The 72,089-nt window shown below is 40.8% G+C and overlaps 2 protein-coding genes across 3 annotated transcripts; both read right to left on the bottom strand.

The window, feature by feature from the left end:
• Window positions 1-33,613: 33,613 nt before the first annotated feature.
• On the bottom strand, window positions 33,614-43,550 carry cntn1b (contactin 1b). Of its 2 annotated transcripts, none has more exons than XM_080518035.1 (24): window positions 43,474-43,550; window positions 41,181-41,316; window positions 41,029-41,064; window positions 40,780-40,906; window positions 40,486-40,667; window positions 39,750-39,845; window positions 39,460-39,672; window positions 39,277-39,376; window positions 38,997-39,181; window positions 38,751-38,875; window positions 38,541-38,658; window positions 38,290-38,440; window positions 37,996-38,123; window positions 37,728-37,900; window positions 37,491-37,614; window positions 37,223-37,390; window positions 36,940-37,089; window positions 36,772-36,842; window positions 36,439-36,691; window positions 36,203-36,324; window positions 35,146-35,335; window positions 34,934-35,055; window positions 34,681-34,837; window positions 33,614-34,594 (listed from the first exon to the last, which is right to left on the bottom strand). In XM_080518035.1, the coding sequence occupies exons 2-24, from the start codon at window positions 41,233-41,235 to the stop codon at window positions 34,512-34,514; spliced, it is 3,129 nt and encodes a 1,042-aa protein (XP_080374161.1). In that variant the 5' UTR covers window positions 41,236-41,316; window positions 43,474-43,550; the 3' UTR covers window positions 33,614-34,511. The 2 variants fall into 2 exon arrangements, with proteins under 2 accessions (XP_080374161.1, XP_080374162.1); XM_080518036.1 differs by lacking the exon at window positions 43,474-43,550 and adding an exon at window positions 43,284-43,447.
• Window positions 43,551-48,539: 4,989 nt separating this feature from the next.
• On the bottom strand, window positions 48,540-63,619 carry nrcama (neuronal cell adhesion molecule a; the record flags this gene model as incomplete). The annotated part of the gene is made up of 30 exons (XM_080518674.1): window positions 48,540-48,774; window positions 50,736-50,814; window positions 50,895-51,026; window positions 51,419-51,574; window positions 51,692-51,814; window positions 52,342-52,407; window positions 53,022-53,054; window positions 53,248-53,424; window positions 53,533-53,655; window positions 53,903-54,110; window positions 54,230-54,345; window positions 54,556-54,781; window positions 54,873-54,943; window positions 55,059-55,256; window positions 55,381-55,482; window positions 56,290-56,319; window positions 56,559-56,683; window positions 56,770-56,917; window positions 57,037-57,203; window positions 57,298-57,409; window positions 57,510-57,653; window positions 58,177-58,308; window positions 58,417-58,601; window positions 58,730-58,841; window positions 60,006-60,176; window positions 60,381-60,503; window positions 60,674-60,867; window positions 61,681-61,786; window positions 62,173-62,190; window positions 63,526-63,619. The coding sequence occupies 30 exons, from the start codon at window positions 63,617-63,619 to the stop codon at window positions 48,540-48,542; spliced, it is 3,906 nt and encodes a 1,301-aa protein (XP_080374800.1).
• Window positions 63,620-72,089: the final 8,470 nt, after the last annotated feature.

The following is a 72,089-nucleotide window of genomic DNA, read 5'->3' as shown; positions in this document are numbered from 1 at the left end:
GGTGGAGACTTTGCGATGTTCCAGTCGGGGTTAGGGGATAGAAAGACATAAAGGGATATAGGACCGAGACAGAGAACAAGAAACAAACAGATTGTTTTATTGGACGTTAAGCATTTTATGTGAGAAAAGAATAATTTTAAATTCGATGTGATGTCTCTTGCTGGTTCCTGTCAATGTTTCTTGAATCACTTTGCTCAATGCCGAAAGTTAGAGCTTTAAACCAAACTCGAATGGAAAAATATCAATGATCTTGTACAGTGGTTTTCAAAGCGTGAGCCTGGGCGCCCCCACTGGGCTTTCTAGTGAATTCTTTATGAATCTAAATGTATCCATCACATTTTGAACTTTCTATTAAAGATAGACAAGTTCTCATCAAATTAAGGTATATTTGAAAAAGTTAAAAGGTCATGTTATTAACATTTATCAGTCTGCTTTTACTTTGTGAGGTATAATAATATTTTGTCTCAATAAAAAAAAAAAAGTAAAATGCATTGTATAAATTTCCTGGGCAGAATGGAGAGGTTCACACAATAAAATGTGAAAAAAAAAACCCACATAATCACTCATAAAGTTCTTATCATATCGTATCTTATCGTATCATCGCCTTGTTTCTTCCTTCAATCTGCTTTAGTTTTTATGCGATAAACACATTTTGATGTTGAAACTGTTTAATCTTCACCAGGCGCCATCTGATACTAGTTCTAAAAAGCTTTTTTTTTTTTTATTTGTTTCTATCTACTTTTAATTAACGCAGATTTTTCATTTTATATTTTTCATTGTGAACATTGCAGAGAAACAAATGAAATGTGCATTTGATTAATTGTTCCTTTGTTTTAACAAAATGTTGACAAATTGTGCAACATGATGGCGGCTCACCATCCTAACGTCTTCAATGTCTTATTAAGAAGCCTGACAATCAGTGCTCAAGGTGCATGAACTGCTTCTTCCTTCTTCACTAAAGCTCACATTTGCAATGGCTGACGTGTTATAACTCAAACAAAAGCTATTCATCATGCAGGCTTGTTAATTCTGCCCCCCTCAGACTATAAGCAGAAAGCACAGATGTGTCATTCTTCTTATCTTGCGTCACGCAGGTACAGAGACCACAGTGGTTTCAGTCGAAGGTGTCGGTGCACATCCAGATACAACCTCGCTGATAACTCTTCACCCTTTCCCTCGGACCACTCTTTCCCTTCCTGATGAGGTCATTGCCGTCTCCGCTGACCTTTGAAGGTGACTGCTCGGGGTGACATCACCAACTAATGAACTTGTGCACCCCCCCCCCCCTCGCTTTGTTCTTCTCCTCCACTGTCACTCAATGCTGATGTTTGCAGTCTATGTCAGGGCTTAATGATACAACCACACTAAACCGCCTCTGTGATCCATCCATAAGCTCAGATTTGCTGACAAACGCACAAGAGCAGAAATCACGTTGTGTGTACGGATTGTACGGTGCTGCACATAAAAGCACAATATCTCAAGCACAAAGTAACACAAAAACACCAGACTCCCAAAAGATCGACGCCACATTGAAAAATGTCACTTTCACTTCAAACCCTGAAATCACAGAGCAGCTTACGACACTTTTAATGAATGTCAGCAATCACATTTAAAATTCCCCATTGGCCGTTCAAGTAAATTAACTTGCACCCATTATTTATTGGCTGTCCTTCAAGCTTCCAGCTGAACTTTGCTTACTGCGGAGTTTTGTGATAATAGGAAACACACATCAGCACTAACCAAGTGTGTCAGAAGTCAATTTCTTATTCTAAGCAATGCAAACAACAAAAGCCGTCAGCATCATGTTAAACTTTTTACGAGGACCATTCAGAGATCTACTCTTGTTCACTGAGAGACGAGGAAGAGGCTCATGCAAATGTGAACATTTAAAAACAATTAACGCAAAAGTCCAGTCAGCAGGAAGCAGTTTGCCGGTGGTCTGACTTGAGAATCTGAAAATCTGGAGAGTAAAATTTGCCAGATGTTCGGAGTAGATTTGAAGTGCAATATGTAAAATCATTAGTTGTGAGAAGTGTAAAGTACCAGCACTGTTAAATTGAAGCTGTGAAAAAGTAAAAGCAGGATGATTGATAGTCTCCTCAGGACGTGATTTGTACAGCCGAGATCAGGAATGATAAAAATCCTGATCACAGTATGGAGAGCTTGTATTACTGTTTCTTTTCACCAGAGGGTGACCATATTTTACCACTTTAAAAACTAAAAAGTACTGATGGCAAATGATGCCATTTCAGTTCAGCAAGTTGTTAAAATCTATTTACAATATATGTACAATTATTTACATGTTAAACTTTTTACAGAATTGTTCTTAAAAGAGCTAACTAGTTGGTTGAATTCATGACTTTTTAACTGTTTATTGATCAGTCAAGATATTTGATTGATGACAAGGGAATGTAATCAGGGAGTGTTTTTGTGGAGCGACTGAGAAATGTGGACTGAAGTAAAGAGACTGTTCCAAACAATATGAGAGTGAACCAACCACCGCACATCAAACCTTCATGTAATAGCTTCATTAAAAGGGGTTGTGCTCAATAAAAGGGTATAAAAATATTTGGAAATGTGTGAGATTAAACATTTCTGATTATTATGCAGATAATGTTTTTATTAGTATGATTTATGTAAATGCTAGTGAAAACCTTTGTGTACTCCACACCACAATCACAACTCCACTCGTTGTTAAGGATCCATGTTAACCACGACCCAAATGTTCCTGCTTATGAACCCATGAAATGTTTCATATCCCTGAAACTAAATCAGTGATGCATGGTATTCCTACCAAGTGTGGCATCATAATTGAGATCTTTTATTGCCTTTCCTTTTATATTGTTCATATTGCCCATTTCCAATCATCTCCACAATGTATTTCCTCTCCAGTTCATATTCCTGCTGCATGGCTCCTGCTCTTATATCAAATTAAAAAAGAAAAAAAAAAGAATAATTTTCACATTGAAAACCTAATACTAGGAACACACTTAGCCTTCCCAAACAAATTATGGCTTGGTGTTTGACGTCTGTAGTGGCAGCGCAGCAGCGGTGGTGTTGTGCCTTTAAGGACTCATGCTTCTTTGACATGCAAGTTACTTTATGTTAAAGAGGCGCCTTCAAACAGCTGGTACTGGTCATTATGTATTTTACGGCATAGTCGGTCCGTGTGATTGGTCAGCCGGTGGAAGGTTGACCAAAAATAGCTTGCACACTGTGGGAAAGAGTTGCACTTCAAAGGCAGCAAGTAGCACCGCATTAGCATAAAGTCTAACATGGCCGTGATTGCAAGAAAATAGACCACTTTGCACATTTACTTCTGAAAATGGAAACTTTTTGAGGAAAGTTGTGAACTGGTAAAGTAAGAATGAACTTCTTTAAATAAATGTCCAGGTTGCGAGGTAAAGGTAAAACAGCCGTTGGTATCCTTGACGACTGACGGAGTAGTGCGTCATTGGCAGAGAGGTGATCTAATTAGGGACAATGGTCACGTATTTGGACTGAGCTCAAAGGCCTGCCCTCCAGAATACCAAGAAACTGTCATTAAATAAGTTAACGGCGCAAACTTTCCTCTACCATTCTCCCGCAAAGTTGCCTTGAAGCAGATCAATGTAGACACATAACAGAGACGAGGCAGAGCCGTATCTTTAATCCAAAAGAGAAAAGAAAACCCCACCGAGGACCCATAAATCTTGATTTTACGAGGATCTGCGAGTGCCCTTCAAGTAGCGTAATTTGTAAGTCCTCAGAATGGTAGTTTGGAGGCTCAAAACCATAACAGGTTTTGTCTCGACTTTGAAAAAGGAGCTGTGATGTTTACACTGATATCAGTTTTTAAATTGGCAAATTAAGCCTGTGATTTCCATCAGTAACATGATAGTAAAATAAACTGTTAAATGTCCTGGTGTGTATTAAATTATCAATGCAAAACAACAGTATTTTTGTACACGTAGAGGGCTGGACATGTCAAAGTCAACGGCATGAGAAGAGTCTGAGGGCGACTCACATGTCTGAACTATTCATCTAAAAGCGGGATTAGAGTGTGACTTATTGCATCGAGTTAAATGCTGACGGGAAATGATTAGAATTGAAAAGCGGAGTCCTTTTTATTTGTCTTGTTCTGATAATTTCATTGTAACTATTCATTATTGTCTAATTGCTTTGCATAAGGCCAATGTTCAGATCCGATCCTCATTATAACTATCTCTCCTCTACGCATTGTCTCCTGATCCAGATTGTTGAAACTAAATGACTGATTCCACACTTTTAGTTTTAATTATTCAATTATGTGGACATTTTTAAAGGAAACAAAAGGAGGTCAAACCCCAAAATAAGAACAAGAGAAAGCTGTTTAACCAGGATTCATTTAGTAAAACATAGAAAGATCTTTTGTTAGAAAGATTTATTTGCTGACTGCTTGTTGGGGGGGGGGGGGGGGGGGGGGACCCAGCTAATTTATGTATGTTGTGATAGAAACGTGTGCTTTAAAGTCCAATCATAGTTACGCCTGCTTGAGCAGGCCAGTGCAAACACACAAACCTGCACATGCAGACAAAACATGTGATAACGAAGCTGTATTATACCCACCGTCAAGCAGATCCATGTAAGGAAGCCAAATCACTGTTAAATCAGTCACTAACACTTTCCCTCACGTCGCTCCACTGAACAAAGCTATTTAGAGAAGCAAATGGGAGCATTTGGAGATCACTCCTGAACCGCTGTGACCGGACGCGGTGTTAACTTCTGCTTGGTTAACTTCACGAGTCCACAAATACAACAACTTGCAGTCACGGAAGCAGAATGACCGGTGGGGCGGGCGCGCGGCGGCGGGGGGGGGGGGGGGGGGGGGGGGGGACCATGACAGCCTCCTTACCCGATAAGCCAGCAGCCAAACTGGCGTCTGACCAGCCGACCTCGCGCCACGTCGGCCATGTGGGGTCAAGTCGGCTGTAAGGATGGATTTACCCTCAGGCAATGGGGCACAGGTTCAAATTTCCAACAGTAACTTCACCTTGACTGTTGTGGAGAAGGGATACAGAAAAATCAATCTCTGGAATTTTACTCATTGAGTAGTTGTTACTGTTGACAACATTTCTTTGGCCAGAAAATAAATTCTGGGTATGAGCTGGTGAATAAAATGGTTTCTGGAGTTGCTCTAGAAAAGAATTGACACTTTGTTCATCGATTAAGTTCCAGAAGAGAAATTACATTATTGATTCCTTCATGTTCTCAAGTATTAACACCAGTAGGTCAGGTTTTCACTCATCTGGTAAAATGTTCCAATATAAACAGCTTCGCATCTGATTTAAAAAGGTAAAAAAAACAAAATGCTGACTTTTGCATTTGGCTCAGTGTATCATGGTCCAGCTACAGCTTCAATAATCTGCCAGCCTATCTCTTTAACTCTTGTTTTTCTCCTTGTATGTACTCCAGATGCCCGAATTGCTGACACAAAAAAAAAAAAAACATCTTTATGGGTTTACTCTAATATATTGTGAGCTCATGCAATTACTCGATCACAGCGTTTAAACCAGCAGGAGTTGCTCTGGACTACAGCTGCGTCTCGAGTTTTTACTCCAACCATTGTGTGTGTATGTATGTGTGTGTGCATTAGTGAGAGAGAAAGGTGGAGAGACACGACTGTCAGTGCTGCAGCCTTGGGGTATAAAACCTACACATATATCCCCTGTGAGCATGCACACATACATTGCACTGGAGTGCCGCTGGGCTCCGGGCCTGACCCTGTTGTGTTAACCCAATAGCATGGCTCCAATAAAACTGATTAGAGAAGTCTTCCCCTGCTGCTCCCTGGCCCCGCTGCTGGACTAATGGCACAAGCGGGCCCTTTAAACTTTCCACAACATCTGTGCCAGTATTGAACCGCAAGGATGGATGGAGCACCGGAGTCACAAGAGCACCTCTGGAGACCCTGAGGGAGCCAGGGAGAAACCCAAGACAAGATAGATAAAAAAAAAAATATGGAGATGGATTGTCGGGCAGACGCACGCAATATCTGTGTAAAATGGATCAATAAGTAGGTAGATCTGTCCATTCAGTCGACAACCTGCTCCCTCTTATTGTTTTCTGCTCCTCCATCTGAATGCGGCTCACATCATCCTCTCCTCCACTCCATGCAGCAGAGAGCAAGACGGCCAGGCCAGCTGTTCCATTGTCCAGGTGCTTAACAGGATTACGGAGGGGCACAAGGCCAGCCTCTTCCCCACACACACATACACAGGCAGGAGCTTCCATAGACAGACTTGACCTGAAACTTCAAAGGCAGATTGAGAAGCACAAGGACACATCATCCCCGGGCTTTATGGATAAGCACCAGGCCACGCTTGGCCGAGCATGCAGCTCCTCCGTTATTTCTGCTACTCAATGCAACAAAAGGTATACATAACAGGAATAAAGTAGAGCACAACAAGAATGTAACAAACATAAACCTGCAATTACTGTTTTTTATTCCAATATTAATAAAAAAAAAATCTACATCTTATGTAATAATATAAAGACCCACATGATTTTGCTCAGTTGTGTGATGTGATACCTTGCAGAAACATGATCCAAAATTCCACAATCTAATCTGCAGTGGCTCTTTTGAACACGAATTCTGGAAACTCTTTTCCTTTTCTTGATTTTGTTATCATTTCTTGTTGTTAGCCCAGAGGCTTTTCCCCAGCTCTTTTGAACTATATCACTCGTTCAGTCGACGCTTGAGAAGAGAAAAAAAATGTCTTATGAGCTTTTATATTGAACAAATACACAATTTCTCTGGCAGACGTAGCAAACGTCCAACTTCTCTCACTGTTTTTTTTACAACCAGTAATAACAGTACTTGAAATGAGAGGTTTATCTCGGAAAACTGAAGCAATTCTGACTGAAAGAAAACTTTTTTAATGATCTATTGTGTGATATTGTAAGTGAAAGAGCTGCTATTTTGTCAACCTGAAGTCATTTGTGATGCAGAAATAATTCTAAGTAGCTTAAAGTAATTATGTTAATTCTATTAATCATTTCACGACTGGGAGGCACTACATTTATTAATTTTTTTTTTCTTTTTAAGATCTCACCATTTCTGCCTCCCACTCCCTTGCTTTTATGTCTTTTGCGTGCACACCCTCCCTCGGCGGAGCGTGGCCCTTTTGATTTTTATCAGTGCACCGGCTGGGCATAAAAGGGCTTCCCTGTTGTGAATTAATGTGGCCTTAATCTGGCTCCCCACACACGGTGATAAAGCGGTGTGAGAAACGGAGCATGTTCGGTCAGACGACACGGGATTAGTCATACGCCACTGAGCTCGAAGTGGGGTCCGCAAAGTCGCGTGCTGTCTCACTTCCTGATTCCAGCTGCTGATGCCCCTCTTTTCCTATCTAATCCCGACTGCAGGACAAGCCACCGCCTGTCGGGAAGATAAGGAAGTGGCCATTGTTTCCCTGATCCTCCTTATGTCTGTGCATTAAGGTAGTGCTTATGTCAACGTGCCAACCTGAGGTGTGGTGACAATAGAAGAAGCCCTGGGAACAATACCTCCATCTGGAATGCAGAAGCACCAAAAAACAAAAAAAAGGACACATGTCGGGGTGATGTCCTTTCCAGATCTACAGCTTGAGTTTTATGTTTGCGCTCTTTAACCTTTTCCTGTTTTCTCCTGAGGTCGTTCACAGACACAAATATTTTTGTGGACATCAATTCCTTTACAAGGCGGGAGGAGTATTCCTCGACTTTACATCTGAATGCTCTGTGTGCGCTACATTGCCTCCATAACAGCGGGGGCCCGAGCCCTGGTTGTGAATGAACACACTGTATTGATTTGGAGGTACGGGTGTGGTGGGCTAACTGGCAGTATTTGGCCTTACAGTCAATATGCTCAATACGGTTTGGATTGTAGAACATACAGTGATTTGGCAAAATCCCAAGGAAGACAGATCTATAGTGGGCAAATCTATACAGCAGGTCAGCGGGGGGTTGCTGTCACACAAGCATAAATGTCTGTCCTTTAATTGTCAGTGCCATTCTGTGATCGCAGTGTGACTCAAAGTCAATAGGATGCAGCGTTTTGGTGTGGCAGTGAAAGTGTCACTGTTCCAGGATGTTGGCCTGTGAGATGATTAGAGTTTTTCAACCAGTGAGGCCTGAACATATGCTATCTCTTTTACAGCCAAGAAGCGATGTCTGGCGGGGCTGCAGGAGGACTCCATGATTTCAATTGAACCTAGAAATGGGCCTCTGCGTACCTCAAGTCACACCGGGAGGCATAATGAGCGAGTGGAATGAAAAAGTTTGATTACTTAAGTTGGTTGGTACCAACTCCAGTTTGTGTCTGGACCAGTCCAGCGTTACCCATGATTCACATTCTTACCACTGTGTTACATCAATCAGTGACTGTTTGTGTTTGTCGAAACTGGAATTTAACAATAATAGAGGAATCTTATCACATTTTGTAACTGGTGGCCCTCGTGTATTTTCCCCTTAAAAACAAAACAGACACTGGCTTTTTGATGGAGAGTTTCTAAACAGTCATATTTAAAGTTGAGGTTGTTACTCATTCATGTTGATAATAAAATTAGTAGATAACCAAACATAATCCTGAACTTTTACCTCATCCATCCCACGGTGCCTTTTATTTTCTTTAGTTGCATCTGCTGGAGGGCCACGAGGCTTCTGGGTTTAAATGTTCCCATGTTGCAGCACAGGGGTTTTTAATGCTCACAATATTACCAGATAGATGGAGCAAAATGTTTAGTTTTATTTTATTTGCTTTCAAAATGATCTACACACAAATAAATGTGATTGATTGCTTGATTGACTGGGCGTGCCTGTAGCGCCGTGCCAGTCCCGGTCTCCGTCCGAAGTGACCCATAAAAACATTTACTGTCCCCTCGACGGCCATACTGCCCAGGAAAAATATGACTTTATGAGAACAAGATGACCCATCACCGTCCAATTGAACAGTTTCATGTCATTGGACAATATATGGCATTTATTTGAAACAAAAGGTGTTAAAGTCCAAAATGAATATCATCAAACAACAGCGAGAAGATGTTTACTTCTACTCCTGTGATAAATGTTTTATTATAAACAGGACAACAAGCCTGTTATCGATCAAGGTTTGGGGGGAATGAAAGACTGAATTCTTTATTTTTAAATTCGTACACGTTAATACAAAAACGACAAAGCCATAAACAATATGATATGTCCGAAACGAAGCAGGAATACGTTTGATCGTAGACCTTTCTCCAACGCTTATATCACATTCGTCAATGGACACCCATACTTTTACATGATAGACAGTTGACGGTTGTCTATTTAATATTGACATGGAAGATGTTTAATTACAACCTGCTTGAACGCAGACAGCTGCTACTCAAAGCCTCGACACCGGCTCTGTTATGACCTTGCGGGTCAGAATGAGCGAAGGATCAGATGTCGGCCGTCTTTACATCACTAATGAGGATTGTAAAGGAACCTTTTCACAAGCACTCAGCAACATGCACATACATCCACTTCTGAAGTTCACGCTGACTAAAGATCTTGACAACGTTCAACCACTGACCTTTAACGAGAGCTGATACTGAAACGTTGACCTCACCATGAATTGCTCTAAAGGAGCATAGCAGAGGACAGCCATGTTCTTTCCTGCAGCCCACTCATTACAAGTAATGATCTGGCGAGCCAGCGCTGCTTAAATACCAGTTCGACTGTAATTTGGAGAGCTTTTGTCTCTTTTTTTTATCCTTTATTTATTAAAAAAATGGGGTACGAGTACTTTTGCAAGCCACTGTATTTAGGTCTAATTTTTCTTATTAAAAGTTCTGTAAGTTGCGAGTTAGTCTCTATAAAATAATGTTATTTATTTAAACTGTCCATTGTTGTCATGTTATGACTGTTTGGAGTATAATTGTACTTCACAGTAGATTAAAAAAAAAGAAAAAAAGAAGTCAATTGGATTTCTGGTCGAGAAGCTCAAGCCACTCTACAAAGTGAAACTTCTCACCCTCAAGTATTCCCTCTCATATAAAAAGGTTTCGTTTAACTCGTGCTGTGATGAACGGTCCTGGCAGTCCTACCTCAGAGCAACAATATCTGCGGGTGCAGTCGAAGCTTGGCGACCTTTCTGTGTAGAGCTTGCTTTCATCCCCATGGGTGTGTGGGTCCTCACTGGGTAATCTAATTTTGACTTCCAGCCCAATAATATGCACTTGATGTTAATTAGTATCTCTATCTTCTGCGTGGGTGTGAATAAGAATATGTGGTTGACTGTCTCTCTCTCTCTGTGTTTGTGCTCTGATAGACCCGCAATCTGTCCAGACTTGTAGTTTAATTGTTTACCCTCTCTTCGCCTACAGTCCAGCTGGGATCGACTTCAAAACCCTGAGTGGGATAAGGCAATATAGAAAATTGGTGGACGGATGATATTTCAATAATATAGAAATGTTTTGAAAAGCATCTAGTCTGGAGCAGGTGCCTGTTCTTATTGTGTGTAAAAAAAAAAATGCTTCAAAATGCAAGTATAGCTGATGTTTGTAGCTTCCGAACTTGTATGAACATATGATTTTAATTATGTCTAAAGGTTTTTTGACAAAGAGATGATGGAACAAATAGTAATCAGTAGCAGAGATAAAAAAAAAAAAGAAAAAAAAAGAAGAGGGACACATTCTTCTTTTTTGTTTTTAAGAGCAGTAAAGTTTGGCTTTTGGGCTAAATAACACCACGTGTTTGCCCCTCACACTAATCGTGCTGTAAAGGGCTGGCCAATCAGTAAGCACTTTATTATTTGCTGGTTAATATTTTGTAAGTAGCCACTTAGCAAAGGTCACTTATGATTCCAAGTCCAACAGATTGCTTTGTGCTATGGATTTGTCCACAGTCATTATCGTTTGCCATTAATTAAATTTTTTTTTCTCCCTAATATGCTCTCAGCACTCGCTGCTGAATGTTTATGATCCTCTTTTACCTTATGAAGTCACTTGTTTTTCTAATCTGGCTGCAACCTTGTCAGTTGTTTATGACCCAATATCAAGCCATTTTTTTTAACAACTGCACTGGACAAGGCGAAAGCACAGAAGGTCAGAGTGTACATTTTTATTGGTATATACCAATGGTGAAAGTCATAACGCTGCGAGAAGCATTTTTACAGCTTTTTAACTGCCTGTTAAGGACAAATCATCCTGCCACACATGATTGGACTTGTCATATTATCATGAATTAGCAGCGCTCACCTACATGAGCAATATGTTGATCGTAGCAGTTTTGAGTCGAACTCGACGTGCGCCGCGGACTAAGACCTCCATTTTTACCTCCCTTTCTTGACATCGTGCCACGGTTGTCATAGCAACGGAGCAATATGACAGAGCAGATGACAGAGGAGCGCTAAGCAGAGATCTGTCACTGAAATAGCCTCATATGGTGGAGCCATGCTGTAATGATGTGTATACCTATGAGTGTGTGTATGTGTGGAACACAGACGGATCGACACTGTGTGTGAATGTGTCATTACTTTTTCCACTTTCCTTTGCCGTATCCACAGAAAAATCCAGATAACTTTTGCACCGATTTGACCTGGGAGTCAAAAAAATGACAAAGGAGCCACATCAAGTGTGTTTGACCAGCATGTTCAGCGTTGAAGGTGGACAGAAATATGAAGAATGTTTTTCTGTATGAGGCATTCTTCACTGCAACTCAAGGCTGGAGGAAAGGTAGCCGGCAGAAATAATTTTGGCAATAACGAGATATTTGTAGAAAATCACTGTGAGACCTCTTTACCAGTTGTCCGTAAACTTTAGCAGTCAAAGGTCTAAGGATCAACGCAGTGGAGGAGGCTTTTCTCTTGTGATGCGTGGGTTTGATCTTTATGCCTCTGGGACAAAATCTCTGTGGTTTACGGCAATCTGTGTATTCAGAAAATGGGATAAACAGCATGAGAAACAATTAACTATATGTATTTGTTATTATTTAATCAACAATTAGAATACATCGTCCTGAACTGGTAGAGGATAATTATTTCATCATGACCCTGATCTCCACAAAGCCTGAATCAAAGATATATCATTGGCAGTTGTTGGGATCAATAGCCATTACAAAACAGAACTATTGTGCTGGATTGTTTCTGAAATGTTTTGTGTGCAGATAGAAACATTTTGAAAAGGATTGTTCTGAACACATAATGTCACAGAGAATGAGTGTCGGCGAGACGTCTGAATCTACGAGTACAAAAAGTACAAATGAACTGTTTCACACAGTGATTGCCCTGGTTGCCTTAGTGTTCAGGAGTGACCTACATTTCATATGATGAAAAAGGGAACGAAAACCCGAGCTAATAAAATCACCTTCTATCACGTAATGCGCCTAATAAATGTGTCACTTCAATCCGTACCTCTCATGTCATAAAGAACAATTTTCTGAGTTGGCCCTGAATGGATATTCCATTAGAACGGCTTGTAAGGCCATGTGAAGGTCAGCTTATGTCCCAGTGGGATGACTCTCGTCGGTCAAAAAAATTAGCACGGTTAAGGTACTTAGTCTCTCGACTTGTTTCAGTGGATTCATGATGCCACGAGGTCAGTGAAATGTCAAAGTTCAAACAGCACCAATAATGCTTCAGAGCTTCCTTCCATTCCAGTTGTTTTTCCCATTTATTCCCCCGGTCAGTAAAAAAAACCAGGTTGTTGTGTTATTCTGATGAAAGAAAGAAATCAGACATTGTCGTCATTGAAATTTGTCTTAAAACAACCAGATGTGAGTTCACAGCTTTCCCCCGGCTCAAACCTCTCATCAGCTACCGCCCCTGGATTTATCGGCCTTTTCTCTTTCATGCATCTCAACTGTCTTTGAACACACTGGTGCAATGCAGTATTTTTTTTAATCTTTTTTTTTTTTTCAACATCACTATACGGTTCAGTTGAAGACAGCAGCTCCAGTAGTGTGGATCTAAAACGTCCAGACATCTGACATTGCAGCTTCATCTTACAGCTTTGCTCATCGTACATTTAAAGGCGCAGTACATATAAATCAAGTCATGCCTTCTTTTGTACGTTAGGTGGCAGTAGTGAGTCAGCGTAGCATTCGGTTAGTGTTCAGTCTTTGAGATTTGAGAAAAAACTCGTTTCTTTTAATTCTCATGCTTGATGAAAAGAAAATATACAGATATAATATATCTCATGAATCCAAATAAATCTGACTTTGTATTTGAAAATAAATAAATAAAACCAACCATATGTGTCGATTAAAAGTTATAAAGTTGTTGTCGACACATGATTGTGTATCTCTGTCATTTGTACTTTTACTTGATCTAAGAGGCCACTTTTTTTTCGCTTTTTTTCATTTTATGATAATTTCAGGGCCTGGAGCAGGAGAGTCTTCAAGTGCTGCAGTGGCGAGCAAGACCACTCAAAGCTTTTAGAGCATGAGGGATAAAATGTGAAGAGGCCTATTAAAGGTCCCAGCATCAAATCATGCCAAACATGGTCGCGGCATGGTGTAATGTGTCCTAATGGCAGGCTATTAGGTGTATTTATTGAGGCATTTCGATGGGCAGGTCATTTTGCTTCCCTTGCCTTCACTTTTTCATCACGACCTCTTTTTCAAGCATTTTTATTTTTATTTTTTCATGTTTTCACCAGCCCAAATATCCAACCACTTATTTCTTGCTCATGTCATGGTGGATACACAGAGGAGAAACCACAGGCATGCCAACAGGGGTTAAGTTTGGAAGAAGAAAACACAGAAAACCAGAGGTGGTTGCAAAAACAGCCGGACTGAAACGCGACGCAGGAGCAGGATACAAAACACACTACAAAAGACAAGGAGAAAACAGGAGGTGAATTTTAAGGGAGATAATCTGAATGATCTATAACACAAAAGAGATGTGGAGTTGAATGACAACAGAGACGGAAACTGATACGAGGCAAGACCAAAACTGAACATGTGAAGAGAACTGAGATTAAAACACACTGGCAATGAGACACAGGTACAAAACATTTAATCGCCACAGACAGGAAACACGGAATAATAATAATGTGTCAGAAATAAACACATGAAAACAGAAACCAAGAGAACAAACATTTCGCTATGAGATAATTTATCTGATCAAATAAAAACACATTTTAAGAATTGAAATTATAGAATAAAATATTGTGAACAGCCAGAAGACTGACACAGTCATTTATATAAAGTAAGAATTACTTCAATATTTAAGCTTTTCAATACATCATACCTCAGGGATCAGGCAGCTTTTAACAACAAAGGCTGTTTATGTGAATCTTATAATCAGCATGAGGCTATAGATGCAACGTGTTGCCCTCAGTTAATAGTTTTACTTTACTTCTCAATGTGCAAGAGTTGACAGCTGTGCTGTACTTGGATTTCAAAATACAATTATCTTATGGCGCTTTGGTCGACCTGCTGCTGAGGTAATCTTAACCACAGTGAGGGGGAGATAGATTTTATACCTTGCCTGCTAAAAACATAGTTTTGTTTTCTCAGAAGAGGGAATGAGTCCACCAGGGGGGGTGTCGATCCCCTTCATCACTCCAGATAAATTGCACTCAGGTCATATAATACTACGTCAACAAAAATAAAAGTATGCCTGTAATATCACTGCTTTTTGATTAAATATTAACTCGCTCATTGTGACCCGAACATAACAGCTGCAACATGATAAGAATAATTTGTATTATCGTAAGGTCAACCTGCCACTGCTGCTTTTGTCTGAGCCATGACGTATTGATGGAGAGGGAGAGGCATCATTAATCTCCTCATGGCCTAATCTTACTAAATAACATCGAAATAAAAAGAAGGAAACCATTACAGCGACACACCTCTAAAATAGGGTCATTGGACTTAGGCCTGCTATAATCAATATATTGATATTACCATTGATCATGCTACTTAGATCAATTTTTTGTGTGCAATTAATGATTTAAGGAATTTTTTTTTAGATATATTACATTTCTCAGTTTAAAAACAATGTTACAGCTAATTTCAGTACAGTTCATATGATTGAAAACTATTGAGGACTAAACAGTCAATAAAAGTGAAATGTCATTTTATTAGGTCTTTGTTGTTGTTGTTGTTGTTGATGGCCTGACCAGATAATCTTAGATTGACTCATAACAACCAATCTGAGTCCAACAGATGAGTCAACATGAGGCGTTCAATATGCAGAAATTAACTGATGGATTCGGAGTCAACTGTTCAGCTTCGCCCGAGTGCCGAGGACCTCATCTAGTGTCTGTTTATTAAAAGCCATATGTTGTTGTGCCAAACACTCAACCCGCACACTAATCCTGGTCTAAATAAACACCTCAGATGCCATTACTGGGAATACCGAATGCACTATGAAGATGCGTATGTTCAACAGATTTTATTTTTTTTTAACACAATGTACACAAGTTGTTAACAGGTCAAAATCAATGAAGAGCAATCATGTTTTATTCTCTGTAATGTCGTGCTCAGACATTTGTAATTATGTTTCATAACTTTATATGAGGTGCTTCTCAAGTTTATGTGCAACTATCTCTCACATAATAGCTCTTACGAGTGCCACTGAGTGTTATGTGTAAAGAGGGGGGGGTGGGTGTCTCTGTTTAGAGAGATAATTTTAAAAGAAGACATAAAAAGTACTGAAGAAAATGAAAAGAAAAAAGAGCAAGATGGGTGTTAAAACATACCGCCCGTGGGTTAAAGCCAGTCCACTGAAAGCTCTATTCCAGTTCATAAAGGTCAATTATTTACCCTGAGATCACTTTTTTTTGTTTTTAAAGCAAGAATAGCATAACAACACTGAGACCAAAAATCAGCCATGGAGATAGTGAAATATCATTTGCTTCAATCACGGCAACTGTCGTGTGCGTGTGAGTTTGTGAAAATATGCATACTGAAGACTGCAGAAAACAAGTCAAACACTGTGTCCTATTCATTTTCAGTTAAATGAAGCACAAACGTTTAAATTTGCTTCTCATTTTGCTGCTCCAGTCTATTAAAAATCAAATTAGACTGCATGCGGTCCCTGAACTAAAAAGAGTTTTGACTCTCCTGTTAATGGAGCTGCACGGATGGATAATGAGTGACAGAAAGTGAAGGGTAAAAAGATAACAAAACAGGCGGAAGAAACGCAGCGCTGATCAGTGGACAGGGTTGTGCTTGCCCTGCTGTACATATGAGACAAATGGAAGGCTGGTGTCAGTATCTACTAGTAGTAGGATGTGTCTCTGCCTGTCATGCTCCCCTGCTTCCAATGCATGACAATTATCCAGTTCCAGACTGTGCAGACAATAAAAATAAGCCTCCATGAAATGACACCCCAGAAAGGGGTTTAGCACAAAACTTCAGCTGTCAACAAGTACCTTGTGCATACAAACAGTCGCGGGATTTTTTTTTTAGGGTTTGCTCTTAATTAATCGCGATGGTGGCTGTTGCATACATCCCTTCGCCTCGAAGATCAATAACAGCTGGTATAAGGTGTAAAGTTTGTTTGTGCTTTAACTGTTACTACATCTCCATTTAATGCATCTGTTGCTATCTGTGACATCATCATATCCATTTGAACTTCAACAGAGCAGAAGACTGCACTTCTATCTAATAAATAGTTCTTTTCATGCATTCATCAATAATAATGAATAAATCCCAGTGCCATTTATGCTGCTCACATTTTAGAATTTAACAGCACTCCTGCAATAAAGTGTATATTTACTACACCGTCATCTGGATCATATGTGGAGAAGCTTCTTTTTTTAATAAAGTAGATACTGAACTGGCCCATACAATGAAGAAAGACAATTTAAAAGAGCTTGAAGGTTTCCATCATACTGTTCATTGTGTGGTTGTATCATTGGTGTGCCATGCACACTACAGCGTTCATGGCATGTTTGTTTGTATGTTTGTCTTGTAAACGTGTGGTTGATTGCCAAAATGGACTGTTTCTGTTCCAAAAATGAAAAAGTAATTAAGCTGGTGTATCCACATTGATGAAGTAATACAATAAAAATAGTATTAAAAAATAACTCTTGGACACGATACCAAATGTTGGAACCTGTTCTTACTTACTTTTACCAAAGTGAAGAAGGTGAATCAGCACTTTTACCTCAGTCCTTTTTCAAGCAAGTATATTTGCCTGGCCTGCTTTTCAGGCGTGGTTCAATCATGGGGGAGGAAAAAGCAGACCCACAGTTTGTTTCATGCAGTATCTACTTTTCAGGTTAGCTGCAGTAAAAAGTGATGCATTAAGCCCTATAGTGATGAATCACTATTCTGAGTTTGAGACGTTAAAGTAAAATGTGTGGTGTTAATGCGAAAAATGTGAAATTATTAAGAAAACACTAGAAGGTTTAGAGTTTTGAGCTTCTGCGGTCAGATAATGAGGTCTGTAGTTATAAAGATACATGCTGAGATTCAGGCATTGTCTCCAACATGAAGAACTTTATTCAGAATGATTAAATGTGCTCACACAAAGACTGATTGGCACATGCATATTGGAGGGTGCAGTCTCTTCAAATAAGTCAATTCCCATCAGTGAATCTTGAAGAAATTAAAATATCATTAAAAACCTCATTGTTTTCTCAATTATTTCTACATTTTATGCAATAAAGCTGAAATTATTAGGAAGAACGTGTAAAATATTGTATTCTATGGTGAATAGATCTCAAATATATGCATTGAACTGTTGGACAATGCTCACTTTATTGGACTTTATATTTCTGAGCTGCACCAGTTAGAAACACATTTCTGAAACTGCCAAGCATAATATGTGGCATCTCAAATAAAGGACTTGTCCAATTAACCCCTACAAGGCGGCGTCTAATATGGATTTATGTCCCCGGTAAGATGCCTTTGTGTCCTTTCAGCAGCGTCACGGGTCGTAAACTTGGAGTCACATGAGGTCAGACGAGCACTGAGGTCACCTCCAAACACATCCTGTCCGACCTTCGAATGTGTCCTCATCGGAATATATCAACCCAACAAAAAGTAAACACTCGTCCTTGGGAAAATGGAAACTAAAGATCTGACGAGAGAACGTCGCCTTTGTTGTTATGTGTGATATAATCGAGACACCAAGGGGAACCTGTTCAGTTGCTTTGTTCGTCTTCGCAATTACCCCCCCCCCAAAAAACCCAAATCATACGTAAGCTTCAAAGGTTGCAGAGTAGGGAATAAGAAATGAGATATTGAATTTTCCCCCAATATCAAACAGAACAGCGTAATAAATGTATTATTTAACGTGTTTCTCTGCATCACTTTATAGGATTTCATGTTTTTCACTTTCAAACTTGGGGGAGTGCTCATTTATTGCTCTAATTGGCCAAATAAAAGCCGAAGAAGGAAATTTAAGTGGCAACATAAATTTCAATTACTGATTCCAATTATGTGGAATTGGATTCACCTCCATCTCACAAACAGTCACAAAATAAAAACAACCTCCATTAACTTACACACGCGTGCACGCACATACACTCGCGTGCCAGCACACACACAGAGAAACACCACAGGGATATGATAACCTCACAATCTAAAACAATCATTGCAAATGTTTAATCATACGATTTAATTTGTGCAGGATCATGAGATGTTTACATCAATTAAACAACTCAGTTGGAATGAAGACGGCTGGATGAAGCACTTTAGAAAACCTGCAACCGGTCTTGGCGTTTGGATCCAACTGTCAATCCAAAAGGGAGGAAGCATTTAAAGTGTTAAATGTTCCTTCATTCGGCATTATTTCCGACATGTGTACATTAAAAAGCCCATATTTAAGAGTAATAGGCTCCATTAAGATATATGCTGCTTGTATTGGACATACATTCTTTCTGAATAATAAACCAAAGTATTGAATTATGCAGCCGAGTGCTGTAAAAAAAAAGGCAATGGAATGAATAATGAGAGAACCAAAAACACTGATTTTCAACTAGCTTTAATGTATTCTCCTGAATAATGTTTTTTATGTGTTTTTCCTCATGCTAATTTTGAAAAAAAAAAAAAAAGGGGGGGGGTTCAAAATGTGAAGATTTGGCATGAAATGTAATGCTTTTATTAATTTAATGGAAATGAATTGCACATTATGAAAGCAGTAAGTGATGTTCCATCCAAGCCGAGGTGTATGGTTGATGTGTTTCTTGCTCGGATAGCGATTAGCACACAATTAGTGTGCAGTCTTCTACAGTGTATCGTACATATTCAAATCAATACATACTTTACATAGGGTACACTGGAAAAGTGCTGCCGCTACAGACGAAGACACCTCTCTGTTCTCTTTCCCGCACGCCCTCGCTGATCAATACCAGTGCTCGTAGCTGCGTTAAGGGTTTGAAGGTAACCTTGTTTGAGGATTTTTGCGAAGCCGCCGAGGCTGATGGAGATTTGCGTTATTTGTTTCACTCCACCCTCGTAGGGAGACCTGTTGACCCGTCGGTTCAGCTGCTGATTATCTTTTCACTGGCAGAGAAAAATATGTTTCTCATTACCAGCATTGGAGATTGATTGCGGTCTTCTTGCTCCAGCGTGGTGTGTCTGATTGGCCTGCGGTGGAGATAATTGCAAGGCTTGTTGTCGGAGGATCCCGATTCTCGTGCGCGGCCTTTATCGTCGGGCTGCCCACAGAAAAGCCCGGCGCTTTCATCAGTCCCGGGGTCTTCGGGTCGCAGTTTTATTCTTCACTACGAATGCAAATACACTACTCAGACAGAAGACTTTCTATCTTTAGTTCAGACGGTGGTTTCAGATATCAGTCATTATGGAATAAAAGGTTGGAGCGTGGCACTCGGAAAAACTTTTTCTTCAAAATCAATGCACATTTTTCTGCACTCAAAATGCTAATCTGGTCAGAATTTGGTCTATTATGTGCTGCTACATCCAATGTATTTTAGCCTCCTGATGTTTTATTTAATTATTTTTTTCCACTTCTGGGCCGCAAAGCCCAGATGCTACTTCTAATTAAGAACTGTTTGAAAAAGCCCCAGACATACGACAACAGCTCTCCACCTCTCAGCAGCCAAATGTGATCCGTCAGCGATGCGCCATGTCGGATTTTCGATGACAAGCTCTACATGCAGATGTTGACAGATTGCTCTATTATCAGAGAACAAACATCTCAAAAGTATACATAATGAGCACATGAAGCAAGACGGCGCAGTTTATATAGTGTCAGGCTGTGTTTGCCGATGCTGATACGTGAAGATAAATATTGCTTTTATGCCTTTTTGTGCCTTACTGATGAATAAAAGCTTATCCCTCTCCCCTTCTTCTGCCTAACAACTGATAATAACCATTATTACTCATCATTGTTAGTTGCACTTTAGACTCTGCTGTGATTGGGGTCACTCAAAAGGCTAAAGGTCAGAAAATAATCTTTATGCTCCTGCTGGTATTTTCTGCACGTTCTCTCACCACAAGGGTATTTTCTAAGCTGAGGAGTAACTTGGGCTGAAGCATGCGCTACAAAAGCAGTGATTACAAACATGTAATTGCCTGACTCCATGACTTAAATCGAACATCTGTCTGAAGCCTCTTTTCCCATTCACTTCCATTTATTTTTATTAGTATGCAAATTGGATTATTCCAAGTGCTCAGTGATGCTTGGTTCTGTTCATATGGATGATGACGCCTTTGTACCATTTTCATACAGCCAGTCACCTTCGAGTCACTATGTTTTAATAGCTGATGTGTGCGGTTGAGGGGGAATGTTCACAGTATGTACAGGGTAAGGAGAGAAATGACAAATGAGCCTGTCTTTGGTTCTCATCAATTCTTGTGGGGTCGTTTGCATTACGGGTTGTCCAATGTATCACTGTCTGACCTCATTACCCCCAAAGCCCCTGTCCTCTGACCTTTGACCTCATCATAAAGTTCCCGGACATACTCGGGTCGAGCCACCGTTCACAGTTGTCAACATTTTTGACCTTTGCACGGAATTAAAGCGATGCGATTCTCACACAAGGTTGACAACCCACCTGCAATTGCAAAGCTTGCCTTGTTATTGCCTTGTTATGACATTTTTGTAGGCAAAGGAGTTTTCTCTCTCTCTCTCTCTCTCTCTCTCTCTCTCTCTCTCTCTCTCTCTCTCTCTCGTTTTGTTTTGACAGTTAGTATTTATCCTTTTGTTTCCATTAAATGGACCCACAAGGTGGTATCTTCATCTGCTGGTCCACAAACTGGCCTTTGTACTTTCTGAAAAATGTGAGAAATGGGTTTGGAAATCACACCCGACAAACGGTAGCTTGAAAGCGACGTCTGAGGCCATACTGTGCAGAGGGTTAATGGTTTGCAGAGATGGGGAGATTGGACATTTCTGCATTTCCTTTGCTCATGGTGGACAGAAGAATGGAGAATGACAGACGGTGCAACATGACAAAAGATAACATCACATGAACTCAATCATAGACAAGGTTGGAGCAAAACACATATTTCGTGCTGTTGTAAGATATACCAGACTAACATGTTATAGCATACATCAGGGATCAAATTACGGTAGTCATTTGATGCTGTATTCACTAATGAGGTAAAATGTAAAATTCATCTTAAACCGGTTCAATTCTGGGCTTGGGTCTTTCTGTGTGAATGTTTTGGTTTTCTCTCGATGCTTCCCAAACAGTCGTCATTCTGATCATGTTGATTCCTCTCTCTAAGTAGTCTGTGTGGATTGGCTGAGTCAATTTGTTTACCCCTCTCCACAGTGGAAATCTGTTCATTGTGCACGTGCGTGTGCATGTGCATGTGTGGTTGTCTGCTGTAGCCAAGTGATGAAATGGCAACCTGTCTATTCTAAATTCTGCCAAAGTTGGAATCACTTTCCGCTCCCCACGACCATAACCTGGACAAAATATGGATGGATGGATGGAATCCAAAGAGTTAAAACTAGCTTTAAAGCAACAGCTATAGCTGTTCGTCACCATTACAGACACAAAACAGGCACCATACATCGATTTGGATATCCCCAGGTAGCGGGCAGTGATGTAGTTTGCATATAAAGGGTTTTGAACCCACTACCATTTACCTGTAGTTAGTTTAAATTGACACTTAATGCAGCGGGACCCCCCGCAGGGGTGTGCAAAGGGAGTCACCGTGAGTAGAGTGTGGGTGTAGGGTGATTATCTCAACTGAGTCTATAATTCTATTTGGGCTCAGGGAGTTGCGAGCGTGGCTCTAGATTTTTAGTCTTGCTCCAGATAACACGGGGAAATAATGCACAATATGCCCTTGTCAAGTGTCTTTGAGTGAGATATTATTTCCCTACTTACTTCCACCCTGGATCATGGTGACAGCTAAATTCTGGATCTGAAAAGGGCAGAAACACCCACTGCTTTATACAATCTTTTATCCAAACAGAACAATTCAAAAGTAGAACTCAGTTTCACTCCTTAAAGAAGAGGCTTTATCTGGGCTTATTCCTTCAAACAGATTATATTAGCTGCTAATCTCTCGCCGAGGACCTCTGGTGTCATCAGCAGGGAGGAAGCTTACACTCTCAGCCAATATGTGTAATGTTCAGGAACAAAGGAAAGGAGAGGCTTCATTGTGTCATCCATCAATGACTAATGCAAAGCTTTCCAATCTCGTCTACTGGGAAACGACAGGACGAGGTCCCAGTTGTTTCAGACTCCATTTTTACAGTGTGGTGATGATGTCATATTGAGTGAATGGACGTGAAGCCAATCAAGCGTTTCCATTATGCGTCACTTTTTTTTTTTTGTCTCACACGCAGAGGTATTCATCCTTTGACGAAACGCATGCCATTACAAAAGACTCACGTCATAGTTTAGATTAAAACCTATTGATCCTTTTTTCACCAGATGTGTATACATTTACTATGTGCACTTTTATAATGGTCACCTTTAGTGACGACCTCACAGTAACTCCTAATCTACTATGGATTGAACCCATTGTGCTGTTTGGCCTATTTTGTGAGACCATGTTTAAATGCAATAATATCAAGTTGTGGCATTTGCATTTGGTGTAAGGGAAACTTTTTGTTGTTTTTATTTTTTTCATTTAAGAATCACATTATATTTACAGGGTTCCTTCTTTTGCCAAACTGATTTGATTCACGGACACTGAATAGATTGATCAAACGGATTTACATGCAACAAGTATATCATCTGTTTCAAATCATTCAAACATCTCCATCTTCTGAGCCTACTTGGGAAAATACAAGTATGTATTTGAGAGCTGCATTGTCTTCTCACTCACCCATTCATGCTTTGCCACCTCCATTAGATTTACAAAGCGTCATGTGATGATGTTGTGCAGACACGTGAACTATGAATATTTCTCTCCAAGTGGACCCCGCCATATTAAAGTCTTCCGTAACACATCTCCTCATCCGACTTTCATTCTGATTTGTGTCAGTGTAAGCACAGCTAATGAAGCTTAGACATTAGTCCATTAGGGGGATATTTCCTTTTATGTAGTGTTTATATATATTTCTCTGTAAGCAAAATCCACAGCTGTGATGCTGTATTTTTATTTATGACTTACACAGTCAAACCATGTATGTCAAAATAACCTGATCTTTAATACATGCATAACTTTTGGAGGGGGCAGTTAGTCCAGTTAGAGTGATTCTCTCTCTACTTCCTTTTATTTAACAATATTAAAATGCACATTCTGCAGGGTGCCGGAGGAGTGGTAATAATCACTCTTTCCTCACTGTTTGAATGGTAATGAAGGTCACTTGGCCCAACATTTGTGGGAAAGGTGAGAGTTATCTGTGGTTTGTATGGCCTCCTTGACAATGAAAGATAGAGGCATGCTTTCTGGGTTAATTAGTGACTCTAAACTGGTCTTGGGAGTGAATGTTTGTTAGTGATGAACTGGATGGACGATAGTTCCATTCCTATCCAGCATCACTTCATCCTTTAGCCTGATCAGGAAGACTCTGCCATTTTCCCATTAGATGTTTACTTCTACTCTTGATGGTACAGATGATCTTCTTGGAACTATAATATTAATTTTGTGTCCATTTAATATCCATTGTTACTCCATTCTTCAATAATTGAAATTTAATTGTGCGCTTGTTAGGAATGTGATTAGAAAAAAAAACTATATTTGTGATTGCAGAACCCGCAAAAGTCCACGTTGTAATTTTTATGCCCACATAGGTCCTGATGTAACGTCACTGGGCATGTGCAGCCTGTCCTTCAAAAAGACAATTAAAAAACAGACAGCAAGGGTTGTTGTTTTTCTGTGAGACGTTTAAATAAGTGACATTATCACATGACAAGAGCACGCCGTGCATCCTCATGCGGCGTGAAACTGGCAGCTTCTGAGCCGAGATTGGTTGAGAAACTTAGTGGAAAGCAACCCAAACATCTGCTGTGCTGTTCATTTTAGCACCCAACTGTGGCGCAGTCTGCATCCCACTGTTCCTCCCTTGAGGTTTCAGGAATTGACAGATGGCAACGGATGGAGAGAGAGTGTGTGTGCGTGTGTGTGTGTGTCTGTTTGTCTACCCGTCTCTGTCTGTTTGTGTTTGTCCACATCTCCTTGCACATATACATGTTTTGCATTTGTGTGACAGCATCTGACAAGTGGGCCCCGCGACACCGAAATGCCTCCTCTCTGATATCAGCCCCAGTCTCTGCGGGCGTTGTGATTTGAGTTAAAAATGTCACCTCGGGAGGGCATTCGGCGCTGAATCCTGAAGATAAACACAGATCTACTGGAGAAAACAGATGTTTCATTTTGGTGATTACAAGTGCTATTATGGATTATGAAGCTGTGAACAGTTTGTATTAAGTGTCTCTGTGTAAAGGACAAACTGGGAGCTGAACAAATCATTACCACGCAGTTGTTTTAATATGAATGGAACAACAATAACTTGAGTGTAATACAAACCTAAATCGGCATCCTTCAAAGGCACTTACGGACCGTTTGAGCTTTTCAAGAACGAAACAAATGCAGGTTAAAAGATTCCACCAGGGGGAAAGAACATAAAAAGAAAACTGCAAAGTTTCGTCTTTCAGGAGAACCCAGAGCAATTGCTGATCCATTAGCATTTTTACTGACTTGGCATAATTTGATGCTTCGCTCGCTTTGAGGTACAACCCAACATTAAAAATGCATCTGTCTCAATTAAAACGATAAGACATCCCACACAAGGGACTCTCACCTTAAATGTTTGCATGTATTTGTGGAGAATAACTGTAAAATGCATGTTTCTTCACTAGAATATCAGCAGTTCATTGATATTAGATGTTTATTATGAGTGTCAATCAGAGTAACACAGGAGCGCTTCTCTAATTGTTTATGCCAAAGTCAATTTACCAGTCTAAATCTATGATCGTTCATCCTGTGAAAACAATTTAATTTCTTCTGTTGACTAGTTTTTCTAGCTTGACTTCAATAAAGTAAATGTAAACTGACATTATGTCGCCTTTTTTATTTTATTTTACTTATATGTATTTAATACATGATCAGGATGATATGAGTGATCAAATACCAACCTTTGGATTGGACATTGACTCTATCAACTCACCCACTGACTAATAATGCGATGGTAAAGTGAATCAGACACAGATGTTTGTGTAAGTCAGTGCTTCTCAAATGGTGGGGCGCGCCCCCCTGGGGGGGCGTGGTGGGGTGTCAGGGGGGGTGCGAGGCGGGCGCGACTTTCAGTATTAGTGTCTTTATTCATGCTTGAACAATAAAAAAGGGCCTCCAGCCACTAGGTGGCAGCAGTGCTCAAACTAATCAACAGGCTGCCTGTTCAACCAGTAGAGTAGAAGAAGTACTACACATGAACACCTGTGTACTACAGAGCTGGCGGAGGAGGAGGAGGAGGAGTTTCTGACAGGAGTGAAAAGAAAAAAGGATGAGGCGTCAGAGGAAAAGAAAACAGGTGAGAGTAAACATAAACCTAGTAAGAGCAGGAGATATGACGATGCCTACATAGCCCTTGGGTTTACCGTGAACACGTCGGAAACGAGGAAACACCCATTTGTGTTTTATGCCTAAAAACTCTGGCAGCGGAGCATGAAACCAAATAAATGAAGACGGCACCTGGAGACCATACACCATACACCTGGAGACCATACACCCGTTATGTCAGTAAGCCACTGGAGTTTTTTCATCGTAAACTCCATGAGTATCGCCAACAAGCCGGTCATTTTGTCAGCGCGGCATCAGTAAACAAAAAAGCCTGTTAGCCTCTTACAAAGTTGCCCACCACATCGCAAGGTGCAAAAAACCCTCACACCATAGCAGATTTATTTTGATAATCAGGCGATTGTTTGCAGAATGCTGGTGCCAGCAAATCATACAGTGGTTTATACAGATAAATAAATACATATTATCAAGTTCTCAATGGTACTACAATTCGGGGGGGGGGCCCTGAAAAAAATTCTGTCCTCTAGGGGGGGCGTGACAGAAAATAATTGAGAACCACTGGTGTAAGTCCAGTCATCTGGATTGAGACCAAATACCTACAAAACCAGTAGCATTCAAACCAGTAGCATTCAACGTCAACAACGTAGTGTCATTTTCTGGCTAGTTCAGGTGTTTCCTATAATTAAGAGCCGTGTTAAAATCTCCAGACGCGCCACAGCAGCTTTGTCTCTATTGTGATTAATCATCTTTCTGTCGTGTCATATTTTCAGTGATGGCCTCATCGCTTCCATTTAAATTACCCTGCTTCTACATTCAACTTAATGGTTTTTCAAATTACTGGGGTTACAACAGAATCACAGGTAAGATTATGTCGGCAGAAGCATTTATAAGCATCACGTTTATAGTTTCTCAAGGGAGAAAATGTGAGCACACGACACAAGGGCTGAGAAAATGGACTTTTATTTACACAAGGCACTGAGAAGAGTCATAAAGTGGGTTGGTTATACATACTGGCAACCAATGACAAAACAAGGGGCAACAACGTGTGTGGAATATATGGAGAAGGCAACAACACAAAGCAAGATTAAAAATCCACAAAGAAAAGTGGATTAATTTGAAATGTTTATTTTTTTAAAAAGCAAAAAAATGTAAGAATTAGTAGAGGAGATTAGAAAATGTTTAGTGAACAAACTACACATACTCTGTTCTGAGGATCATCCCACAAATGCATCATTTTTTTTTACAACTGTGGCAGAAATTTACTTGTTTTTTTATTTTACTTACTTGTGTGTAATGTTAAGATATTGCATATAAATCATACACTGCTTTTCTCAAGGATTTTGTTTTTTTGATCACATTTATTGGACTTTGCAGAAGCTGAACACAACACTGGCTTTATCTGCATACAGGCAGGACACGACAACAGTTTGCTCTCAGGGTCGGCCCCTCTGATAACAAAGAGACACGATTGTTAAAGCTTACAATGTGTCATGTCGGTTACTGTTTGGCCCACAAAAGGAGGCCATCATTTATAGGAAGTGACGTATTTACTGTTGTATTGTTGTTGTTTTTTTTTCCTGTGGAGATAAAATTTTATGGCTGACATAGGACAACATTTCTTGCTGCGGTGGACAATCTCTGCTTCGTACAAGTGATAGTAACGCGAGATGACAACAGGCTGGATCTGGGATTTTCTGCCGCTAATGACTCTTTCTGTATTGACCCTGTAAATCATCTCAGAGGCTGAACTTCAGCCTGTTTGTGCCCTTAAAAATGATGCAATCTGTTAGCCTTCTTGACACTAGTCGGAGATGAAAACCAGTGTGTGTGAGGAGGATTGCATCCGGCTTGCGGTCGGGAGAGGAAAACACAGACAGAGGCCATACAGATGCAGAAAGAAAGTAAATAGACATTAGAATAGACATGGCAGCAGCTCCATCTCGCTGTGCATCTGTTCCCACTTCAGATTGAGGCAACGGCACTGGCTTAGACTTTGGAAATTGATACTTTCATCATCGCTGCAATATCTTTCAGCATAAAAACGAAGAGTTTCAAAAGGATATTTTTGGAAGGGGTGTTCCTACTCAGAACTGCTCCTAGACTTGATTTCTACTTTCATGTAATCTCCTCCCTGTTAGAGAAAGGTACTCTGCAGCTGGGCAGCGTTTGATGAATCCAGCCTGGACAGGGGAAGGATGGAGGTGATTGTTTCACTTCATAGGGACAGAGTGAAGCCTCATCATTTCATGGAGTTTTCAAAGTGGCTTTTTTTTTATTTTCTTCCAGCCTTTTGTCTTCCATTTCTCACTTTCTGCCATCTGTTTTCTCTCCTTTTCTTTGTGCTGCCACTCTCGACTTCGCTCCTCCAGCTTTTCCTTCCTTGACAGCGAGGGGCTTCACGTTCCTCTTTTGTCAGCCTGACATCCATCCTTCACTTTACGGCCTCATGTGTGACAGCCGAGAGCGAGCAACACCAAACACTAATGGCTGCAGCCCCGTCGCTTTTGTCCACAGCAGATACAAGGGTGGAGCTGAGCAGATGATCACTATTTTCTTTAACGAAATGTCAATTTCTGGACCTGCTCACTTCATTCTTTCATTAGAGTTGTTTACATGCACCTTGTAACAGTTCCCATTCAACCACAGCAGACATGTAATTTGACATAATTGACTTGTTTCAATGTTTCATGTAAAGTATTTGTCTGTGGATAAAATATCCTGAGAATGAATACTAAAGAGAGCAGTGGATGTTATGAATTCTGCGCTCTCCCAGACCCTCTACCTGACTGACAAGGTAATTGTAGATACTAGAAACTGATCATCAGGCTCCCCAGTAATTAGAATCACAGGCAGGTCAGTGCGTCCTCCCGTTTAGTCATTAAGGTGTGTTTAACTAGAATCAAGAATATATCATATAAGTTGTGCAGACTTGTACACCTGCAGTATTAAAGAAGCAAGGTTTGACACCCTGATGTATACTTTCTGTAGTTGAATATATTAACACACTGGCAATACCTTATTTGTACTACTGCTATGTCGCACCCAGTAATGTAATAATAACCAATAACATAATAGCTGCCAAACAATCATTTAAGCAATTTTAAATGTCATAAAGCCTATAATGCAATAACTTGTTAAGATATAATTAAATTAAATTCAAACAAATTAACAACCATATCTGAATTGCATAGTATTTATCCTCAAAAAGACAACTATACTGTCCACTGTACCTATTTTTGATAACTGCACCTCTTCCTACCACCTTTCCAAACGCATAACGCACATATTACAAAATTGGAGTGTATGTCAAGTGATCTCTGAATTCATTTGGGTGAGTGTCTCTTTTTTGTTTTCAAACATTCTGTTTGTTTGAAAACATTTTTTCCACATTTGCAAACAAATAAATGAATAGAATTAAACCTGATTACAATGACGGGTTTCTTATTGAGATTTTTTTTTTACAAGCTTGATGATGGCATTATCGTTCAGGTGGGAGACATCTAAACCCCTCAGGACCAGGGGTGGATTCGCCAGATCTCAACCAAATTGGACAGAATAAAAGTATCTTATCTTAGTAATGTTAAATTATAGAGTAAATTCCATCTTTCTGTATCAGACTGACTGTAAAAGCTGTATTTTTCGTACAATAGACCAAATTTCATGAAAGCTGAAGAAATGTCCCCATTTTCACAGGCATGAGAATTTTCATGTTTTACGCTTCTGTCCTTGTTTATCTTGTACTTTACTGTGGCATTGGCTCGAGGTGTTGGAATAAATTGAACCAAGCAGCTAAACACAACCTTGTCTGACGAAAAGTGCTGCGACAGATGTCAAACAATGACACTCCTAATTGTGTTTTTTTTTTTTTGGGGGGGGGGGGGGGGGTTTGTGCACACTGCCCATTTCCCAGCTTCAGGAATGGCACTGAAAGAAGAAGGTATTTTTTCCGACAAGAAAGGCTCCCGGCTCTGTGGATGTACTGCTCTTAATCTTTAATTGGACTCAAAGAGGATTGGAAACTGTGTTTCTGGCATCAGCATCGGCGAGCATCAGGTCTGCCAGCACAAGACAGAGACGACGAGAGGAAAGGATTTCGTGTTTCTGCCAAAGCTGACTTGGGGGGGTCGTGGTGCAGAGCGAGCTCAAATCTGGCAGGGAGACTGATGAGCCGCACAAAACCAAGTCACACAATAGTCCAACCTGTGTGTTCTCCTTTCAGAATTTAGACAGCACTGTTGGGTTTCTGGTATCTCGAGAGTATTTACACAATGAAGTTTCCCCAATCTAGTCACTGAACAGATACGGTTTTTTTCTTCTCCTTCTTCAGAGAGTATGCAATGCACACCAAGCAATCAATTTCCCTTCAATGCTACACAATACAGCTAAAATTGTTTCCTTCTGCCTCGAAGTGCCCATTCTTTTTGTTCGCTAATAGTGTGAGAGCACCTATCAACCTCACGTCTGACAGAGCACCACCACCAGGAAGAAGCACGGTGTGAAGGAGCGATCCCTCACAGGGTAAACAGGGCTATAAACTATCCATAGAACCAGGCAATTACATCCTGACCTGACACCGCGACCCATTTCAGCCAATCAAACAGCAGGAGGAGCCAACAACCTTGGTCTTGGAGGCTGCTAACCTGGTTAGCCGCGCAAACGCGGGGCCGGCTCTGCCGCGCCAAATTGGTCCGGGAGATTTAGTGTGGCTCTTTCCAAACCCCGGGAGCCATCTGACGTCGCTCGGTGGGAGACGCCGCTCTGTGTGACCAGCAGGAGAGGCCTCTCTAGTCTGGGCTAACTGGCGAGCATGCCAGGGGGACACTGCCAAATGTACGTGATTTATGGGCCAATGCAAAGGCTAATGCACACTGCTTTGCATATGTCCTGGTGTGGCTCTTTGTTGGACATAAAAAAAAATAGATATTTCTTGTGCTTTTAGATGCTTTTTCGTGAACTGCTGCAGAAAACACAGTCTCTATTTACGTTTATAGTTTGCTGTTGTCTCTCTTTTGGATAAAACTGGGAATAACTCACAGAAGGGAAATTGGGTTATAAAAGGGTTCGGAGGATTTGATAAAAATGCAATGAGCGCACATGAGAGACGGCAGATCACACGGGCTGAACCTGCTTTGAGCACTAACAGCTACGGATCTATTGCTAAATCTATTTATGTACTTCCACCCTCACAGGTCCAAACCTGACAGCAAGAGAGCTTCTTCTGATCAAATAGAAAACAGCAAAGGGAATATCTAATAAGTAAATAATCAGCTTTCCAGTGCATCAAGTGAATTTATTTTCTGTGTCTGGTGTGTTGCATTAGGATACCTGTGATTTCTCTGTGAGAAAATGAGTGAATTTATTTGTTTGTTTGCAGAGATCTCTGAGTATCCTCGATGGTGCCACACACAGAAGTGCATTACAAACAATCCCGGAAAAAATATTATCGAGACTTAAGATGTTGCACAGAGTTGCATCATTTAGCACACCAACAGGAAAGGAGACGTCCAAATATGGTAGAGCTTAGTTTAACTATATTTTTTAAGTTTTCATTTGAACCTTTTCTTCAATTCAACCCCGTAGGAAACAAGTCGCTTTTTTAGGTCTTCTAGAAATGGAGGTCTCACGCCAACATGAATGTTGGCACAAAAGTAACTGACGGCTCAACAAATATGTTGAGAAAACAGACAACATGGTGGCCAAATGGCAAGCCAGTGATGGGGATTGATGTCTTCCAGCGACGGCCAAGTGGGGATGCAGAGGTGGGTGGTTTCCCATACAAAGAGGGGCGTCGCCATCCCAGAAACGGATGAAAAGACCTCTCTGCAACACAAGGACAGACAATATTGTCTAAAATGTAAACAGTGGTGCTTGGCGGAGTTGGTTAGAGTATCGTTTCTTTCAATACGAGACCAGGAAATCATGTTAGTCTGGTGCTGCATCAGTAATATTCATGAAATCTGGTGATGATATGAATTTCCTCTCAGTTCCCGCTGAGCTGAGTTATTGTGCAGAACAGCCACTACTGAAGTTTACTCTGCATGTGTATCTCTCATCAGGTGAGTTAAACCACATCACCTTTCTCACTCAGCATTGATAGTTTGTGGGGAAGCAGCTCCTCCTGCACATATCTTATCATAATATCAGCAGGCCATGCCACAAATACTTTCATGCGGTGATCAGCAACGTTGGCAATATTCCATCTTTGGATGCCGTCTGATTCAGCACCAGACTTGCAAAAGGACAGAGCAAAAAACATTTACAGAAATTAAATTCCCTGCCAAAAAAGTGAGTGCAGGAAATTAAAGAGGTGTTCCTTTCCGAGCCACCGAGATGGATGAAAGGAGCAAACAGTGGGGTTTGTTCGCTGTATGAGATCAACATTGAGCATGTTAATAAAAGGAAACAGAAGTGTGTATCACAACAAGAGGCTTTTCAATATCCTTCTCTGGAGGAAGACTCACTCTCCCGCCGTGGAGGACTCACCTTTGTGCATCTGCTATGTTTGTTGGTAAATGATGGCAGCACTGATTTCAGCCCCATGCTTGGATTTTGCCTGTCCACATTATTTGTTTGAAAGGATGGAGGTAAACATGGAGGAAAAACAAGTAATGGAGGTGGAAACTGGAGAGGTAAAAGCCGCCCACACAGAGACTACTCCACTGTATACAAACAAGGAGGCTTTAGAGCATGACGAAAAGCACTCAGAAATACAAAAAAAAACCCTCAGATTTCCCTATAAGAGCATTACAAGATATCATGGGTTTATTATTTTTAAATTGGAATGACAAAAAAAAACACACACTCACTCAAACACAGCATGGTGGAAACTGTTAAAGTACTTGTAAATATTACCATGTGACACCAAAACAAGTTCATGAGTATTATTCCAGAAATATCAAAATATAAGATCAAAATTAACATTGATTACTTCCAGATCCTTTAAAGATGGACATTCTTAAGACGTAGTTAACTATGGAACAGTAAAACGTATCTCATCATTATAAATCGCATTACAATACTTTACAAGGAGTATGCTAATATCCATGGTTGAAACAAACAAAGCATTGTCGTTAAGTAAATGAGATTGGAACGATGGAGAACGTTGGTGAAGAGCGTGTGGATACACTGCCATCTGCTGACTAACACTGCACATCACATTTTATTCTCCAGGCTATTTAGAAAGATATTCTTTACTCGAATTTTCGCACTGCAACTTATAACGATTCTTTGTTTTCCATTTTGAAATATCAAAAACCAGGCACTAATAAACCTACAAGCATGTCTGCAATGCAGAAGTGGCTGTTTCTTTATCTTTTACAGTCAAAGGGGCAGCAATTTTGTTCTCAAGCACAACTGCAGTGTTTAAATATTCATACAATTACAAATGAATCTGCTGTGTTTAAAATAAAAATACTCAAAAAACCAATTCACTTGTATGAAACAGTAATGTTCAATCAGCATTTCTCTGATAAATAATAAAGTACACAAATTACAATGATCCTTCAATATATTTAGTAAACAAATGTCCCAAATTCTTTGTCTTTAAATCTTTATCTCAAAAGAGGACGAAGGAACACAAAGGTTTAAAACGTTGCCAAACTCAGCGGTGACTTTTAATATTAAAAGTAGTGTCATAGATTAAGAGATTACGTGACATGGATTGTACATATGACTAAAACAGGCAAATGAATGAATAAAAAACAAACCAAATAAATAAATAAGAGAGTGCTCTTTTGAAGATAGACAGAGGAAACTGTTCAGGCAGGATTAAAAAGTTGCATAACATGTTGTTGTTGTATTCTGTTTATTGGACTTGAAGCCCGTCAGAAAGGACATTAGCATACAGATACATGATGTATACAGAAGCCGCTGCTAATCCTACAAAACCCTGGGTGTCAGAGTTTATTGGAAAGTAACATTTGACTGTCAAAAAACATTAATAATCTTACAAAAAAGTGCCCGGGCTATGGCTTTCCTTGAACTTGAAAAGACTTAAATGAACCAATGAACCGTACTTCATTTTAGCAAAAGTAAAGTATGCATTTTATATTTTACAACCGTGCCTCTATCGTAAAGAGAAATGGAATTATAAAGAGGGAAGTGGTGTGCTGCGAGTGATTGAATGAGGAAAAATTACCAGCAATATATCTCAACAACCCTGTACATGAGTCATTTCTCTGCTTGAGTCAAACAAAATGCATTCCTTTTTTCTGGTTGTTTCTATCTGATTTACTATGTTGATCTTCTACGAAAAGTAATGTCATTACCTTTATGTAATGTTTTTTTTTTCCAATTTCACATGAAAATTGCAAAAACCTTCATGACGTTCAAGCTTGTTAATAGAAAAAGAGACGTATCACACTGCTTTTATAGTGACAAAACGAGTTTTTTCACTGATGTTCAAAATTATATTTCTATATGGATTTGGTTTCTAACTGGCTGGAGAGAATTGTGCCTCATAAAATCAGCCTACAGTCATCATCCATCTTTTTTTATCTCGACCTCGGGGTACATTAAATAAAACATCTCAATTCAACAAAACTAAATTTATTCAACACAAACAACAGCTTGAAGTGCAGGGTTTTACCAGAACTAATGCAGAGCAGATGTCTGATGTGGGATCTTAACAGGTGAGGACCGCTTGATGCTGAAAAATGTATTTCCCTCCCAGAGTATATGATACACTTGTGGCAGGCTTAAATTCCCAATCCCACAATGCAGATTGCCAGCAGCACCAATGACACAAGGCTTAACGTGGGTGTGATTGTAGATGCTTTACCTGTGGAAGAGGGAGAAACAATGTAAAATAAGGTGGACGAAACAAACAGACGTAATGATTTAATCTATATGAGGGCTGAGACTCACCCTGAATCCTGATCTTCCTCACTGGGCCGTCACCTCCTTCATAACGGCCACGCACCATCAGTTCATAATCTCCCACCTGAGGCATGGGGAAGTCCATGAAGTGCCAGCCAGTGACGTAGACCTTCCCATATATGTATCCCGTCTTCCTGAACATGACCTGCGAAGACGAGGAACGGAGGCACATTAAACGAGTTTTAACTTCGACCGTTGGGCTGCACATGCATTAGGAAAACGTTACAAAGCTTGAATGTACCTTGTAGTACAGGGGAAAGGAAATATTGCCAAACCAGTCGTACTGGATGTGATCCCACCACACGTACAGCCATTTTCCTGTCCAGCTGATGTAGCGCCACATCCTTGGAGGATCTGGCGGTGCTGTAAACAAACATTTCATGAAGCACAACTGTGAAATCGATATCATTGCTCTTTTACTCGCAGGTTTCGGTGTTGCGCTATGGGTCTTACGTGGCCTCTTTGTGAACATCTCGCAGTGTTCACCGGGCGGTCCGAGGCCCGCTCCGTTGAAGGCGCGGACCTCGATGAGGTAGTGCGAGTCTGGCAGCATGTTTTCCAGCCTGGTCTGATTGATTTCTGCTGAGACGAATATGCGATGGGCTCCTGGCTCTGGATCGTCGTACTTTCTCCAGTATTTGACCTGAAGAGCAGGACGTGGTATTTTTGTATTCATCAAATTGCAGATTGACAAGTTACTTTGAGAAGAGAGTGTGCAAATCAGTGACTGGAGTCATATATTTCATTATATTTAAGTTCCGAAATTGGAACGCTAACATTTAATGTTCAGTGTTAGTAAAGGCTTGTTTTTCTTTCCTTTTTTTGTGTGTTGATGTTCTTTAAAAACATCAAATTACTACTGAAATTGATGTGTCCAGTGGTAATAAACATCATAAACTTCATTATAACAGAAGGTGAGTAGTGACATAATGATTTTGGCCATTTCAAATCTCAGGTAATATAAGGTAAACGCCTCCAAATAATGTAGTCAAACAGTAAAATCAAAAGTGTAATCATAAATGAGAGGGTACTGCATATTTTCAATCACTAATGAAAAAATGTGACTGTTTTCCCCACAAATATTGGGAAAAAAAACATCCTTGAATACAGTATACTTATTAAATTATTGGGGCAATATTATTACAACATTAGCTCAAATATTCTTCATTGCATTTAAAATGGACAAAAGAATTGCATTGGTGACCACTACAACTCTAAAATTTCTTCTGCAATAAGCAATCGAAGGCCAGATTCCAGCTTACTATGACAATTTGATTCAGTATTAATGAGTTACAGAAAAAGCAAAAACCCCAGCTTATTTCTGCAAATAAAATTCCAGTCTCCCACTCGACATTCTGCGCATTCCTTTTTATGTCTTGGGTGACTCTTGACAAATGTGGGGAAAAAATGCTGTTTGGTCATCTGTATGTAGGTTTAAACATGGAGAACTTGTAATATAATGGTATTTTACGTGGAATCTTTTAAAGGTAGAAAGCAGGTGTTATGGTACCTGGTATCCCTCGATGTACTGCTGTAGACCCGTTCCTGTGTCGACCACAGGCAGCCACCACACCAGAGCTTCAGTGGAAGACACAGGCCGAGCATAGACATCCGTGGGCGGCTCGATCGGGACTGAAGAGAGGAAAACGATTCACTTCTCTTCCCATTTCTCCATTTTTATAGTGAAGGTACCTCTGAACAGACATTCTGGCCATTACGTGTATAATTTAAACCTGAAGTCCTCACCGTCTCGTGGGTAGTAGATGACCTTGGTGAGGCTGTAGGGTCCGTCTCCCTTCACATTGAAGGACTTGATCTTCACCTGGAATTCGCGCACTTGGAAATCTTCATCTGTCATGACGAAGTAGGTGTCCCTGTGGACGTGCCGTCTCGTCTCGGGGTCTGAGATCGTCTCGTACCACCAGTCGTAAGCATCGTGAGGCTTGAATGCCAAAATGTAGCCGAACTTTTTGCCGGAGAAATACCACGGCTGCACAGGCTGTGGGTGGCAAGTAGAAGTGGAGACCGTCTCATTTAAACTCAGGAAACAAACGGAACCTGCGAAATGGAGACACCTACGGTCCATGTGATGAAGATCTCGCCATTTCTACCTCCATAACCTTGTAAATCAGTGGGGGATATCACTGGAGCTGTGAGGACAAAAAGTAACAACAGATTTGTTTGTTTTTTCCTCTTTCAAAACCCGATGTGAGTACTTTTTGAAATATTCTTGTTCTTTGTCCTTACGAGCATCCCAGGTTTTGATCTTGAGGGAAGGGATACTAGCTTCTCCAGAGCCATACTCATTGGTAGCAATGATCCTGAACTGATACTCCATCCAGGGGTACAGGTCTGTCACCTCTGCCCTGTCCATGCTACCATCAAGAAAGGTTGGAGCTAAAAAAAGTAAGAAAAGTGTATCAATAACTATCAAGTAAAGAATGAATTCAAAGATGTTTCAAGCAATGCTCAGTTCAGATCAGACAAGGATGTTCCTGTTTTTTCATGTGAACGGCTGAGCAGAACTCACACGTGCTGGCATTCCTCCAGTCATCTTCATAGAGAGCCCAGTAGTGCCTGGTCTGAATGGTGTAGGACAGAATGGGGCTGTTGTGCTCAGACCCTTTAGTCCACAGCAGCTTCACCCACGTGTCACCGATCTCCTCCACTCGGATCACGCCAGGAGGCCCTGGAACACCTGCCCCGCGTTGGATAAAGGGTTTTTAAACACGACGATAATATGTCAACGTGATCTCGTTCATCCACACGGATGTAATCGCAAATGTGCCGCGACTGACCGACGACTTTGAGGTCGGCATAAGCCGTGTCGTTGTCCACCACGGTCTGAGCCATGCAGGTGTAGCGGCCTTCATGCCAAATCTGCGCATTCTTTATTCGCAGGTCACCGACCCCATCTTCAGTCTGAACAGCAGGGGGGGAAGACAGGAGAAGGGGAGAAACCGGAGTGAGTATTAATGGGTAAAGCTATAAAACTGCGGTTGAGGCTGTGGAAAAACGTCAAAATGGACCCCGACCAAAACCCGTTCGTAGTGTTGCCACTCCGCGTCGAAGTCGATGACTCTGAAGTCTATGGCCCAGATGAACGTGATGTCCAACATGGGGTCAAATGAAGCTGCACATCTGAGGATCACCTCATCGCCGACCTTCACCTCAGAGTCTTCAGGCGCCACCGAGAGGCTGGTCGCCTCTGTGTGAAGGACACATGAAAGGTAAAAGCTGAATTTTTTCCCTTGTAAATGTTGATGGAATTGAGGCATTTACATACATAACACAAATACGGACCTGTGATGGTAAGATAGCCCGAGCTGTTGGCCTTTCCTCTGTCATTCTCGGCCACGCAGGTGTAAAAACCCTCGTCGTTTTTGGTGGCGTTGTGGATTTCCAGACTCCCGTCAAACATGATGGATATACTAAGGAAGGTTAAAATGATGATGTCCAACGTGAAAAGTCATACCGAGTACATTTCAAACCTACACAGCTTGTTCTCTACGTGTAGAATGATTTAAATTGGTCAAATTAAACAAAGTGGTTTCTTATTGCAGGCTAACTGGTTGCGTTGTAATACACCGTGCTGACCGTGAATTGTTGAAAAGGAGCTCCTTTCCCTTTGTCCAGGTGAATCGGGGCCGAGGAGCCGCCCGGGGTTTACACTCAATCACCACACGACCGTTATTCGCTCCCAGAAGCTGCTTCTTCACAGGGTTAAACTCAAATGTTGGCGCACAAGCTGAAAAGAGATCACACATTTTTATTTTTATTTTAACCAAGGATTACCTGGAATTGTTTCTTTTAGTATATTCAATAAATTAGAAACTGGTAAAGCTCACCAATGACCCGCAGCTCAGCATTGGCATATTTGATGCCCCAGTAGTTCTCGGCAATACACTGGTACATCCCCGAGTCATCAAACGTGAGACTAGAAAACTTCAGCTCACCTTTCCCATACTAGAAAACAAAAAAGGAAATGTAATTAAAAATGACCAACAGTTAAAGTTAAAACATTTTTTAAAGCGTTTTTTTTTTTTTTTTCTCTTTACCATATATCCATCTTTGTACCAGCGGATGAACGGGAAGGGTTTCCCGGACGCCACACAGCGCATTGTGTGCTCAGAGCCGATATCAATCTGGGTGTTGTTGATTGTCTCCGCCCACTCGGGTGCAGCTGAAAAAAACAAAAAAAAAAAAACAAGCACATCATTGTATAAAACCATGAAACATCTATTCATATCGGTCAAATTAAGTAATCAACGTTGCGCAACATGCTCGCCGGTCGCTTTACTTACACTCCACATAGAGCCAGGCTTTGTGCCAGTCCTTCCCTTTGGTGTTGATGGCCTCACACTCGTATCCTCCCACGTCTTCGTACTGCACATTATACAGATGAAGCACGGCACCTGATTCACTGATTTCATGGTTCGCTGGCAGGTCGGTGGCGTCCACCTTTCTCCACACAATGTGAGGGATGGGACTGAATGGACACAGAGATACAAAGGTGCACATAATTTTCATCAAATATTTTTGAAACAGTCTGTAAGAACATTGACTAAAAGGTTTAAATCTTACTTTCCAAGAGCAAAGCACTCCAAGGTAATATTTGAGGCCAGCATGGCAGTGGTGTCTCCGAACTTCACCCTTATGTCTGCTGGATATTTCCTCTCCTCTCCTGGTTAAAAAAAAAGGTCATTATTCATGAAATGGTGTTAAAACGAGAGGATTTCTCTGTTGATCTGCTGCGCGGCTGCTCACCGTCCTCGGGTGGTAGCGGGATGAGAGGGATGAACTTTGAGAAGACGCTCTTGCCTAAGATGGGACTAGAAACAAAGCAGGAGTAGTTTCCTGCGTCCTGCGCTTCGACTTTGGAGATGTACAGGTTCCCCGTCTTCTGGGAGACGAAGCGACGTCGGTCTGTGTACAGGAAGACTGGGAACTCATTGAAGATCCAGCGGTACGACACCTCCTCTGTGAAGCGTGAAGACAGAAAAGCCATTACTCTTTGCTTCGCGCTTCAACTTTCCATGAGGTGACATAGTACATACGTGGCCAGGCTTTCGGAGGGGCACACAGCAGGACGGCTCCCTGTCCTTCCTTCACGTACACCGGATCTCTCTCTTCATCAGGAAACTCACCCACAACTACACATAAGATGAAAAAAGGTAAAAAAAAGAACAATCAGGATTAAAAATTGAAGAATATTCAGTAAGTAGTTTTTTTAACATAGGGGTGCTTCTTTATTAAAAAAATTTTTTTAGCATGACTCTTATTTTTTTGGCGAATGAAGCATGATGAGAAGAAAAAAATTTATTGTAAAAACTTAAATACACTAGATGATTTAATTAAAACATAGATTTTTAGAACATGTATCGCAACTTCAATGAAAATGATCCTAAGACAATCAAACATATTGCAAAAACCATACGTGTGACAACAGTTACAGACTATATGAAAAGATTTGACAGATATTTCAAAAGGAAATCTTGAATTATGCCTTTGATTACCAATGCTACAATACTAATAATATATATATTTTTTTAAATGTGAAAATCATTACAAAGCCAAGCAATATAACTTCTCTATGTGTCAAAATTGGGCGCACTATAGGGGGGCAATGTGGTCTTACAAAAAAAAAGGAATAAATATTTAAACACATTTTTAAAAGAATTTCACTTTTACTTCAAATTTGATGCAACGTACGGTGAAATCACATCAAGAGACATCAGAGAACGCCGTCTTGCTTTTATTTGTTAGTTATAGTAACTTGGTTTCTGGCCTTACATCCAAACTTGACCCTCGCCTCTTTGCTGATGACAGTGCCATATATATTCCTGGCCACACAGATGTACGTCCCGGCATGTTTCTTTCGTGAAGGGTTGGTGATCACCAGGTTCCCCCCCACCAAGCTGTAGTGCTCGTCTGGCTGCTCCATCAGCTTGATTTCCCAGTTATCACGACGCCACCTTTAAGGAAAATTATTACAATTAATGTGAGAGACAATCGATACACACAAGTACCTGCATCAAGTGAAAGGTCACATGTATGATATTTTAAAATGTTTTTAATTTGTGTGACCTGTATGTAGCTGGTGGGTTTGCGCGTGCCCGACAGTTCACGGACAGCCTTTTATCCGGTGAGTCTTCAGTATAAACCACATCTACAGGCTCCTCTTCAAATATGGGGCCATATCCAGTAGCATCCTCTGAGAATATTAATGAAAACTATTAAATCATGCTCTTATTTACAAATCCCTCTTCAGCTGTTTTTGTTGTTGTTGTTGTTGTTGTTGTTCTTTTTTCCTCATGGAAGACAATTCCAGCTTACCTCCATATATTCTTGGCTCACCAAACAACACGGCCACTTGAAGAAAAAAAACCCCACAAACATTGTCAGGTCAGCTCATGACGAACTGACTTTGAATTTTATCACAAGAACCACCTTTTCTTCCGGGTAATTATCGAGACCATTTGTCTTACCTGTGAAGGAGACAGAGGACGAGAGGACCAGCAGCAGTAAAGCAGTGGACGCCATGACCGTTAGCAGATCGACTCACTGAAGGAGAGCAGTTGGATGGACAGAGGGAGACGGAGATGTTGATGGACCGGGCATGAACTGAAAAAGTACAGAATGAAAGAGATGCTTGTTTTCAAGCTCATACTGAGAAATCTTGTCATTCAATGGACAACAATTGCATCTCTTTATTGCACACTTGGATGCAGGCTGGGAAAGACAGCTGAAATCCCGGCCCGACATATAAATAATTCAAGACATGCGTGACTCAGCAGAACACTGCGCGGTGCAAGCTGTGAGTGTGCACATTCACAAGGACACGCACCTGCAGAGGCACACAGGTCTGTGTCGAGTTGTGTGCACACTGAAATCCCAGAACTGTCTGGGTTCACAAAACACACGGCGGCTCTGCAGCATCCTCACAGCTTATAAATCACCTGCAACTTTTCATGCCATGAAACCATTAGAAATGTTGCTTCAACTTACTTTATACAACGAAACCTGCTCCAAGACTATGGGGTTAAAGACTGATGATCGTCTTATATTGCCACTGGGTGTCGTCAGTGTAAGTAATTTTAATGGAAATCCATCCAAATAACATCAGTCAAATAAACTCCAATTCACAATAAAATATATTAGTTTGTATTTGATTCATTCAGAAAACATTTTAACGAAAGGAAAAAATCATTGCATGTTGTGTACAGTGGTCATTACGTGGCAAAGAATTCTTTCATATGGTTACATGTTGTTTGCAGAGTCATTGTGGGCGTGAGAAGAAGAAATAAAAAAAAAAAGAAGGAAGCTGAATGAAAGTGTAGGAAGGAAGAGCTGCCAGACAGCCACCTCCCCTCTCAGCAGCAGTAACATCTGTCTCAACCAACCAGAGAAAGGGGGGGGGGGGGGGGGGGGGGGGGGGGGGGGATCCTGTACAAGGCTCCTCCACATGCAGCAACTGCAGGACACAGCACACTTGATGACTCAACAATAACACAATGCTGCACAGCAGTTAGGGGTGCCTGTTTCTCACAACTACTCTGCTGCATGTCCTTGAGATGAATCTACAAGATGTTTCACACAGATATTATTGCATCACAGTTCAAATGCAAATCTGTTCAAAAAATTTTTTAAAAATCATGCTTTAGCAGATTACAGTCACAGCCTATCCTGTTGTTTCTGATCAATTCATCTGAGTGTGTTTTCATGAGTGCGCCCCCCCCACCCCCCCCCCCCCCAGCAAATAATCCCATGGCAGATCCTCTTTGGACAGGCTGGCAGAATTTAGGTCAACACACACGAATGAGCCCATGTTGTCCTAAGAAGTGGCTGAAATAAACGTGTTTGTTGCACAATATATTTGGAGAAGAAGGCACTCCAGCAATTCTGTTGAAGTTTTGAGTTTAATGACTTACACATGACACATAAGTCTAAATAAAGTGCAAGACTGAAACATATATTATGCTTGGTCCTTATGCTTGTATATCTTCTATGTTTTTCACAACTGGGGTATGATGTTGTTCCTGGATGCTCACAAATGCTGCAGTGCTCATCTAAGAAAATGCATGTAGGTGTTTGGCGGGTCCTGCTCAGTGATGGGGAAACAGATGTTACTTGATCACGTGAGTCATTATTAGAGATTTGTTGGGGGGAAAAAATATAAACAACAGGAAATGAGAACAGAGCAGGACATTGTGTGCAACCGGCAACACTGCCAATGCTTTTAACTTCATATGCATGCTACATTATAAGCTTACAGTATGTTGATCGCAAAGTTAAGATTTATTAAAACTACAATGTATTGACTGATGAGGGTGTCGCCCCTTATGCGCAACATTTTATCCCTCCACAGTTGCAGCGACGCATCCACCCAATGGCTCCCCGCGTCCTTGACGCACACAGTATCTGACACTTTCACCTTGCCCCTCTGCAGCCTCGTGCGGACTTTCCTGTCTCGTGATGGGACTAAACCTGCAGACAGGTAGGCTAAAGAGGAAGACAAGCACCGACTTTGTCGCAGTCATCCCCTCTATATATATTTAAAAAAAAAAAAAAGTAAGTGCGCAGCCCCTTACATCACTTCGCCCCAATGACGACTCCGCGGCACCGGTAGTTGGCCGCTCTGCATTGCGGTACTCCAGAGCCGGTCCACTTCGCATTGCGTTCAACTAAGCCCGCATTTATTAACGCAAATCGGGACAAACAGCGCCGAAATGAGCCATGAACACAAACTCTCTCTCTCTCTCTGCTGTGTCTCTTTCTTACCTTAGCGGCAGAATGGCAGTAATTTCACAGCGCTGTTTTGCATGACACACCTGGACCCGAACCGCATCGTCCCGTTGAGCCCACCCGCCCGACCGAGCGTCCCGTGCACGCCAACTTTTCTATTGGGCGAAGGCGCGTGAGTGGCAAGCCGGGGAGGCGGAGATGCGGCGGCTGTGATTGGTGCGTGAGCTCACGAGCGAGGAGGATGGGAGGGATGCGAGCAGCATGCTGGCCCTGCTGCTGCTGCGCATCCGTCACTGTCTGGAGGGATAAAACCAGGAAATTACGAATAAACTAGAAAGATCAGAACAAAAGAGAGAATTGACTGGTGGACATGTTTATACATATGTGTTGTTTTAAGTAAAAATAAATAAATAAATAGATTAAGTCGAGCTCGATAATTTAATGCATTAGAAATATCCTCAAAAGTAAACAACCATGAACACAATAAGCCACATATACCAAGAAAACCTCGTACGTATTCCCGTAGTTCTTGCAGCCATGTGCTGTGCATCATAAATGACCTTCAGCTCAATCTATTATTAATAGAAGGTTCATCTCAACAGTCACACACGTAGAGATGTGATCTGAGCCCCAGTTCCAGACTGATTGACTGATCCACATGCATGATGTTTTTGAGGGTTTCCTATACGTTTGGGTGTTTTTCTGATTGCATTTGTGAAAAAGCTCATAATCCTCTTTTTCCATTTGTTGGATACTAATAACAAATTATAAATGGGTCAAAATGTGAGTTGGTTGAACATATTATCCGTCATGAACGTGATGTAAATGCAATGAAGACAAATAAAACTAACCGTAGATGCCCTGTATATAAAGCATATGGGGGTCCAGCTCGTCTGTTTTAGCAATTTTTTTTCTTTTAAAAACGAGTAATTGGAGTTTAACTTGTGCATCTTAATACAATTAAGGATAATTTCTTTTTGAAGTAGTAGTATTTGACTAGAGCAGCTTCAATAATGCCTTTTTTTGCCTATAAATCTCAAGTCATTGAAACCAAACTTCTTGGTCATTTTTGTTGTCGTGAAATCCATTGGAAAGTCAGACATCAAGCAGTGTTTGCAGCTATTTTTAGTATTCATTATTAGTTTTTAATGTGATTTAAGAATTGATAGCTGACTTTCACACTTAATATAGGAAAATTGGGCAGATCTGCTTTACTTGAAGAAAATTATTTAATGTGTTTAATCCTGTGTAATGATGAAGAAGCTTTAACCGCTGAGAGATATAATAATAATAATAATCCTAATTCAGAAGGATGGGAATATGTTGATACACTCTTGTTCATCCTCCCACCTACTCCCCCTGTAAATCACACCTTGGATTCAACACAATATAAGATAAGAAAATAACAAACAAAATGTTGTTATGATGGCCAATATGTCATATTTTGATGGATTTACTTCATAGAGAACAAACACGTAAAATTACAGTAAAACTCTCAGTAGATGTGCATGAAAAACAGAGGATACACATGAGCACAGATGTGTGTTAATCCGGGGATTAGTGGTTTATCCGCTTCAGACAAAAACCTGTTTGACCAGCAGATGGAGCCACAGGCACAGTTGTTAATCTTTCATTAGACGCACACCAGAAGGAAACCCAAATGTTTTGAAATCCTGAAACCAACATTTATTTCATTTTTTTAAACTTCATTTAAAATACAAAATATTTTGCAATATCATATGGTAGAGTAAACCATTTCGACAGCCTTTCATGCTTCTTGTGTAGCTTCAACATTAACCAGGATGTCATATATCATATCATATCATATACTGAGTTCACCAGTAACTAAAACATTGTTTCCAGGTTATTCACACGCCAACTGGCCAGTCCAACGCTATGTCCATGCCGACTGTCCTTCTGTTTGTTTGTTTTTTGTTTTTTTTGTTTTTTTTACCTAAATTAGTTCAATTTCATTTGTCTTTTTGTTTAAGTGCGCACTCTCAAGAGGACATGTCTATTTTCATCTTGTTCAGGACAACACACTTCACCCGGACACGAAATGTCGTCCTAAGTTACATCTGTGAATCACATTGAAATGTAACAGCCTGTTTGACTGTGTGCATTTTGTATAAGAAAAATACAGAAAATGTGCATGAATTGTTGTAGACAAACAAATACAGGTGTCACAAGAGCTGAATCACTCACAAGTTAAATAATCTCCTTGGGTACCTGATTGGCTAAACAGCTGACCTTGCAAATTTAGCTGACAAGTTAAAAACAAAAACAAAAAACAAAGAAGAAGAAAGAAATAATTGCACACTAAATGAAAGAGTGAAAACTGTAAATAGTCTCATCTCACACAATGCCTTCTTTCTCAAACCCTACCCAGAATGCAGCACGGGCCGGTTGAGGTCAAGCTCTAACTTCCACCCTCAACCGATCAACGCTCAGTTCAAGCCAATATTTACAAAATACAACAAAAATATCTACACCTGGAGAGCCGACACATTGCAACCTAAAAACTTGATGCAAGTTATGATAAACCTATAAGACGTGAAAATGTTTTCTTGCACCTCCCGTCCAGAGTCGGAGGAGACTGTTTGACGCACATTGGAATTATAGACCAGAGATAGAAAGCAGGAGTATACGTCACGCACGCTGTTACACGGTAGCATGCATGTGCCTCACACACACACACACACACACACACACACACACACACACACACACACACACACACACACACACACACACACACACACACACACACACACACACACACACACACACACACACACACACACACACACACACACACACACACACACACACACGTTCATTCATCCGTTTACAGTAATAAAAATCACTGAGTGGTGCACTCCGAATGAAAACAACACACACATATATAAGGGTTAAATGCATAAAACCAGAGTCACCAGTGTGTTTTACCATTTGCATTGAAAAAGAAAAACAATATTTTCATTCATATAAACAGAAAAAAAAAAAGTGTTTCCACATTCAGCATCATTACGCCGTTTTCCACCCCCCCCTCGTTTGAAAGAGCTACCAGCAGGCGACAGCAGGTTTTCACGTGACGTCGGCTTCCTATTGGCAGTTACCTGGTGAGCAGGTTGGCAGTAGTTTAGTGCTGCTGAGCAGCGGCTTTTCCTCACGATGAATGGATGAGGAAGAGAATGATTGAAATGATTGCATGAGCTCAGGTCTCAGACACGTTTATCATTTCGACACTCATCATACATGCCCACTATTGGATCCTTCGTTCTGTTTGTTAAACTGTATGCATGAGCAGATGGTAGCTGGATAACATGATTGTCACACGGCCTTAACGATCGGTGCCTGACAATTATTCTTCAGAACTAATGCTACTATAAAACGGTGAGGCTTGTCTATTTGAAGTTGTTGTAAGTTTTGTGTAGATTTCCTGGACACCCAAAAAAAATTCATTTTGAAGAGGCTACTCGTCAACATTCCCACAATACTCCAGCATCTTAACTCTTTCATGAACGTATTCTTCATTTTACGTTGACTCCCGCATGTTTAAAGTAGTTTTGAAAAGCTCACAAAAGCAAAATCTGAATGTTTTACATCATGGAGTCGTGGTATTTCTGATCAGCTCTGGCCTGTTGAGTGTATGAAGACTGATGAAACGGAAGAGGAATCTGGGTCAGTTTTCTCTACAAAGGCACTAGAAACTGTGCTGAGAGCTTCTTTATCATCGACATCTGAATATCCAGAAACTGCAACGTGTACTTTCTCTGCATGGGACACATTTTTTCTTGCAAATACACGAGTGGAAGGTTGGGGTGAGCACATCTTTCTGAAAACCCACAAAGACCACGACCACGACTCGGGGTGGAAGCACTTCAAGACGACACTGGATACATCACTCCTCCGCTTGTATTCAAGAAACAGTGACTTGGGAAAGAAATGCATGCATGCAAAAAAACAAAAACAAAAAACAAGCTGAACAACATGAGGGGTTAAAAACAGGCCGGCTGGAGCTCAGTGTGGGAGTTTTGTCTGACAGGCTGGTGGTATAAGGAGTGACCAAGTGCCGAGTTCAATGCATTTCCAAATAGGGTTTCCAATGACAGCAGCACATGGATACACCTGGCCTTGAAATATAGCTTCCTTCTTACTCTACTACATATGTACAGTCCATCTGTCTCAAAAAAAGAAAAAAGAAAAAAAAAAAACATACGCTTGTTTCTACTTAAGAGTCACACATTTCACAGCAAGTGTCCTCAAACACGCCGCTGCAGCGTTTTCTCTATACATCGTAAGCCATTTAACACTTTCCGGGTGAAAACGAGGAAAACAATCGAAGGCATATCCATCTGCGTGAAGGCGTGCAACCACATACATTTTTCCACACGCAAGCTCTCTGCCGCAACAAGTGACGCGAGGGAGCTGAGATGCTTCGAGAGAACCATGGTAAACTTCATGCAGATGTCTGTGAAGGTGATTCAATGCACATTCGCCTCCCTGCGGGTCACGCACTATACTTCGTTTAAAATATATATTTATATATATTTGGATATGTCATTTAGTTTAAAAAAAAAAAAAAGAAAGAAAAAAGGATCAAATGGCACAAATGCACACACTTTTTGCCACAATCATGCTCAGTCTGAGTGGTTAAAACCCCGTCTGGTTCTGGTACATTCCTTCCGCTATCCCATATTGCTCTCACTCTCTCGCTCTCTCTCCTTTCTTTGTCACATCTCTCGATTCACACCTTTTCATGGTCGTGTTGCGGGTGTGGGGGGGAGGTGTGTTGGTGTCAGTCTTCGCCGTGTCGGGTGTGTGTTGATCAGAGGAGGTCACAGTGTGACTGGGGTAGGGGGGAGGGGAGGGGTGGGTGGGGGCTGGTGGATGTGGCGATAGGGACGTGTAAGCAGTCTTGGTGACGGGGCAGCCACGGCCACCGGAGTGACAGCCACCGCAGGGGTACAAGTAGGTGTTCAAAGCAAACTGTCACCTTAGCAACTGTCACCACAGAGACGGCCTCCATGGTCACATTTGCCAGGGTGACATGAGTGGCCGTAGCATCTCCCCCCCCCCTCGCCCTCCCACACCCCAAGTTACACGAACGAGTTCATGGCATTGACAGGAGACGGGGCCTCTGAGCTCTCGTTGCCTTCGTGTGTGTCCTTCTCTTTCTTGCCACTGTACTGGCCGATGAAGGAGCCGTCCTCGTTGAACTGTCCGTCCCCACCCTCCCCATAATCCACCAGGCTGTCGTCGCTCTCGTCACGGCGCACCGTCCCGTTGGATGGCGTCCGGCTGCCCTTCAGTGGCTTGTGGTCCTCCGTGTCACTGCGGAAAAGTGGAAGACGTCTGAAGGAAGGACGCTCATGCATTTCACACTTGGAAAAAAAAAAAAAGTAAAATAAAGACCTAATGTCCATACAAAAGACAGACACGAGCATTGGCTTCTTACACATTAGCAGTCTGCCTTTCCACTGCACAAGCACACCTTGCCACAAAGATAATGTCATGGTGGGATGTCGTTTGCTTGCTCATTGTCTTTGAGTGTTTAAAACACTTCATGTCAAAAACTCAATGGTGCACAAAACATGTCCCTTTAAGGTAAGGTACTTGTACAGTGGGGCAGTTCAAATCCTCATACATAGTATCATCTAGTGTTAGTGCTGAGGTGATGTAAGCTTGGGTGCAATGCAAAAGGGGGATTTTGCAAATGCGTGCAGTTCATCCTTTGCAACAGAACCTGCGTTAGAATGCAACCTCTGAAATTAATCCCATTATTATGCTTTCCGATTACATGCAAATATCAAAAAATGCAAGTATTTTTCTGATGATTAACTCATTAGTACCATTTTGCATCCACATCATATGCTCCATTTGTCTACAAACACAGATTCTACTGAATTCTCCACAAGCTCTACGGGATCACACTGTTCTCTCATCCCGAGCTAAAGGTTGTTCATCCTTTTAAAAAGCTAAATGAGGCAAGCTACAGTCAGCAAAAAGCAGTCACGCAATGTTACTTTTTAGTGTTGAAGCTGAAACTGTCGTTAAAAGTGTCGACTACGTCGCAGATCAGATGCGCTTTATTCTCGCCTCGACTCTTACTTAGATCAGAAACAACTCAAAGTTGTTTTAAAGGTTGCGTTCAATTGCATGCCAGGTTTACCGCAACTTGTCTTACCTCTCCATCGACCTAAACTCCCCAAAAACAGAGAAATGAAAAAATAAACAAATAAATAAAAAAAATTAAAAATCGAAGGACACATGAAAAGCAGGTCAGGAGTCACATGCTCTATTATCTCATGTGCTTTTCAGACACACATACTGTACATTTTTAGTTTTTCAGGAGAGAGCATGCACAAGGGAAGCTTGAAAATGAAGTGAGATTATACCAAAAGAGCTGAATTATTCAAACTAAATATTTTTCAGAAGTCAGATGTTTTTTTTATTAACCCTTTATTGGGCAATTGGTCATGTTTTTTTTAAATCCTTTTCTTTTTTAAGTTTCTTCCAATCTAACAATAACAACAATAAAAGTCATTAAATATGGTTGCAAAACACAATACACAAACTGCTTGAATAGGATTCTTCCATTTTATTAAATAACTTCGAATATTGAAATAAAGACTGTGTTTTGATTTGGAATTGAACCTTCTACTTTAGAGAATTTGATGAAATATGAAAAATTGTGATGTTAGTTAGAGATATATTCTATTTAGATTTTTTTTATAAATCATGAACTATGTACTATTTTGGTATTTTACACTATTTCCTATATATAAGATTTGGAGAATTTTCTGACTTTAAAAACTAAACTTTGAAATACAATTAAAAATGTCCTTACAGTTATAATATTGTTTTTCTTATATATTTCATTCAGTGCCCTATAAAGGGTTATTGTTTCTATAAAATGGGGGAAAAAATGAAAAACTAAAATGTTTCCTTCTCGTTAGTATAGCCACTGAGTTGTCAGAGATGGAGTAGATTGTTAAATAAAAGTTAAGTAGAAAGCATATTTTAGGTGATTCAAAGCCATTTATTACGTAAGATGGCCCATGTGATTGTGAGTTGGTAAATATAGAGATGAACACAGACGAGTCGGGAGTTCGCCTTGCCTCTATGGAGTGTTTGGTAATGGAGTCTGGTGGGGAGAGTGTCTCTGCAGCCTGGTAAAATGTTCTACATACAGACAGTCAAACCAGGAAATAGTGAGTAGTAAAAAAATAAATAAATAAACACAGGAAAATCTTCTTTGACAAAACCTGATTTTGGTCATGAATGCATCTCACCTGTACTCTCCAAAAGTCCCATCATCCTCCTTCATGGGTTGGATCTCTGGATCCTGGTGAGCATCTTCTTTTTCTTTGACTTGAGAAACATATTTTCAGTTTCTTTCCACTTACTAATGTCACTGTACTCGTAATATACACCGATGAGATTCACCGTACCTGGATATTTGCCGCCCTTGTTTCTCTTGATGAAGCACACGATAAGAAGCACCAGAATGAGCAGAGCAATGGCACACATGAGTCCAATAAACCAGCCCTGGGTGGCGATGTCTACCTGCCGGCTGGGTACAGCTGGATGGAGAAAGAGAGAAGGGGAGGAACAGAGTAAGCGTTTATCCACACGTCTAGACGAAGTCCGTGCTGTGCAAAGCTGAAATTGACAAAGGCTGTAAATGGATTATTAAACATGGGTTAATATGCCATGATCATTTAGGCACTGGGAATATGACGAAATGGGGGGAAAAAAATAAAAATTCAACAGTGAATTAATGAACCGTTTAGTGATGACTTGAGACATGCGAATACACTAACTAGGAAAGTAACTATTGAGCGATCATGCCTGAATGTAACGATGTACGTCTGATGATGGGACAGAGATTTACGAAAACAAAGAACAAAACAAAACAAAACAGACAGGCAAGAAGGAACACAGAGACTGACTGTCCTGAGGCATGCCGCCTCACCTGGCACGGTCACCAACACCTCGTCGGTGCTGTGGACTGTCGGGTCGGCTGCGTCTCTAGCTACCACACGCACCCTATACGACGTCCCCGGCTTTAAACCCTTTATCATATGCGAGTGTGACCCGTTAACCAACTCCTTTTTCCAGTCCTCTTTACCTAGAATTGGCGATGGAGAGGAATTATTGAATGGTGAGGCTTAAATATCAGTTCTGAGAATTCAGTTAAAGACAAGTGTTTTGGAAAAAACATGGAAATACAAGCGAGATAGCTTACTGTTTTCTACAATATATTCCACATATACAGTCTTATGGTGTCCAAAGTATTCCCAAGTGATCACTGCACCGTCCTCTGATACAGAAGTGTTAACTGTACCAAAAGCAGGGCCTACGGGAGGCGCTGAGCAAGCACAAGAGAGACAAAAAAGCTTTTTAATCAAAATGAAAAAGGAACTAGTTTGACAAAGTTACCTGAAATGTTTTGTTTAAATTAACAAAAATTGGAATAAAATACATACACATGTACGTAATTTAATAAGTACCATTTACATGTATGTATATTTAAAAAGGAAAATCACATCCAGTCTAGTTTATTAAATTTCAATTTGCTGTTTAAATGTATCAGTTTGACATGTAACGCCTTCGAAAACAATTACACTTCTGTTGTTTGAGCAAAATGTCTCAATGTCTTGATGAGAAGCTTTTTCCTAACAGTAGCAACACGTCACGTTCTTACTCCAAAAAATGTCCATCTCAGTCAAGATTGAATATTAAAGCATCACTCAGATTAAAACAGAAGAGATTGAACGTTATTTCACTAGTTTGGCTGCAACATTTTCTGAAATGGAGTGTTTTGGGGTTTTTTTGCTGCCGAGTTCATGGGTTGGCGTTTGGGGAGGCAGTGAGGGGCGCGGGGAGTGTTTGTACCCTTGTGAAACGGGGAATGCAGAGACTGAGTGACGGGGGAGGTTGGGTGAGGGGGCTCTGTGGGGCCTGAAAGAACATGGAGAAGAGTGAGACAACACACAATAACGCACCACAACAGACAGCATACGGCACTAAGAGGAGAACGTTGTGGCGACTTCTGTCTACGCTGACGCCGCGAGGGGTTGAACTGTACGTCCAGTTCAGTGCTGGGGTGCAAAGGAAATAACAGCGTGCAACTCTAAGCCTCAACGCTAATACATGCAAACGCTGTTCAAATGGATTTCTACCTCATTCTCTCACAATAGTTTGTGGAGTATCAGCAGGTAATTAAAGCGTGTTAGCAGTAAAAGAAATCCAAAGCATCATGCAAGGGAATTCACTGTCATTTGAAATATAAAAAATAATAGAATAATATCAAAGGCTACGGGCATAGCCGCTGGAAATGCATTAAAAGCCAAATGTAGACAGTGAATACAACCTATTCTTTCAGAATAGGACACAAGCACTGATGCTTGCAGGCGCCATGGAAGTCTCTCTGGAACTCTATATGCTCCTACCGGGAGTTTGCTACGTGACATGCGGGAAAAGAACAACTAAAGACTCATTTATGATCAGTTCGGCTTCTGATGTGGAACGGTATAGTCAGCATGCAGATTCTTCCAGTGGCAAACTTGCGTTACCTTTGCCCGTCTCTACAGTGGGCTGAGTACGAACTTCAGGGAGGAGAGAGAGAGAGAGAGAGAGAAAGAGATAGACGAAGAGTCAGGTGTTGAGTAGGAGAACGTAGGAGAACCTCCTCATGGCTGTAATTTTCACACCCCTTGCATCCGTCACAGCACAGGACTTTGAATGTTTCCCTCTTTCGTGCTATAAATTAATCTTATTTCACTTTGTGGGGAAACTCACTTGTGTCCATTGCGGTGAAAGCCTCTTCAGAGACATTGGGGCCAGAACCCTTGATTGTCTTTGCACTGAGGTAAAACTTGTAGAGCATGCTGGAGTTCAGGCTGCTCAGGGTGGTAATGGTCTCATTGGGTAGAAAAGCCAGGACTTTGATCGGTCCCAGGTCATTTGTTTTGTTGACTGCAGACACAGAGGAAACAAACAATGAAACAGATAGGATAGTGAGTTTTACCACATGCTATTTGTAGAAACACGCTACTAGGCGTGTCATGCCGACGCACAGTGTACCTGGTTGGTATTTGAGCGTGTATCCAGCGAGACGCCCATTGTTGTTCACAGGTGGACCCCACTCCAGAGTGATGGAGTCCAAACTTTGGTTGATCACGTTTAGAAAAGAGGGTCGCTCTGGGACTGAATGCAAAACCACAAAAAACCTGAATTACTTTTAATAGTTTGTCACACGACAGATAACATTCTGTACCAATGCATTTCGTAATGGCTATTGAGAAATACACAGACTGACATTGGGGGCTTCAATAGATGATAATATGAGTTACAATTATGCTTTTTGGGGATTTTTATTGGCATATTTGTCAAAATGGTTAAGTATTAAACGATAGCATTGTGACAAGGTTGACGAGCCCTGCGCCGTACGCACCTCCTTCCGGTGTATCGAATGTCTTGCTGTTGCTCGAAGGCCCTTCCCCTTTGCTGTTCAGGACCTTGATGAAGACGCTGTAGATGCTGTAAGGCTGGAGACCCGGCAGACGCCCCTCACTGCGATTCCCACTGAAAGTTAAAACTTGCGGCTGATGGTCTGGCTGCTCTTCAGTCTCATGGAGGCCACGCATGCGGCGGTAGTAAACCTTGAAGACAAGTTTGAGATAAATGGTTAAGTAACTTGTCACTTTCAACATGGAGAACAAAGTTATCTTTGCAGGGGAGTACTGAGAACATAAGCATGATTTTTTCCCCCCAACAATACCTTGTATCCTTGTAGTTTTCCCCGCACTGAGGAGGTCAATACAGGCTCCCAGTGCACTTCTGCAAGGGTGCTGTTATGAACCATGACCTGGATGCTCTTGGGGGCAGACAAAGGCACTGCACAGTGAAAAGAATTAGAGGGAGACACCACAAAAGAAAACGTCAAAGTCACATATGAAGTTGTTTTTCTCTAAAATAATAATATGACCAGTAAGACTCCCACTGAAAGGAAAAGTTCATACAAAATCTTTCATTTGCCGCATAATTTTTCATATTTATGATATATGATGACCTCAGCATTAAATTCTCTTCATAAAGGTCACTTACAGTCTTCACCAGAGTATCCAATCACTATTCCGGGATCGGGGCCAATGCCATAATCATTCAAAGCCTGAACTTTTATCTCATATGGCACGTAGGTTGGAGTTTCGGACACGGTGAAGTGTGACACGTTGGCCACATTCTGTGAGGACCAGTCCTCTTCCACATCTTTCCGTCTCCAGTGTACTTTGTACTCCAGGCCAGGCCCGTTGTACTGGAATCCAGTCAACGGCTGCACAAAGAATCATTGAAATTAGTCATTTGGTGAAAAAAACAACAACACTGAAATGTTATAATTTATTTGTGTACATGAGAAATCTTACCATCCAGGTGATGACCAAGGTACCAGGCTCTGATCCTGCTCCTTGAACTCCTGATGGATTTTCATCAGGAGCTAAGAAACACAAGAAATTACAGCTTAGTCTGGATATTTTTTATTTAATTTTTTTTACAATTCCAGACACAACAGTACATAACTGTATTTCCTGGAGGTTGTTTATGTTTATTACCTGCAGGGTTGGTCATGTATTGGCGAGACGACTGGCTGGGGTCACTGTAGCCCACGTTATTCAGAGCCAGCACTCTGAAGGAGTAATAGACGTAAGGAGAGAGGGCCAACTGTGCAGTGGTGCTGGTACCAGCGGCTTCTGTCAGGTTGACCCAAACTCCTGGCTGGTGAAGCCGATCCTCATATTGGATCAAAAACTCTGGAAAGAAAAAGGATAATAATTCAGATTTTTCTGAATTTTTATACTTTGAAATTTTTTTCTCCACAGGGATTACGAAACTGGAAAAAGAAATGTAATGAAGTTGTAATTGAACTTTTCATACTCTGAGTGGGACTGTTGTGTTCGTCTCCGGGGGTCCAGGTGAGCTGGATGCTCCGCTCGGTCTGGTCAGTCAGTTCGAGGTCAGTGGGAGGGTCCGGTCTCTCTGTGAACACAACAGAGGGACTCAGGACGGGAGAACTATATAAAAAAAAGTGCCTATCGTTTTGAAAACAGCAAACCCACAAACACTGACATTGACACAATACCTTTGCATGAATGACCAAGGAATGAAGTGTAACAAAGTTTATCATGTATTTAAACATATGCTTGGCTTCTATTGAGATTTTATATTGTGGGTGTTTTCACATAGTCCATGAAATAATACATGCATAGATCTTTATTTAGTAGAATTCCAGAACAGGGTTATAATATAAAGATGTACTTCTGTTTTTATTTTAACATTTACTGTAATATTGAACATTCATGTAACATTAAGAAATGTTCTCAATTTAAATGATAGATAGATAGATAGATAGATAGATAGATAGATAGATAGATAGATAAATAGATAGATAGATAGATAGATAGATAGATAGATAGATAGATAGAATGTCATGCAATCAAAATAAATATCTAAGACTATGGATGCCGACACAGCACAATTGTTGCATCTGCCATATGCATCAAACATGCTTACAAAACCTTAAAATTACACTCTTTGTTCTTATTCAGATATTCAACACTGCAGTGGACATGCAGTCCATTGACAGTCATAAATATCTGAAATCAGAAAAAAGTTGTGCAATAAGTGAAATTTTAGTACATTTAAAATTTTAAAACAGAACACACACGATTAAAAAAAAAAAATAGTTGCAACTGCAAAGGGAGGAGTTTCATGAAAAAAAGTGAAATGAGACTGAAATGAGGGACTGAGAGCTGCAAAATGCAACACTGGAAACAAAGTGTTTACCGTAGACGATTGCTGGAGTAGGAGTTGCCTCTGACAGCAAGAAGCATTAATCAAGTTCAAGAAGAGGGTTAGATGTTATTGACAGATGGTTAAAAAAAGCACAATGATTAACTATCATGTGATTCTAGGAGGGAATCTACGTAGAACATCAGCACAAAGGTAAGATCAGAACAGTATTCTTGTGAGAGCAAAATAAACACAAACAGACAGACCAGAAAACAACTCTTAGTTCATGGAGGATTAAAAAAACAAAAAAAAGTGTGCCGTACCCACAACAGTCAGCATGGCGCTGGCTGAGTCATGATCCAGGGTGGTGTTCATGATGCAGGTGTAAGTACCCTCGTCTTCGTCGGTCACATCTTTGATGGTCAGGCTGTCCATGTCCACCTCAAACCTGAGAATATTACCCCCACACAATAGTTTTTTTGTTGTTGTTGTTGTTGTTTGACTTTTGTTAAACTGTAAATATTAAAGCATTACCTCTCATCATCTGGCAGCTCTCCTTTGTCTTTGAGCCAGGTCATGGTGGGAATGAGTGACGGGTCGTGTTTGACTTTGCACTCGAACATGGCGCTCATTCCTCTCTGCACCACCTTGTATTCAGGCTGCTTCAGGATACGAGTTGGTTCTGGAGGACAAAAGGGAAATAAAATATTGTTATTGCTCAACTGAAAAAAACCCAAAAACAAACAGCTCTGAAATAAAGCACTTTTGTTGCTTTTAGCAATGTGATTCTTTCATATTGACCTTTGACCTCCAGGGAGACGTGGTTCTCCTTGATCCCCAGGTTGTTGGTGGCAATGCAGGTGTACTTTCCACTGTCTGCTGGCTGGGCCACGTTGATTTCCAGTGTGCCATTCTCATGGATCACATACGGGTCACCGTTCTTAATGCTGATCTGACTGTCTTTGAACCTACATGGCGATGACGAAAGACAGCTCGCCTTTACTACGCTTTAGCTTTATGAGTGTACATTGACGTGTTCCATTCAGTCGGTAAGCCTCTCACCATGTGATGCTGGGTATCGGTGAACCAAAAGAAGCACAGTGCAGCAGTGCGGGGTTATTAGTGATGACCTTGTACACTTGGTCGGGCGGAGTCAGGACCCTTGGAGATTCAGCTGTTTGAAAGAAAAAACACAGGAATAAATCAAACAGCTCGGAAACTGAGCTTGATTAAACTTTTTTAATGCAGCAGCTGTTAAACGTGCTTCAACTCACCAAGAACGCTGACGAAAGCATTAGCCATCAGGTAGCCAAACTCATTGGACGCGTTACACTGGTAGACCGCGCTCGACCCGGACTGCACGTTACTGAGAATCACGGTGTCGTCCTCCACCTTGCGTGTGTGATCCTCAGGTGCGTCTAGCAAACGAACCAGACAGAGTGAACAATATGTCATGTAAATGCATACATTGCATGCACAATACATTAGGAATGGAAGAATGTGCTGATTAAAACATGCTAGTAGTCCATACATTTATTGTTTCATATAATAAATGCCTTTAATACTCCTGTCAGTTTTTTTTTTATATTCTCCACATGGGGTCGTGGTGGCAAAACGAAGAGCTCCAGTTATTCCAGGGCAACTTCGACCCGCTGTAACTGAGACATAAAATCTATTCAGTGCGTCCAAGGCAGACTCAAGGGTCTCCTCACAGCTCGATGCACCCGGTAGACTTCTAACTGAAGGAGATCGGGGCGAATCCTGATCACATGCCTGAGAGAACTTTATGTTGAGTCTCTTCCAAATGGTTGAGCTCTGCACTCAATCACGAATGCATATCGAATCAAAGGCCTGCAACTAAAATTTTTAAGACAGTGTAAGAGTGGATCCACCAAAGTGCAACATTCCAGCGCTCTTTCCCCCTCAGATCGTTTTACTCACTCTCGATGGGAACTCCATTAACAAACCAGCTGATCTTCGGTTTGGGTTCTCCGCTGACCCGACAAGTCAAGATGCCGGTCTCATTGGGAGCCAGGATCAGGTTCCTGGGAGCGCTGACCCAGAAAGGAGCCGCTGCGGGTTGTAAACAGGAATGAAAGGGAAGGCGGAAACTCATGAGACTTTCGCTTAATTTAGGGTGGAAGTAATAACCACTTCAGAGAGAATTCGAGACTAACGTACCTTTGACCGTCACCTTGATGACGTGGTGTACATGTCCCAGGACGTTTGTCGCCGTGCAGCGGTAATCGCCACCGTCAGCCTCATTTACATCAGAGATCCGGAGTGTTTTCTTGTAGTTGAGGAACAACATCCTGCTGCCGGGAAGCTCGCCTCCATCCTTCTCCCAGGAAATATCTGGAGTGGGTCTGTTAAAGAAACCAGTTTTAAATACAAGTTCAAACACTTTTGTGATTTTAACGCTCCAACTTCTCGTGGCGTTTGCTTCATTCGTACAGCAGTAGAGACCAGTGGAGTTGCGGATGTGCAGACTTACAAGCCATCGGCAATGCACTCCAGCTCCAGAGTTTCCCCTCTCAGAACCATCTTGGTGCTGGTGGTACCCAAAGGCAGCATGAAACCAGGGCGGCGTTCCCCCTCTGGGCTGTCTAAACACACGAGGACATGAGACATAATCAGACTGAAACATTGAGAAGCAGCGAGAATAATTTTCTTGCTTAGAAGGGTTTGTTTGAGAGGATTTTGGGAAGCTAGACTACAACTTTTGGGGGCACTGACATCATGAGGGGAAAAGGTGCAATTAAGTCAAATGAGTTTGCCAAAGTGAAAGAAGGAATAGAAAACGAATGAGCAAAGACCTCGCAAATTGTCTGTTTGTTTGTTTTTTCATGTCTTTTTATACTTCTTATTCACTGTCATGAGGGATGAGGGAGAGAGAAGTTTATTCTCAGAGAGAAACGTATGTGCACATGTTTAAAGAGTTCTTCATGGATTTGTTTACATTTTTTTGCTAAAAAGGTCAGTAAATAAACACCATCCAGAATGCACGATGAAGAGCTATGATCATGTAATAACGTAATAATTCCAAGAATTCTTTGATCCAAAGTATTTTATTTCAGCTAAAATAAAGCCAGATATGTGTTTGAGGCTTGCTCAACCATGGCAGACTGTCGTGAATCATTCATAATTATTGGGTGTTGTTAATTTTTAGTAGGCAATACACTCATGCCATACAGAAGAATTTCATATGCACTGAGCAAAAAAATGGCAGGGCTGGTTTGCAATCTTTTTACCATTACGACTGGATTTGCATGATAATGGAATAGGAGAAACTGAGGAGAGGGTGTATGTTAATGTAATCACAGCAGAGGGTAAAGGGGGCCGGGGTGAGGGCGAGTGTGTCAGGTGTGGTTGTATCACGGAGTGAAAACAGGATCTGGGGTTCACACTGGATGGGCTGAGTGGGAATAAACCGGCAGCACTCACCACTAAAGATATCAGTGAAATTGTACAAAGCAGCCAGAGTCTCATTCATTGTTTCCACTGTAATATAACAGAAAAGAATAAGCATGCAAGCCTAAAAGATTAAGTAGACAACGGTGTATTTGACGATGGCGTCTCCTTTTTGTCTTGGTAACCAATGCATTAGTCAGTGAAAGTGTATTTCAGACATACAGGTAGAATTTCTAAACACTGAGATGTGGCCACTGTAAAATCACATTGGTTTTTAGAGATAAAATCTGAAACTGTATTGAAAATAGTGAAGCATCGCAACTGTTCTTCATCATCTGATGTCTTGTTTTTGTACTTACTGTTCAACACAGTGACTGAAATAGGCTGTTTCTGCTGGATGGTCTGTGTATGTGGGAAGCGAGCGTAGCAAATGTAGTCACTCCGGGTGTCTTCTGGGAGAACGTTGGAAAAATACAAGTCTCCATTGAGGGCCTGGGACACTCGCTTATCCAGCAGCAGCCTCTGAAAGTCTAAAAGGGAGGGGGTGAGAGAGTATTGCACATGAAAACAAAGAGCAGTTTAATAAACCAAACGGGTGGTTTAATGTTGAATGTGGTTTTCTTGCGATTGAATGCAGCTTTGAATGTACATTCAGTTCATGTACAGATGAGAACAAAGTCTGTTATCATCTTTGTTGTTGATGCATATACTGTATGTATAAGGAAATGACTCACTGTTATCCATCCAGAAGATAACAGGAGGGGGAAGCCCTGCAGGGGGCCGGCACTGCAGCACAAGGGAGACCCCCATCTGCACCACAATGGCCTCATTTCTCTCCTTTGACCATAAGGGGGACCCTGTGAGCCACAAACATCAGACAAAGGTACTAAGAGTGTCTCATTGTGTTGGTTATAATTATTCATATTTGTCCCCAAATGCTGAAAACTCAAACTCAGGCTATGAAAATAATTTGTTATTGTTGAAAACCTGAGGAAATATTGCAGTTCAGGTCAGTCAGAAGACTTACTGGACTGTCTGATGACAATGCTATTGGATACAGCAGTGCCGTGCTCATTGTGAGCGGTGCACTGGTACGTTCCCTCGTACGCCTCGGCCTTCTCTCCACTGATGTCAATGACGAGAGTTCCCGATCCAGGCTTCATCGAGACTTTTGAGTCTTTCTCTACATCAAAGTGGGTCCCATTTCTGGTCCATGAAAAGCTAGGAATCAAGGAAAACAATGGTTATTATTATTGGACTTCCCAGACTGGAAGCAAGAAGAGTCCAGGATTACATGCATTATAGTCTATTTGTTAAAATCAAGAAAATGGCAGTGGTTATAGCATTAGAAGGAGAATATCTCAGGTTCGGTACTGCACTGGGTTCTTTCCGTGTTTATATGTTCTCCTTTTGTATATGTGGGGTTTCTCCAGGGGCCTTTGCTTTTCTCCGACAGTCCAAATAACAGGAATAAATAAGAAAGATGTTCATTGCCAGGTATGTTCAGCATACAGTTAATTTGTTTCGGGAGTTTTATGCGCTGCATTAACATAAAAATAAGGTGGGCAGATGTACAGATATATAGACTTGCATTTACATATATTCACATAACATGTATAATTATTATCTTAGAAACATACAATTAACAAAATTTCGTAAGCATATAAACATATTTACGTGACAAATACACATGAAGCATTAAGATGTTAAGTATCAGTGTGATTGTCTGGGATTACCTGTGTTTCACTTCGCCTTTTGAATTATTCATGGTTTATTCATGCAGATTAATTTGAATTACTGACTTCTCAGGAAGACATTTACAACTGATTTCTAAAATGGTGATACATCTCAACTGTAGCTTCTTTCAGGTGTGCTCCTCAAGTGGCCAGTTGCTAAGACAACAGCCGCGACGGTGCTATTTCTGCACGGCTCCAGGTTAAGTTGCCCCTCGGAAAAGGGAGCTGCGATTAAACCATAACGCAGCATGTAAACCTCTCATTAGGTGCTGGGAGTTGGGTTTTTTTCTTCTCTCACCTGGGTTGAGGCTTCCCCTTGGCCTCGCAGTGGATGACGATGTTTTCCCGCGGATCAAAGATGTAATCCTTTGGAGACTGCAGTGTTATGGTGGGGGGTTGGGGCACTGGAGACACACCAACGTAAAGCACGGTTGAGATACGAGCCCCGACAATGCGAACAACAAAGTGTTCAAGCCAGTTATACACAAGTAGCATGCAACAAGCATTCGGCCAAACTTGACAGCCAAGTCATGTAGTGCTGAAACGCTGCCTGCAAACAAAACACACAACGGCCATCTCGCCTTGCATCTGACAACTTACCATCTCTAACATCTACAGGGTGACACTTTAAAATAAGCAGGTTGCTTTATATGCTCACAGTGCTGTAAAGAAAAAACAACAACTACAAAAACGCATGCACACCACTGCTTATAGCCACACAGAAGCAAAACATTATTCTAAGAGCGAAAACGGCACACTGAAGGTCACAGCAGCATTTGGGCCAACTTACATCCTTCCAGTACTTTAGCTTTTTGTCCACCGTGACATGCCGTACCACAGTAATGAGATATTGAGGAAAGTTGTTAGTTGTTGCAACGAGGAAAACACAGGTTCAAGAAAAATAGTGGCAGTCTCGTATACTTTTACGCATTCAAGTAGTTTGGTTTTTTTTCCGTGGGACTGTACTGGGGGAGAGCAAGAAATGCAAGAAAAGTACACGAGGACAGCAATGTCAAGGTAAAAAGACTACTTTTTAAAAAATGGAATCATGTACAAAGAAATCTCATGCCAAAACGTGCTAAACTGAAATGCAACTTCAATTCCCAAAATGTTGGGACGATATTCCAAATTTATAGGAAAATAAGATGATTTTTAACTGTTTAATCCTCACAAAGACAAGATAGCAGATATATAATAATAATACAACTGATCATGTGGAAATTAATGCCTCGTTAAAACTCCATGGCAGCAAAACAATTCACAATGAATGTATTTATTCATTTATGAAGCAGTTAAAAGTATTTTTATTCAGGCAGGCCTTTGACCTGTAGCTGCTCAATTGTACTTTTTTTGTATATCTATGCATGCTTTTCTTGCTTCTATATTTTTACTAATCTTATCTGTTTTATTTTTCAGTACTGTAAAGCACCTTCTGACTCATGGCTATGAAAGGTACTATATAAATAAAATTCTAGTCTATTCTATTTTATTCGATAAGAGTTGAGAGAATGGCAACACAAGACCTCATAGAAGAAAAGCGGGACAGATAAAACCACCGGATTTTTCAGTATCTTAATTGGAAGTTGACAGTTAAACATAATTCTTCCATTTTCATTGAGACAACAGAGGAAGTTCAAAGTTGTGTGGTAACATTTTAACTTGCATTATGTAAACTGCACAGCCAAAGGTGTCTGAGTTTATGGTTTGTAGTATAAAGTCATGCCTGTCCTAAATGCACTCCAGGGCCCCAAGATCTTGAGCATTTTTGATTAAGTTGCACAATTTTCATCAGTTTTTGTGAGGCTGTGCCTCCATAAAATACATATCCATATACACAGTTATTAGGCTGACCTTTTGCAAAAATAAAAATAAAATTGTATATCAGTACCACTGTTAAATAACATATGGGTTTATAAGGTTTGCAAATCATTGCATGCTGTATTTATTTTTACAAACTGACCCAAAATGTTTGGAATGGTAATAGAAGAAATCTCAGTTTCTAACGCAGTGTGTTTTTTTAAAATGTCCATTCTACTTTTATGGTATGAGGAAGCTGGACGTTCCAGTAGTTTTCCATGTTGCCTGTGTTCACATTTTGTCTTCTAATCACAGTGAATGTCATGTCGATGACAAGAATACTTACGATCAAGAGGCACTTCAAGCGCTGAGCTCGTGTAACTCAGGAGTATCAATAGCACCGCTGTGAAGCCCGGCACCCACTTCCTGTTCCTGTCCATGTTCAGGTGCGTCACCGTCCCACCGAAAAGCCTTGTGCCCACGATAGAAAAGTCAGGGTGGTTAACAGGGTAACCAAGTCTGAATCCACTCTACAAATGGAAGAAAAACACAACTTACATTACTACAGTGTTTATCATTAATAGTATTTGAAATGTTGCCCGTCATATTTTAGAATAATCAAACGGGACACGCATACACAGACTGAGAAAAATCATAAACAGTGTAAGTATATTGTAAAGCGGATCAGGGTATAAAAATGAACTGTAGGTAAATAGTTGTAAATATTTAGTCTGACCTACAATGGAAAGTTCACTCTGTTGGATTTTTTCTTTGAAGTGGACTAACAGTCCGGTAACTTAATAGCTATCTTCAGTCAAGCTCTGTGAGGAGCTTCCCTGGCAGACAGCTTATCATTCTGCCAACATGGAGACTTTTGCCAGAGCTGAAATCAAAACAGACCTGCTTCACATCCATGTAACTTAAACAACTTCAGCATTGTGCATGTTATTTATCCCCTGTGGTGATGGAGAACCAACGTTTGATTCACTTTTGTGATTTGACTTTGCACAAATCCTACAATAACACCTCACCTCCATGTGTAAAAAAAAAAAAAAAAAAAAAGCAGAGTTATTGTTTGCTTATTGTGTTCACGTTACAATGCTCTATAGACACTGGGATATCCCATGGTGCACCACCGAGAAGGCCTACCACGTGCTTGCCTGTAAACATATGGCATGTGAGTGCACTCGCCCGGAACGATCGGGCCCTCTGCTGCGGATAGAACCGCACTCGGATTGGCGCGCCCCGTGTACAAACACACCAAATTAGTCATATGGATCTGGTTACACATGAGTGCAAGCCCACAAGCGCTGGCTTTTGCTGTGTGGCGTTTGACAGCGAGACACAGATTGACGCACAGAGCCATCGCAAGCAGGCGGCAGTCATGTTGGCATTAATGGGCTCTCGTAAACTACGACGAAGGAAAATTGTGTGTGTTTTTTTCCCCCATGTTATGGTTGTTTGTTTTATCCTTTTATGTTCGCGGACTCGTGCTCTGCATAAATTGTCACATATGCGTCAGCAGGCCTTCATTCATTCCCATGAATATATCAACACAACAGTGGTGCTGTGACATCACTATGCATAGAAATGCGTTTTACACAATACACATTTTAGCCACTCCTAATCCATGGAGATTAAGTTATTAAAACATCAGCATGATTTTTTTTCTTCTTCCCCACTACTGATAAAGTTAATTCAATTCCAGAAGATTAGAAAATGAGCTGGCATACTTTGGACAAGCTTAGACGTGTGTGTGTACGTGTGTGTGTGTGTGTAGAGGACCAGTTTGCCCTCAGGGACCCATAAAGTACTGAGAGAGAAACAAACTAAAATATTGCCATCAATGGTTAGCAGATGAATGTCTTTCTTTCTTTCTTTCTTTCTTTCTTTCAAAAAATACACATTTTCACAGAGAAATATATATGCGCTAAAATGAAAGTAAGAGTTCAAAGGTTGAAGGTGTAATATTTGTCTTTAAAATGACCCAAGAACAGTCAATATCATTGCAGAAAGATACCAAGCCCTATCAGTCTTGTAAAACCATTTCATAAAAATGACAACACCACGAGTCATTCTACTTCTCCTGCTGCATCCAATACAAGAACAGAAGAAGCACTAACAAATTCTAACATGAGTGAAAATTTAAAAAAAAATTGATTTGTGCTGTAGCCCTTAAAACAACTGCTTGAACTCTGAAGAGCAGTGACTCACGTGCTGCACGTGAACCAGCAATTACTGCAATGCAAATATAACTTGTGTGATTGTGTCTTTAATGCGCTATGATGAAGATGCAGGAATGAATATTGTATTCAGAGGGTGACACCAACCCTTGTGAGCTGCTTGAGATGGGATAGAGCTGTGCTCTGCTGTCAGGTAGGTAAGTGCATCTTTACATCTTCATTACTCATAGTGAGCATCTGCACACACACACACACACACACACATATACACGTGCATGCATGTAGAGCAGCCACGAGGTGCAGGAGTGTTCAGAGGCATCTCAAGGTGAACTTACAAAGCTCCTCGCTAAATAGAGGTGCACTGGAGAACATCAGATCCGATGGAGAGTATGCTAATGAATACACACTCAGAAAGCATTGTGTCACATTGCTTTCCAGCTGAGTTCGCCAGAGAGTGCAACCCCAGGACACGGCTAATTACAAATGTCCTATTGGATGCAACGCGCACTCGTAAATCGTGAACTGAAAAACAACAGAGAGAAAGAGCAGCCCATGCATACTAAAAATCCTCTAATCTCATTGGGGAGCGGGCAATATGATCATGCAAATGTAATATCCCATTTTAAGATTAATTATATTAATGCTCCACTCAGTGACAGCGGCCATGTTGACGATAACTGGACCTCAGGCCGTTTTCTCACAGAGACACGGTGAAATCCAGCGCGTTTATAGGGCTTCTCATGGAACGAACTTATGTCTAAAGAATAATTAGAGAAGGGATATGATGGCTAATAATGGAAAAATCAAGATATTTAAACTAATAGTGTGGATTTAGGGGTAAATTATGTGATACCAGAAAGAAATGCAAAGGCAGCTCTGATGCTGCATCAATTACTTTAGAAGAAGAGTTTCACCATTTGTTCTCAATTGTTTAAAAAATATATATATTTGGAACAAAATATCTAGAGATGATTGGTGCGTATGTAATGGTAATAAAGAAGATGTATATCAACATTGATATATTTCCATTACATTTCAGTGTTTCTTCGACTGGAATTTTTTCTTTAATTTACAGATGAAGTCCTTCATCTTGTACATATCCCCAGCATGGCAATAAATCCTCATTCGTCATCAGTTAGTGTCCTGCGTTTCTGTTTTTATCTCCAGAGATGAGATTGCCCAAGGGTGAGAATGAAAGAAAAAAAAAAAAGAAAGAAAGCAGTCAACAGAGATGATTGCGTCACAAACACACACGCATGCACACACACTTGCACACATACACTCACACACACAAATAAAATTAGCTACCATGTTCAAATGTCAAGATCTCCATATTTCAACAGCTAGAATGTCAGCGAGTGTGAACCGGGACACTGTTTAGACGTTCGTGTTGGAAACACATGAACATGCAGCATGAAAGTGAACTTCAATGTGATGGGGACAAACACTCTTTCACAGTTGTTTGTTGAATATGTTAATGCCCGTACGAAGCCTGTTGGGGGAGTCCCCCCCCCCCCCCCCCCCCCCCAGTTAAAGGATGTACTGCTCATTGCAGTAGAAGATATTCCTGTGGCAGTCTTATGGTCATCCTGAAGCTGAAGGGTCAAGAATAATTTCTCATTTTCTCACAGGTGAGAACACAAAGTGTAGATAACCGAGAGGAAGAGGCGTAGGATGGCATCAGCGAGTGGGCAGGTCCGTCGATGAGAGTCGCTTTTTGAGATAAATCTGAAGTGTGCAAGTGCGAAACCTCTGACGTCACTTTTACGCCAGAGGTTTTACCACATGCAGCATGAATTTGCAAAGATGTTTTAAGAGTCTCTATTAAAGGATGAGTCGCTGATACGCAGACCTTTTTAGGAAGTCTGGTATAATACCACGTATAAGCCCAGATAAAATGTCATTGGTGTTTGCACGCCGCGCATGTAACTGAACTAATCCACCAGCGGGACCGTTTACATGCACGCCACATGCTGACCTTCAGCCACCATGGCCGTGGTCCCTCGTTCGCTGTGTGACTGAGCTGACTGATATGTAGGACAGTGACAAAAAAAAAAAAAAAAAGCTTTTGCAACCAGAGAAAATTAATTAGATGTTTTTAAACTGACACGTCAGATTTATTAAAGCCTGTTTGTGGGGAGATTCACTGAAATTGGAAATGACCTTCACAAAATGCAAAATGCTCCCGTCACATTCAGCCTTAATCTTGATATAAAAACGCATAATTTGAAGTTACAAAGAATGATGAATATCTTTTTCCCAAATATTTTTATACAGCAATATTTTCAGTAGAAGTTTGACTCTTGCTTTTTTATCCGTTCACCAGCATGCCTCTTTCTTGTTGTGATTTTGGAGAAGAAATATGCTGAAGAATGAGGAAAAGCTTAAACAAGTATTTATACAAATTTTCAGAACTGATGAATGAAATGCAAATGCAGTGAAAACAAATATAATTTTAAAATGAGCAACAATGCAAAACCATTTGTGAATGCAACAGGTGCGCTGATTGCACGGTTGAACGCAATAAAGCTTGTTACTGGAATCCCAAAAAATAAGCATATTTTGATGGAAAGTCATAATTGGCATCCAATGCAAACGCCCAACAAAACTGCTAAGATTCAACCACTAAAATTCTTCTTTCAGATTGATTCAGCTACTGTGAAACCAGACACAGAGTTCCTCAGTGCTTTGACTTCGGGTCACCTCAGTGGAAGAAGCCACTACAAGCTGAGCACAGCCAACACTTCTCAACATGACGTGGAGCCCGCTGACACGAACCCAACCGTCGTCTTGCCTCTCAGTTTGCAAACCCTAAAGCGATGTGCTAAGTTGGTCACTACCCAGCCTTCAGTCACAGCCGGAGACGCAGAGAGATGACAGCCTGACGAGACGGATGAAGGGGATGGAAAAAGTGAGACGGGAAGGGGGAAATCAGAGGGAGGGATGGAGAAAACAATCAAGTGCAGTCACATCCAATCAGGGCCCGCCGAGATATTCCAGGGACAATAGCCTGACTCTGATTGCTTTCAGATCCCTCGTCGTGCACAAGTGACACCACAGCAACAGTTTGAAGATAGAAACTTAAGTCTGTCATGAGATTAAAATCGACAGCAGACATATTTTCTCTGCAGGCAGTTATTTGACAGCACATACTGTACATACATGTTACTGACTCATCTCTGCTGAAAGGCAACAGAAAACTGAATGCTTGTTTTCCTCTTAGTGAGATTGCCTCCAACACCAAACAATCACCTTTGTGCAACCACTGCCTGAGGCGAGAACTTTACCTCAGAGGCTCAATTTATCAGGAAAAATTCACTTCACTTTATGCCAAGAACAAGCGTTTTTTTTCTCTTTCCTCTCACTTACGCTTACTATTTGTTCACCAATAAAGTCTTACGCTTGAAATAAACTCAATTTGATGTGCTGTATGGTATGTTCAACAAGCTAAAAAAGAATTATTGTACAGTATTAGACAGTAAAATACTAAATGTCTGAAAAAAAAGCTGTCTTAATAATGCTCTTGGCTGCATTTTTCCTCGATTTTTCTTTCAATCTTTGAGAAAACACATCGACTGCGAGGTGAAAATCACTCCTTCATTGCCGCAATCTTTTATGAGGACTATTTCATTTGGAAGAAAAGCAGCAGGTTTTAACGCTTCACTATCTCTCTTTGATCGACGAGAGCTTATTCATATCCTCTTACAGAGTTAAGTATTATTTACTTAAGCACATTTATGGTGAACACAATGGGTGGATAAGGTTGCACGTTTTCTTGCTTCGGAAGGTAAGGAGAGACTTAATATGAGTGATGGCATTAGGGAAGTCACTCTCGACACAATGCAAATCTATGCTGGGTGTTACAAAAGGTGTATTTTCTGTCAAACACATATTATACACTGGGAAAAGCACAGCTGAGATGCTGATTTTATTGTAAATATGACAAAAAGTCAGGTGAGGTAATAGCATGCTTTTGTTACCGATAGGGATTTGGTTATTTTGAGCATTGAACACAGACAGACCTCGTCTTGTATCTTTGGTTCTATTCAGGATGATCATATCATATGCTTGTATTGTCTTCTACTTAAAACATCAAAGTTTAAAAAAACTTATATTTGAAGAAGATACTCGAGTTCTTAAATGCTTAGTTATGACTTTTCTGTTGTTTTCCAAAAAACTGTAAATCCTAATAGCACATCTTAATCAAAGAAGTATGTTATAATCACTTAAATGCAAGACAAATATAATTTGCATTGATGTCTTACAAGAAAAAGATGTATATTTGTTACGATCACTCAACTGAATTGAGTACAATTTCATTTGTGGATCATTTTAAGCATCACAACTTTATTGAGTTTAATCAGCCCATTTTCTTTAAATTGACTTGATGCTCAATGACAGTATTATTGTGGATTAAGCCAAACATAATTCATTTGGGATAATCTTAAGCTTTGTTTTGATCTATTCTATAAATCATAATGACCATAATTATTTGTCATTGATCCTAAAATGGTACAAATGAATGGCTTGAGTGGGTTTCAATTTCTATTCTTTATTTATATATTATATAGTGCCTTTATTTATATTTGTAAATTTACAAATTTGATGTAATTTAAGTATTTTTAATACCTTAAAAGAGTCTACTGGATTTATTGAAGTTGTACAAATTCAAACTCAAAAGGTAACTCAGTGTGTACAATATAATAAAATGTATGAGTGCATTTAAAGCAGTGCATGGTTAATAACCTTGGGTCTTAGTCCTGGGAGGGCATCACTAGTAACAGGAAGGGACTTTGCCTGTTTTGAGGTTTTTAAAAAAATAGTTTTGCAGAATTTCGCTTTACTTTCGTAGTTGCTGTATGACTGTTGTGAACCGCAGGACCTCATTTTTGAACCGCTGACTTCATCAGAGGCTGTCTGACCCACTGGAAGTTGGAATAAGAGCAGCTTTCACTCCACTAACACCACTTCTGTACAGTGAATAGACAGAGATGGCGGGCCCTTTGTCTGGAACAGCCAGACAAACCGGATCACACGCAGCCACCGAATCAAAACAAACTATCTCAGCCACTTTTGCAAGTGCACACATAGAAACACACACACGTGCGTGTTCACACACACAGAGGCCTTTCCTTTTCGGGTCAGTCGTTCTAGCATCATCCGCAGAATCCCCCAGCGGCTGCTTTTCTCTGAGGCTTTGTGAAGTGCTGATGGTCAGCATGTGCCAGGCAACGCCTGCCCACATCCACCCACCAAACACTGACCCGTGGGGAGCCATTGTCCTTCCTCGTTGTTTACCAACGGGATAATGCTGAAACGGCAGGCGTGTTCTGGGGCACAAGGTGACACCACTGGCAAAGAAACACGTGGCTGCAGTGCCGACGCGTGCAGGCATGATGAGAATTAAAAAAAAAAAAAAAAAAAATCTATTTACACGTACACTGCAAAACACTTTTAGAAGTTATGTGATATTTGACGAATGATTTTTTTCCTTGTTCAAAATATGAGATTAATCAAGAAGGGAACAATGTGATCTGCATGTTATCCACATACTTATCAGAGAGATGTTTGAAATGACTCTTACAAAGTTTTCTTTTTTTTTTTTTTAAATGAAAATACATCAATAAGGTCAACTTACTAGGAATAGTTGACACTTTGTCAAAGCAAAGGCCAAACACTGTTTATTATGGTATTCTAAATATACTATTATTAGTTCAAATATGATATCTTGTAGTATCTCCTTTGATTTACAAGTTGCAAGGGATGCACAAGTTACCAAATATGGTCACTGGCCTGGTGCAGGTTTAGAAGAACAAGCATATTTATGCATGAATGGTGGCAAATATTTTAACCTGCAATGTCACACATTTGTGAAACAAGAAGCATATCACTTCATGCATGTCTCTGGGGGTGGACTTGAAAATATGACCCTTCTGCAAAGAATTCCAGTGCATGTTCAAGCACTTGTGAATCCCAGGCGTGGAAAACTTGACCCTGATGAAAAATGAGCATCTTTGTAATTTCCTGTTTCCCCCGTTTCCTTTTCAGGGAATGTGAGCGGCACTTCTTTTGCATTAACAGCTTTGCTCCCGGCGCACTTGTGTAAAAGAGCTGCCGTCAATCTGGGGGGGGGGGGGGGTTTGAAGGTTGAACCGTTCAAAAGATTATGTTTCCAGTAGCTGAGAGAGAGCTGCAATAACAAGCGGAGGAGTTCATTCTGTGTCAGATGTCAACAGTGGCAACATTGTCAGTAAAAAAATAAAATAAAATAAAACACCAGTAATAAAAATATACCATGAAAATCCAAGTGACTGAAAAACTGACAACAAATCTTGATAGAATGGAAATGAAACTGCTTTTGTCAGAAAAATATATATGTGTCTGTGTGCGTCTATGACTGCATTAATCTGTAAGCATGAATGTCAGCGTGCGCTTGTGGAGCCACGTCTCGCCTGTCTCAGGTCATCTCATCACAAAGCGTGATCTCAGTGAGGGGCAGATAACAGAGCCACGCTGGCTCAATCCACAAGTAATTGTTGTGTATGTGTGTGTATGTGTGACAGGTCACGTGAAGCATCATCAATATCCTTGAAAAATAGCTTGATATTGAACATCTTTTGAAAGTACATCACTCTGAAGCCCGCAAAGTAAATTGATGCATCAGTGAGTTGATCATAATTGCATAGTACAAATGCAAATAAAGGCTTTCTTTGAGGTAACCAATAAA

Source organism: Blennius ocellaris (genome assembly GCF_963422515.1).
Source record: "Blennius ocellaris genome assembly, chromosome: 22".
In the NCBI taxonomy this organism is placed as follows: domain Eukaryota; kingdom Metazoa; phylum Chordata; class Actinopteri; order Blenniiformes; family Blenniidae; genus Blennius; species Blennius ocellaris.
The sequence above is the reverse complement of the archived record's forward strand: the minus strand, read 5'-3'. Positions and strand labels throughout refer to the sequence as shown.

Bases quoted from the DNA above. Each gene is read 5' to 3' on its own strand.
- cntn1b (XM_080518035.1), bottom strand. From the start codon at position 41,235: ATGGCGTCCACTGCTTTACTGCTGCTGGTCCTCTCGTCCTCTGTCTCC. The intron at 39,846-40,485 runs GTAAGGCCAGAA...TCTTATGTGTAG, and splicing joins GGCGAGGGTCAAGTTTGGAT to TTGTGGGTGAGTTTCCTGAT. The intron at 34,838-34,933 runs GTACATTCAAGC...TCGTCTTCGCAG, and splicing joins CCTTTCCCCTGTACTACAAG to GTCATGTTCAGGAAGACGGG.